The sequence below is a fragment of the Rutilus rutilus genome (genome assembly GCF_951802725.1).
Source record: "Rutilus rutilus genome assembly, chromosome: 19".
Classification (NCBI taxonomy): Eukaryota; Metazoa; Chordata; class Actinopteri; order Cypriniformes; family Leuciscidae; genus Rutilus; species Rutilus rutilus.
In genome coordinates, this window is record NC_140232.1 from 2,621,434 (window position 1) to 2,692,015 (window position 70,582).

A 70,582-nucleotide genomic window follows, 5' to 3' on the forward strand; every position below is an offset into this window, starting at 1 on the left:
AATATGTACAGTCATGCCAATAAAGCAATTTTGAATTGAATTGAATTGAATTGAGAGAGAGAGAGAGAGAGAGAGAGAGAGAGAGAGAGAGAGAGACCCGGTCGCGCGCGCGCACTCTCTCTCTCTCTTCAGAGCCAGGCGAAAGTGTAAACAAGACTTCACCGTCTCCAAACTAAGCGCTGTCTTGCTCTCTCTCCCTCGCACATATTAATCAAAATAAATCGACAAGGTGGTAAAAGGTAGGAAGTTTCATGTGGAGCATTCAGAGATTTTTTTGTCCTGAATTACCGCTGGGCTGGGTGTGAATTGTGCTAAATTAGTTGCCTTATCTTCTCTGAAAAGCATTCTGGACATTCAGCTGACATAAAACAAAACTTTAATTAAACGGAAAAAAACTATCCAGTGATGAAATGTTTTCTGTGTTGACACAAATCTTGGATGTGTCCATGTCCTAACTGCTGGGATAATCACACAACGCGCATGACACGTCCAATTCGCGAACTAATGACTCCTTTGAACCGAATCATTTTAATGAATGGTTAAAACAACTGGGGCCGTATGTATAAAGCCACTCAGAGTAAAATTTTAGTCTTAAGTCTCTCAAAATTCTAAGAATGACGTCACTTTACTTTTATTCCTAGACTTAAGAATAAGTGTGATTCATAAAGGTTCCTAAGTGTCAAGACTAGGTCTCAGCTCCTAAATTACTTAAGAGAGCTGAAGAGGTCTCCTAACCTAGTTAGGAGTAAGATGGCCGCAGAGACGAGGAGGCCACGCACTTTTCAATGAAAATATGATGTATTGGAGTTACAGTAAATGATGACGGAGTTGATCAAACAATAAAAGTTTGATCATCAAGGGATCCTGACTTTTAAGAAATTTTATAGCAATGAAATTAAAGGAAAAATAATAATTACATTGTTGCTGACTGGAAAAAAGCAGCAGTGCACTGGTGATGACTTGAGCTCATCAGTCCACTGTAAGCAGGGTTTCAATAGCACTATTGTGGCACTGACCACATCAAATACAGTAGTGGCTAAAAGTGATGTGCGGAGTTTTTTAATAATTTTTTAATGACCCTACAAGTTTGCTTAAACCATCAAAATATGAGGAAAATGGTGTTTTGTTCATCCCTCATATTTAAATTTTTTAAAAATATATAAATATAAAAATAAACTTAGTGAAGATATTTATCTGACAAAATTATTTCAAGTCAAGTCGCTTTTTACAATACAGATTGTTTCAAAGCAGCTTTAAAGTGATAACAGGAAAATAATGCAACAAAGTTAGTTTGGGCTGAAGAACAGCAGCTCTAGAAGAACATAGTGCCATTGTACAGCTTAAGTAAGTTCGATGATGATTCATTTCCATTGTAAAAGATCATTAGTCATTAGTTATCTATTTAGTTGATTATACAGTCGTTCTGGAGAAAACAGTGATGTCTTCGTTCAGCTCAGTTCAGTTCAGTTCAGAGACAATGGTGTCAATGCAGGCAGATCAATAATATTGTTGAAAAAAGGCCTAACTACAGCTACAGGTTAAAAAAAAAAAAAAAGCTTACAGGAGAAAAAAGAAATCATACATTGTCTGTAACATAGTCAGTTATTGATATTTCATTGTCCTCTCTTGTTCATTTGTTTGACAGCCTGGCTAAAAATTATGTCTGTACAATTTGGCATATTTCATTGTGTTATCACAAATAAACAATTGACTCTAAGCACAACTACACAATACACGTACAAAATCTTTAACACATTTTTAATATTTGAATAAAGGGTGAATCTGACAATTTTCCTTTGCCTGACTTTTGGCCACTACTGTATGGCAGTTCATTGACTGCAAATCTCGCAGCAAAATAAAGCCACTTTAATGAGTATTTCGGGGTTTCCCTGAGTTGTTGGATCCATTGATGGAACTCATGTTTGCAGAATTGTAAATGAGGAGACACACATCAATAGAAGAGGATTCCACAGCATAAATACTAATTTGCGAAAATTTTGCACAATGCAAAGCATTTTTTTTAAAATACATTTAAATATTAAAGTGTCTTAATTAAATGATTTTATTATAATAAAATTAAATGATTGGTGTCATGCTGCAGTGACCTTACCCTTGCAGGCTCACTATTGGCTGATTCAGTGGTTGAGGGCGGCCATTTTGGGTTGACATCACTGTAGTCCTTAGTTCACAACACTTAAGTGCCACTTCAGTCAGCACTTAAGAATCAGTCTTATACTTTACTGAAAGTTGCTTTTAGCTGCTTTATAAAAGTATCCGGTAACGCTTTAGATTACAGCCCGGAAAGTACTGCGTAATTAAAATGAAAGTACAGTGTAACTTTCGGTAATTACAGTGTACCTATAAAGTACTTACGTGTAAGTATAGGGGAACAATATGTAAAGTCTTGGGAATAAAGGTGTAACAACCAGGAAAATACTGCGTTATTAAAACGAAATTACAGTGTAACTTTCGGTAATTACAGTGTACCTATAAAGTGCGTACGTGTAAGTATAGGGGAATAATATGTAAAGTTTTGGGAATAAATGGGTAACAACCAGGAAAATAACAAATTATTTAGGCAAATTATTTAGACTGTAAGTATTCCATGTAGTAACAGGGTAAGTATGACATTGCGGGCTGTAAATTAAAGTGGTGCTTCTTACCTTCTTGTTTCGTGTAGTTACAGGGTAAGTATGACATTGCGGGCTGTAAATTAAAGTGGTGTTTCTTACCCTCTTGTTTCATGTAGTTACAGGGTAAGTTTGACATTGCGGGCTGTAAATTAAAGTGGTGCTTCTTACCCTCTTGTTTCGTGTAGTTACAGGGTAAGTATGACATTGCGGGCTGTAAATTAAAGTGGTGCTTCTTACCTTCTTGTTTCGTGTAGTTACAGGGTAAGTATGACATTGCGGGCTGTAAATTAAAGTGGTGTTTCTTACCCTCTTGTTTCATGTAGTTACAGGGTAAGTTTGACATTGCGGGCTGTAAATTAAAGTGGTGCTTCTTACCCTCTTGTTTCATGTAGTTACAGGGTAAGTATGACATTGCGGGCTGTAAATTAAAGTGGTGCTTCTTACCTTCTTGTTTCGTGTAGTTACAGGGTAAGTATGACATTGCGGGCTGTAAATTAAAGTGGTGTTTCTTACCCTCTTGTTTCATGTAGTTACAGGGTAAGTATGACATTGCGGGCTGTAAATTAAAGTGGTGCTTCTTACCTTCTTGTTTCGTGTAGTTACAGGGTAAGTATGACATTGCGGGCTGTAAATTAAAGTGGTGTTTCTTACCCTCTTGTTTCATGTAGTTACAGGGTAAGTTTGACATTGCGGGCTGTAAATTAAAGTGGTGCTTCTTACCCTCTTGTTTCATGTAGTTACAGGGTAAGTTTGACATTGCGGGCTGTAAATTAAAGTGGTGCTTCTTACCTTCTTGTTTCGTGTAGTTACAGGGTAAGTATGACATTGCGGGCTGTAAATTAAAGTGGTGTTTCTTACCCTCTTGTTTCATGTAGTTACAGGGTAAGTATGACATTGCGGGCTGTAAATTAAAGTGGTGCTTCTTACCCTCTTGTTTCATGTAGTTACAGGGTAAGTTTGACATTGCGGGCTGTAAATTAAAGTGGTGCTTCTTACCTTCTTGTTTCGTGTAGTTACAGGGTAAGTATGACATTGCGGGCTGTAAATTAAAGTGGTGTTTCTTACCCTCTTGTTTCATGTAGTTACAGGGTAAGTATGACATTGCGGGCTGTAAATTAAAGTGGTGTTTCTTACCCTCTTGTTTCATGTAGTTACAGGGTAAGTTTGACATTGCGGGCTGTAAATTAAAGTGGTGCTTCTTACCCTCTTGTTTCATGTAGTTACAGGGTAAGTTTGACATTGCGGGCTGTAAATTAAAGTGGTGTTTCTTACCCTCTTGTTTCATGTAGTTACAGGGTAAGTATGACATTGCGGGCTGTAAATTAAAGTGGTGTTTCTTACCCTCTTGTTTCATGTAGTTACAGGGTAAGTATGACATTGCGGGCTGTAAATTAAAGTGGTGCTTCTTACCCTCTTGTTTCATGTAGTTACAGGGTAAGTACAATAAAAAACACATGTACACACACAATCTGACATCACTTGGAAAACCTTTATTTGAAAAACAACTTATTTCAAAACAGATTTACAACATATTACACTTCTTATTTATTTAATTTATTTAATTTATTATCATTTTTTTAAATCAACTTTTCATTTCAAATTCTAAAGTCCTGACAGAAAGTAGCATGTTTTGTCCTTTTTTGTTTCTCTTGCATGGCTTCCTCCTCCTCTTGGTCCTCCTCTTCTTTTTCTATCGTTCCACTGATTATTAGCCTAATCTTAAGGAGTCTTTTTCTATTCTGTATTATGTATTAAAAGAAAATACAGTACACCCAGAAATGTTCTCATAATTTACTCATCTTTTCGCTACCGACCAACTTTCACCAGCGAGTGCATGAGAGTCGGCTTCATAGGGTCGGCTTGAATGGCTTCGCGTTTGGTGAAGCTTTCAGCGTTCATTGCATTCTCGCGGGAGTTTGATGTGAAACGTGCACGAGAACTGGTGTCTCTGTTCTTCTGCATGGTTTGTTTTTCATTATTATTATCTGTTATTGTTTGTATTTTGTTGTGAGCAATAATAAAAACATTAAAAAAAATAATAATTCAACATTGGTTTTTCGGTGCGCTTACGTCACGCTTTAAGCCTCTGTTATACTCCAGTTTGGACGCGTACACGACAGCTGCGCAGCTCGGACGCGGACAACTTGTATTTATACTTTCTCTCAACCCTCTCATGAACGCGCAGGTGACAGTTGGTCGGAAGCGATAGTCAACAGTTTAAAAATGTAAAATATTTGGTATTTTTCTTACAAACGCTTATCGTTTCACTTCAGAAGAAGAGGAACAAGAGGAGGAGGAAACCAAGCAAGAGAAACAAAGTGCTGTAAATCCGTTTTGAAATAAGTTGTTTTTCAAATAAAGTTTTCCGAGTGATATCAGATTGTGTGTGTACATGTGTTTTTATTGTACTTACCCTGTAACTACATGGAACAAGAGGGTAAGAAGCCCCACTTTAATTTACAGCCCGCAATGTCATACTTACCCTGTAACTACACGGAACAAGAGGGTAAGAAACACCACTTTAATTTACAGCCCGCAATGTCATACTTACCCTGTAACTACATGGAACAAGAGTATATTTTCCCAGCATTTAAAAAAAAAAAAAGTTGCAATAGTTTTACTTGCCTTGAAACTTAATCAGTGCACCTTTGCAATAATAACAAATTAGCCTACTTTATAAATGCACTGATATGTACCCCGTGATTTAAAAAAAGCCTTTATGTATTTTTGTACACTATTATTACAAAAAGGTGCAGTGTATGTACTCGCTAAATTGCTCCCAAAAGTAAGATTCTAAAATACTTAGTCTAAATAATTTGCCTAAATAATTTGTTATTTTCCTGGTTGTTACCCCTTTATTCCCAAAACTTTACATATTGTTCCCCTATACTTACACGTAAGTACTTTATAGGTACACTGTAATTACCGAAAGTTACACTGTACTTTCATTTTAATTACGCAGTACTTTCCGGGCTGTAATCTAAAGCGTTACCAAGTATCCTACTCTTAGAAAAGTCCTACTCTTTACTAAGTATTTTCTGACACTTAAGTCAAAGCTTAAGACTATTCTTAAGAGCATTTCTTAGAAGTTTTATACATACGGGCCCTGATCTTTCCAACACTGAACTCAGGAGACGTCTGAATCGGTGTATAACTAATCAGTAACACTTTACAATAAGGTTCTATTTATTACATAAATTACATAAAAAGTACAGTTTGCTTACTCAAGCTTTAAAATAAATAAAACCACTTGTTTTTTTGAAAAGCATATGACTACATTTTTCCACACAGTGCTATCAAGAAGAAGCGTTAAAGAATCGGATCGATAATCAGAATCGTCAGTGGCATTATTATTGATAAAATCTGTGTTATTATTATTAGTAGTTAAGGTGATTGAGTGCTATTTCAGTGTTTTACTTCTTTGTGAATGTATATTTTAATAAAGACCCTGTTATTCTCAGTCCTTCATATAGCCCGTGAGTTTTTTTTTTTTTTTTTTGATTGGGGGGGGGGGGGTTGCCCTTTTTTCATGTCAGAGCAACTGCCCCTCAAAATTCCTGTGCACGTCCCTGTTATGTTGTCTGCTATATTTGCTTTCTTATCTATTAAATCCAGGCAAATGGTTGATAAAAAATGTATTAAAATTAAGATACAATTTATACAAAACGAAATTCACTTAAAAAAAGGCTTTCTACAAAACAAACCATAATTAAGTGGTCAAATCATGTCTGACTCGCTCCATGTCTCTCGATATTGCGCATCCTATCTTACTCATAACTTTTCATAATCAACATAAATGAAAAAATTAGCTTATTTAATTGCTTCAACACATATAGTAGGCCTACAGACTCTCTATTTGTACAAATTGCTGCACATTCATTTTATTCTGAATTTTGCACACTAAGTTGAAAGGCATTTGTTTGTGCATGCATGTAAAACATATCTGCAACATTTATCAAGTTCACTGATAATTATGCGTGCATTTAATAATTACTATCTTAATGAATAATGTAACAAGGACGAAGCATGTAAACTGCCTTGTTTGTTTAGAATGGAATGGATAGCAAATAGATCTGAATGAGGAAACGTACAAAACCATAGTAGAAAATGGGTGGGCACGGACCTTTGAAAGAACGTCCTATTAAGTTTACCGGAACAATGTTTTTTCCACAACTTTAAAGGGATAGTTCACTTTGAAATAAATTTTTGATATGTTTTAGCTTACCTCAAGGGCATCCAAGATGTAGGTGTCTTTGTTTCCGCAGTAGTTTCAATTTTGATATTTTTAGGTCAAACCGTTCTTGTCTGTAAGTCATATAATGCATGTCGATGGTCACTGGCTCAAAACACAAGCACAGAGTCCAAATTAAAACAATTCCCCACGTCCAAATGAAACAATTCCCCATCATAAGTACACATTGATGGCCTAAGACACGAAACGAGCGGTTTGTGTGAGAAAACGAACAGTATTTATATCGTTGTTATCTCTTGAACACAGCACACGTCCAAATGATCTGACGGCGCGGGCGGGTATAGATATATACATAGATGTCGCCTTGGCTACGGTTTCGTTCCAATGAACTGCAGTAGCGAAGGCGACATCTAGTGTATACATCTATACCCGCCCGCGCCGTCAGATCATTTGGACGTGTGCTGTTTTCAAGAGATAACAACGATATAAATACTGTTCGTTTTCTCACACAAACCGCTCGTTTCGTGTCTTAGGCCATCAATGTGTACTTATGATGGGGAATTGTTTCATTTGGACGTGGGGAATTGTTTTCATTTGGACTCTGTGCTTGTGTTTTGAGCCAGTGACCATCGACATGCATTATATGACTGACAGACAAGAACGGTTTGACCTAAAAATATCAAAATTGAAACTACTGCGGAAACAAAGACACCGACATCTTGGATGCCCTTGAGGTAAGCTAAAACATATCAAAAATTAATTTCAAAGTGAACTATCCCTTTAAGAGAACCTTGCCAGAACGTTAGCTCTTTTCTATTATACACGTGTTAGTATCCCACCAACCCCAAGTCTTCTAGATGCAAGTCTACACAGACAGCAACATAGTGTCGGACCAGATACGGGCCACATGTGGATTCCACGTATACCAGATGTGAGCCGGATCTGGGCCGACACCATTTTGCTCTCTAGGTATGACATTTATTTTCTGTCAGATTAAATGGTTTAGTACTTAGAAGCACAAGAAGATTTGAGCTATTATTCAGTGTAGAATGAGTGACATGCTGAAGTTTTATACTTGGGCTGGTAACACTTTAGAATACTGTTCCTTCATTAATGAATAATTACACAGGAACAAATGAGTAACGCATTATTAACATTCTAGTAACTACTATTAACTAACAAGAAACTCTGATTAACAAATTAGTAAGTAATAGCGCTCAGATGAATGTAGTAGTTCATTATTAGCTAATCAATAACTACTATTTTTTTCATACCTCCCAGAGAACTATTATCTACAGGTTCATAATTAATATGAATAATGCATAATTTATAATAAAAGGTAATGGTAACCCACTAGTAATGACTAGAATACTGATCCAAATAATTAGTAGTTCCTTTAGAAAGATGTAGTAACACTTGAGTCATTACTATACAAAACCTTATAAAAGCCTTAAACCTTACAATGACTTCAGTCAATATTAGGTATTTATCATGTTTTTCACTTTAGAATACTGATCCAAATTATTAGTAGTTCCTTTAGAAGGATGTAGTAACACTTGATTACTTGATAGTAGTTATTAGTAGTCTTCAGTGAGGTATGAAAAATAGTAGTTACTGATTAGCTAATGGGCTATGTGCACAAGCGTCGTGATGAACTTCCGGTATTGTCAGAAGTTGGCATATCAGTTTCCGGTTTACGACTGTCTTCATCGGCATCCGCTATAAACAAACAAGATGAGTGCTGCTGTTGTACGAAATAAAGAGATATAATGTGCGTGACACATCTAAGTTTCTAAGAACTGTAGGTGGATCTAACACCCGTTTCACACATCTCCGTGTGCAGTGTGTGTGTGCGGTGCAGGAGCAGCACGCGCTATATGCTTCACATTATGATGCGTTTGCAGTGAATAACTGATTCACGGCAGTACCACAAACACTTACTATTTTTATTTAAAATCCAGAAGTTACGTTGCAACTTTTATTTAAAAAAAGTTTTGTCAGCATTGCGATTCTCTTTGTACACATATACACTCTTTATGGATGCATGCACGTTTAAGCACAATTTAAACAACGTTGGGCTATTATTCCATGCATTACCTATTAAGTTGCTCAAGCAAGTGGCCAAATATTTAACTGTATATTGACAAAAACAGCCGACTCTCATGCCTTTTCTTTTCCATTTAAATTTTATTAAAATAAATCTTGCATGTCACAAAGAACTTGTTTTTCCACCTCCACGAATGAGACGTGTGTTGTTCATATGTCGCCTTGTTGAAGTAAATTGTCGTATGTCATAATTTCGGCTTTTAATGTCATAGTTATGACTTAATGTCATGATTTCTGCTTAGTATGTCAATTTCAACTGCATTATTATGAATATGCAAGTCAAAGTTTTGACTTTTCATCTCATAATTGTGGATTAGTATATCATAATATCGTCTTTTTATGTCATATTTTTATTGATGTTTTTTTATGTGGTGAAAATGGGCTTTCATACTAGACGGTTAAGGGTCGTCACAAAAATTTTCAAAATCTATATATTTCAATTAGGGCTGTGCAGCAGTTAATCGCATCAGAATAAAAGTTTGTGTTTATATGTGTGTACTGTGTATAATTATTTTGTATATATAAATACACACATGCATGTATGCATGCGTTCGCTCGTAATAGAATGCAAAGGTTTTGTGAGCGAAATTGAAGCTCAAATGGCTGTTAGCGACTTTAAGCAGAGCAAAGTGGCACACAGCAGTGCTCCTTATACGTACCCATGCTAACAGGTTAGAGCTTTCACACTGCACGCGGTTGCAGTCCGTCGATCCGTTCCAGGTGCGGCAAATATACAGCATACAGAAGTGCAGAGATCGTTATTTCCGCACCGAGTCTATTTTTGCTGTGCCGCAAACGCTGAATTAAAGTGACAGCGCATGTTTCGTGCTCAAAATGAACAAAGATTGACCTGAAAATGTAGTAATTTCACCATGAATGGGTTTAATTAAATAAAATGTAGAAATCTCACCATAAATGCATTTAATTATATAGGCCTACTATTATTTTTCACAGTCATCTTACTTAGAGGACCGGGGTAAAGCAAGGTAAACTACAATTTACTTCAACAAGGCGACATATGAACAACACACGTCTCATTCGTGGAGGTGGAAAACAAGTTCTTTGTGACATGCAAGATTTATTTTATTAAAATTTAAATGGAAAAGAAAAGGCATGAGAGTCGGCTGTTTTTGTCAATATACAGTTAAATATTTGGCCACTTGCTTGAGCAACTTAATAAGTAATGCATGGAATAATAGCCCCACGTAACGTTGTTTAAATTGTGCTTAAACGTGCATGCATCCATTAAAGAGTGTATGTGTGCTCCTGCACCGCGCGCGCACACACACACACACGGCACACGGAGTGTGAAACGGGCGTTAGATTCACCTACAGTTCTTAGAAACTTAGATGTGTCACGCACATTATATCTCTTTATTTCGTACAACAGCAGCACTCATCTTGTTTGTTTATAGCGGATGCCGATGAAGACAGTCGTAAACCGGAAACTGATATGCCAACTTCTGACAATACCGGAAGTTCATCGCGACGCTTGTGCACATAGCCCATTAGCTAATCAGTAACTACTATTTTTCATACCTCACTGAAGACGCTTGTGCACATAGCCCATAGTGAACTACCACATTCGACTGAACGCTATGACTTACTAATTCGTTAATCAGAGTTTCTTGTTAGTTAATAGTAGTTACTACAATGTTAATAGTGTGTTACTCATTTGTTCCTGTGTAATTATTCATTAATGAAGGAACAGTATTCTAAAGTGTTACCCTTGGGCTTAACAGTGTTTTCACATTACTAACCCTAACCCCGGATTTCCACCAACTGCGGAATGGCTCCGTGTCGGCTCCGTGCTCCGCCGTCCTTTCATACTCACCAGGAGCCTCATTTATAAAACTGTGCGTAGGAACCTTACTAAAAGTGTACATGCGCCCGAAAGCCAAAAATGGCGTACGCAAAAAAATATTCAGACTTATAAAACCGTTCGTACGCCAGAACCTGCGCAGAATTCACTTTATAAATCCCAGTCAGCGGAAGATTGTGCGCACATGCGTCTCCACCCGAAATAACCATATATGGAGCTTACAACGCCTAGTTTTACTATGCAGATCCTCATCTACATATCATTTGCATATGATTATTCATCCACGTGATAACTTAAACGTTATCACGTGGATGAATAATCATATGCAAATGATATAAACGGTACAAGAAACATTACAGTAATACAAGTAGTTGTCTATCCTTGCCTTGTTTTAGAATAGCCTACATAAATCAAATAGTGTAAAATACATTTCAGAGAAAGTTTTTCTCAATCTTTGCCACTTGCCGAATTGTATTTTTAATTGATTTATATTTTTAATGGAAACAGATAGGCCTTGGGCATTATTTGCACGAAACTATTTTCTCAGACAATCTGGTATTATCATGATAAGCAATTATCTCTGTGGTTAAAACATTAAAACGCAGCACGCCACAGGAAAAGTGTTCAAAAACAATCGCATCCACAACAAATATTTCTAATGATTGAATTTAAAAATTTTTTGTAACTTCAGTAATGATTTCATGTTTAAGTGTTTAACTCCATTAATTTGAATGGCATATTTAATATAAATGTTTATATCAGAAGTATTTTATTTATTTAAACTGTTATTTGCGTCAGTTTCACTAAACGGCTCAACACGCTCGCTGCCGCGGACATTTAAGAAGGAATGGATATTTGCTTCAAGTGACGGGCTTGGTGATTGAAATTGTATTTGTATAATCTTTCTGTATATGTTTAATTTTCTTTCGATTTTCTGTATAAAAGTGACCAAAAATACATTTAACTCCAGCTCACCATCGGTGTCGCCAAAGTGCTCCATCTCCAAAACGTTCGTACGCATGGGTCAGAGTTTGCGTGCAGGTGCGCAAATTTTCCCGTCAAGTTTTTCTTTATAAATCCCACCTTTTGCGCAGGAACTGGCGTACGCATGTTTTCAGCTCCGTTTTGTGCGTACGCAAGCTTTATAAATGAGGCCCCAGGTCCGGATTTGTTGCGGAACGGCTGCGGCCATGACTGACAGCGAATTCACGAATGGTCGAGTGATATAACAGGATGCCCTGTGCTGAATTGCTGCGGAGCTCTCCGGCATCCGGCAAAAATAGAAGCTCTGCGTATCTGCTCCAGAGGGCTACGGATTGCCGGAGTCGGAACGCAGTCAGTGAAAATACACACATTGACTTTAATGGAAACCTATTGACTCCGCCGCTGTTCCGGAGTGGATCCGCAGCCGTTCCGCAGTTGGTGAAAATTAGAGGTAAGTGTTACGTCCCAGGGGTAAAGCTTTGTCTAGGGCAGGGGTGTCCAAACTCAGTCCTGGAGGGCCACTGTCCTGCAGAGTTTAGCTCTAGCCTGCCTCAACACACCTACCTAGAAGTTTCTAGAATGCCTTGATTATCCTTGATTACCTTGATTATCTGGTTCAGGTGTGTTTAATTGGGGTTGGAGCTAAACTCTGCAGGACAGTGGCCCTCCAGGAGCAGGATTGGACATCCCTGGTCTAGGGTAAGTGTCACCGCTAGGGCCGAGGACAACCACCACTCCGGAGGAGCTACACCAAGAACACCAAGAGACAGAAAACGACGTGATGTAAAAGCTTGATTCTTTTTATTAGGTATAAAAGAAAAACACTTGGAAGAAATGTCTCTGCCACAGAACTCTTCATACAGGCCACTCGTCCAACAGGGCCTCTGCGGGGAAAGGCTCCAATCGGCCACCAGCTATCCTCCTACTTGCTCGGAGTAATACAGAAGGGAGGGGAGGGATGCGGGACAGCGGCCTTCCTTTAAGCAGCAGTGAGGACTGAGCAGCTCTTCTCCAGAACCACGATAGAAGGAGGGGAGAGTGAGGAGAAAGGGCGGGGGGTCAGATGCGGTCCAGAGGCCAGGACCGATGGATGGTAGGCAGCAAACCGAACGGAGTGTTAGACAGGGCCCTGGAGGAACACAGGTAGGGGCCGAATAACTTTACATCTGAGGCGTTTGAAGACTCCATTTGTCCATTATTTATTTCTAAAGAAACACGACAATGTATAAAATGCTCCATTACCTTGTAGCTTATGTTATGGCCCCGTAGAAGCAGTTTTTGTAAAAGTAGGCTAACGATTGCGTCATAACCACGCGACTCTCTGTCGCACAGTAGAGAGATTACCGTATGGACAGGAGGAGAAGCTCGCGGGCAATCGGGGGGACGTGGAGGCAAAATGACAATATAATTAATCAGAATACCTAGCAAAAGTTGCTCTCCGTCTCTGCAAGTTTCGGAAGGGAATGATTCAGATTTCTCTTGACACAGCTACTAGAAGACAGACGGGTTGCTCACGTGGTCCGTGTAATGCTTTGCTCGGTTTGAGTCTGCGCGTCAGAAACGGAAGTGCTAAAAATCGCTAAAAATGGGCTTCACTTGTCTCAATTGAGTTCCAATGGGGTCACTGTGTCCATTTATTTTACTGTCTATGCTCTCTGCAGCTGCCGCTCATCAACAAGGGTGGCCATGACGGGCCACCGGAACCGGCCTGGTGTCCCCCCATTTGCTGAAAAAAGGGTACTTTGGTACTTATTTCGTAGTACCAAAGAAAGACGGCGGACTCCGCCCTATATTAGATCTCAGACGTTTGAACAAAGCGCTGATGATACGCTCGTTCAAGATGATCACAACCAGACAAATCCTTGCTCTAATTTGACCGGGGGACTGGTTTATATCAGTGGATCTGAAAGACGCTTATTTTCAGATCCAAATAGCAGCCCGTCACAGGCCATTCTTGAGATTCGCCTTCGAGGGCCGGGCTTATCAGTACACCGTCCTTCCCTTCGGCCTGTCCTTAGCACCTCGTACATTTACGAAGTGCATGGACGCGGTGCTCGCGCCCCTCAGACGGCGGGGCGTGAGAGTCCTAAATTATCTGGACGACTGGCTAATTTTAGCCCAGTCAAAAGAGAAACTGGTGTTACACAAGACATTACTGCTGGCCCATCTGGATCAGCTGGGTCTCAGGGTCAACTGGGCCAAAAGCATTCTATCTCCCAGCCAGGAAATATCCTTTCTGGGGATAGAGTTGGACTCCAGGTCTATGGTGGCGCGCCTGACGCGAGAACACGTGGCGGCAATCCAGCGCTTTGCAGCGACATTCACTGCAGGGAAGAATCTTCCCCTTAGAATGTTTCAGAGGATGATGGCGGAGGAGCCTCGACGGTGCTGCGGCTGGGCCTGCTACACATGCGCCCTTTTCAGCTGTGGCTGAAACGGCGCGTACCAGCAAAAGCATGGAAGACAGGTTCGCTTCGTCTCACGGCGAATCAGACATGCGTTGCAGCTCTGAAACCGTGGATGAGAACCGGCTGGTACCAGACCGGTGTGAACTTAGGCGCCGCTTCACAAATCAAAGTAGTCTTGACAGATGCCTCCAACATGGGTTGGGGCGCCCTGTACGAAGGGAGACCTTCCATGGGCCTGTGGTCAGATGCAGAAAAGCGTCTACACATAAACTGTCTAGAGATGAAAGCGGTCGAAAACGCCCTTCAGTTCTTTCTCCCTGTGTTAAAGAACCACCACGTTCTGGTCAGAACAGACAACACCTCAGTGGTGTCTTATATAAATCGCCAGGGCAGCCTCAAGTCCCGGAGCCTTCTTGCAATAGCAAGACGCCTCCTCATATGGGGCCAGTACAACCTGCGCTCGCTTAGAGCGGCTCATGTGCCGGGCGTCCTGAACGTGGGCCCAGATATGCTATCCAGGGCCAAGCTCTCCCCAGGAGAGTGGTCTCTGCATCCCATGATGGTGCAAAATATCTGGGACGTTTTCAGCAGAGCAGAGGTAAACCTGTTCGCGTTACAGACCAGCGCTCACTGCCCAATGTTCTTTTCAAAAGAAAGGGACGCGCTGGCCCAAAACTGGCCCAAGCGCCCTCTCTATGCGTACCCCCGGTCGCCTTGTTACCACAGGTAATCAAGCAAGTCAGGGAGACCAAATGCTCAATACTCCTGATAGCCCCGCTATGGGAGAATCAAGTGTGGTTCCCAGAACTGATGGAACTGGGGAACACAGCCCCATAGCCAATTCTGCTGAGGAAGGACCTGTTGTCCCAGGCCCAGGGTGTAGTTTGGCACCCGTACCCCGAGCTGTGGGCCCTACATGTGCCATCACCATTTCACCTCCCAGACGGAGTGCTGAACACGATCACACAGGCTAGAGCGCCGTCTACTAGACGGCTCTATGCGTCTAAATGGTCAGTGTTCGCCGAATGGTGTTCAGCACACGACCTTAACCCGCTAAGTGGCGAGGTTACGGTGGTGCTTTCTTTCCTGCAAGAGCTGTTGGACAGTGGGAGAGCCCCATCCACGCTCAAGGTGTATGTGGCGGCTATAGCGGCTTTCGCGAAGCCCGCGAATGGCCAGTCACTGGGAAAGAACGACCTCATAATCCGTTTCCTCAGGGGTGCTAGGAGACTGAACCCTCCTCAACCACCCTCGGTTCCAGCGTGGGACCTTTCCACGGTCCTTGAGGCCATGAAAGGTAGACCATTCGAACCATTACATGCAGTGGAACTAAAGTACCTGTCCTTCAAAACCACTTTTCTGCTGGCACTAGCCTCAGTAAAGGAGTGCCGCAGGGATCTGTGTTGGCCCCTCTATTATTCTCAATATATATGATGCCACTTGGAAATATTATAAGGAAACATGGAATTAGTTTCCATTGTTATGCTGATGACACTCAAATCTATATTTCATCACGGCCGGATGAAAATGCTAAATTATCCAAATTGACAGAGTGTGTTAAAGATATAAAAGATTGGATGACGCGCAATTTTCTTTTATTAAATCCAGACAAGACAGACGTAATACTTATCAGTTCAAAAAAACGCCCACAAAACCTCTTACAATACAACTTTAACATCGTAGGATGTCCTGTTACTTTATCCTCTACAGTAAAAGACCTGGGTGTTATACTCGACTGTAACCTGTCTTTTGAAAATCATATTTCATATGTTACAAAAACAGCCTTTTCCACCTTAGAAACATTGCTAAGCTACGTAATATCCTATCAGTTTCTGATGCAGAAAAGCTAGTTCATGCATTCATGACCTCGAGACTAGATTACTGTAATGCTTTATTAGCTGGTTGTCCTGCATCCTCAATAAACAAGCTACAGTTAGTCCAAAATGCAGCCGCTAGAGTTCTTACTAGATCAAGAAAATATGATCATATAACACCGATTTTATCATCACTGCATTGGTTACCTATAAAGTTCCGTATTATTTACAAGGTATTGCTACTGACTTATAAAGCCCTAAACGGCTTAGCTCCAGTCTATTTAACGGATCTTCTATCGCCCTATAATCCATCGCGCTCTTTAAGATCACTAAATTCGAGGCTTTTGGTCATACCTAGGATATCCAGATCAACCAAAGGAGGAAGATCATTTTCACATTTAGCTCCAAAACTCTGGAATAGCCTTCCTGATACTGTTCGTTGCTCAGACTCGCTCTCCCAGTTTAAAACTAGATTAAAGTCGCATCTTTTCGGCCAGGCATTCATATAATATTTTTAATCTTACAGTTCAAACTACAATCCGGCCTCTAGTTCATAAATACCAGAGGAGAACTGGCCCCCGACTGAGCCTGGGTTCTCCCAAGGTTTTTTTTTTTTCTCCATTAGGTCACCTGATGGAGTTTTAGGACACCATTAGGTCACTTGATGGAGTTTTTCGGTTCCTTGCCACTGTTGCCTTTGGCTTGCTCAGTTGGGGATATTTTGGGTATATTTTATTTTATTTTATCAATTAATAAATTCCACTTGAAACAAACCTTGTTGTATTATTTTAATTTAATACTGTGAAGCTGCTTTGATACAATCTGTATTGTGAAAAGCGCTATACAAATATACTTGACTTGACTTAAAGCGGGTGAGCGCTACATGCTTGGAATTTGGGCCTAAAGACTCTAAAGTTATCCTCAAACCAAGGCATGGTTACGTCCCGAAGGTGCTTGCGACTCCATTCAGAGCGCAAGTTATTTCCCTTTCGGCACTCCCTGCGTCCGACAGTGAGGCTGGGGTTAACCTCCTTTGCCCAGTGAGAGCTTTAAGGATTTATGTGCAGCACTCTACTGCCTATAGGCAAACAGAGCAGCTTTTTGTTTCGTTTGGTGGCCGCGTTAAGGGGCTGGCCATCTCGTAACAGACCCTGTCCAGATGGATAGTGGATGCTATCGCGTCAGCCTATGCTTCCAAGGGCCTGGATTGTCCCTTGGGGGTTAGGGCTCACTCGACTAGAGGCATGGCCTCGTCGTGGGCATGGACAAGTGGGGTTTCACTTCATGATATTTGCATGGCAGCAGGCTGGGCCTCGCTGTCTACATTTATAAGGTTTTATAACCTAGAAGTGCCTGCCTTACAGGCCAGACTGTTCTCAGTCTGATTATACCATATTAACAATGTCCTGTGGGCTTATGCAATTTAAAGGTTGAGGTACTACCTTAACTGTATATATGTGCACGCACCTATCTCACTTTACCGAGTCGTCCCTCCCCGTATACCGCTCTGTGTGTATTCCACTGACATGAGCCCTGGGCACACTGCCCTTGGGACATTAGTGTTGGAAATATTTTTTACATAGGGTTCCCGTAGCGTAAGCTAAACTTACGCAACACGAGAGTACTCTCGTGAGAGAACGACACTCGGTTACTAACGTAACCTCGGTTCTCTCTAGAGGGGGAACGAGTGTTGCGTACGCTGCCATGCTTGTGCTGCATTATGGTTTCGCTTACAGTCGACTGAAATCATTGTGCAACCCGCACGTCGGGTATTTATAGGCTCAAGGCCACACCCACTTTGGCGGGTCATGACGTAGCGCGGGAAGGCTTCCCATTTGCGCTGGAGTCATGCCAAGATGCACTGATAGCTTGCAGCAGTTGCTGCAGAGCAGCCAATAGGCACGCGAGCTGTCTCGCCTATGTCTGCCTGCGGCAGCAAATGCGTTTTACATTCTGGAAAATTAAGGATAATTTTCTTGCTTCAGTATTCTCGAGAAAATGAGTTTTCCCGTAGCGTAAGCTAAACTTACGCAACACTCGTTCCCTCTCTAGAGAGAACCGAGGTTACGTTAGTAACCGAGTGTCATTTTCATTAGTTGTCAGTTATAATCATCAAAATGAAAAGAAATAAACACTTGAAATATATCAGTCTGTGTGGAATGAATGTATGTCACCGGGTGACATAGGAGGAACTTTGGGAGCGGAACGAGTTGCCCTGGGGGGAGACTTCCGGTGCGACACTAGGCCGGTTCCGGCGGCCTGTCATGGCCGACCGCGTTGACAAGCGGCAGCCGCAGCGGCTAATCAAGCAGCCATTGGAGCGTGTTTCCAACGGGGGATTTAAAAGTGGCGGCTCGAAGATGCAGGACAAGGCAGAGCGGTCGCGATCAAAGTGTGAGTCACGAGAGTAAGAGAGGCAAAAGCGGTGGGGCAGCAACAGAAGCAGAGACGGGAAGGATAAAGTGCGGCTGAGGTGCGGGGCATGATTGAGATCGAGGACGGACAAGAGATTGGCCAGTTGGACTGGGAGAACGGAACGAGCGCAAGCATTGTTGGATATACAGGTTGTTATCATGAGAGAAATGAGTGGGATCTTCGGTTATTAACCCTCTGAGGTCAGCAAACGTGCCGGCGCGTTTTGCTGGATTTTTTTCACATAGCAGCAACATAAACTTAAAAAAATCCGTCATTTATGGTCATATAAATAAAATAAATACATGATTATAAACTATATGGTGCAATCCGCGCAAGCAATGGAAAGCTGCCTTGGTTCGCGTGCCAGTAGTCAAGGGGATTGTCACTTCTGGCAATGGGTAGTTCAGCTAGATACGTCTCTATTTGTTGTGCGGCTGCGCTTGATCCAACACAGCAAACGAATCGAGGTGCTTTCCTGTAAAATTTCGTCAAACATCTCAGAAAGTGAGGGAGTGTACGCCTCCTCACTTGTACGTAACCGTTTCTCAGGCACCGTTTGCGGTGCGTTTCCCGTCGAGTCTCTTCCTTCACCAGATGTTTCAATCTCTTGTGTCATTTCACGCACTGGCTGCTTTTTCACGGATGGGAGGGGCGGGTGACATTAATTTTCGGTTTACGTTTTCGGCTGTTTTCTTTATTTCGGCCCGAAACCGATAATGCCATTTTCGGCGGCCTAAATTTTGGTGCACCCCTACTTTAAACACATTTGACAAGCTAGTTGATAAAAATCAACAACCGGTCAAGACTGATTGGCTAACGCTATTTTCCCACATGTCCGTGCTCTTATATTCTTTCATGTTAACAGAAGTGAACGCACTATTTTAACTTTAATCAACAAGTAGAACTGATCATGACATTCTCACCTTATAAAAAAAAAAAAAAAAGAGAAAAGAGAAGAAAAATCACTGATCCAATGCTGAGCTAGTGAATGTCTGAACTAGTTGATGCACAAAATCAGTACCCTGGTAAAGAGGTTGACTAGTAAAAAGTATTTTATGCATTTTGAAAATACTCATCTTAAATGTATTTAAATACAAATTACATTTGATTTTTTCCAAAGGCTTTAAAATACAAAATAGTATTTATTTCAAATATATATTTTAAATGCAGGTATCTGAAATATTGCCCATCCCTGAATGTACCCCACTTAAATACTAGTATACCTTCTGTTATTAAAGAGTACTAAAAGTAACTCTTCCAAAAAAGCTTATGAAAGTAGTAACAATACGGGAGCATTTAGAGCCCTGCTTTTAAATAATCCAAAAGTGATTGAAAAGTCCAAGTTTAGAACAGCCATTAAACAGTTCCTTACCTCACAGCTGAAATGGAGATTACTAGAAGTCACACAGGACAAATGAAAACTCATACAGTGCAAAATGTTCCAATCTGGCCTGTAATGCTGCCTGAATCATGATCATACACTGTTCACTGGACAGTGGAGAACCGGCCCTCAACTGAGCCTGCTTTCTCCCAAAGTTCTCTCCATTCTGTCACCTGGGGTCTCATTTATAAAACTGTGCTTAGGAACCTTACTAAAAGTGTACGTGCGCCAGAAAGCCAAAAATGGCGTACGCAAAAAAATATTCAGACTTATAAAACCGTTCGTACGCCAGAACCTGCACAGAATTCACTTTATAAATCCCAGTCAGCGGAAGATTGTGCGCACATGCGTCTCAACCCCGAAATAACCATATATGGAGCTTAACGCCTAGTTTTACTATGCAGATCCTCATCTACATATCATTTGCATATGATTATTCATCCACGTGATAACATTTATTAACGGTACAAGACACATTACATTAATACAAATCAAGTAGTTGCCTATTCTTGCCTTGTTTTTGAATACATAAATCAAATAGTGTAAAATACATTTCAGAGAAAGTTTTTCCTCAATCTTTTCCACTGGCCGAATTGTATTTTTAATTGATTTATATTTTTTAATGGAAACATAGGCCTTGGCCATTATTTGCACGAAACCATTTTCTCAGACAGTCTGGTATTATAAGCAATTATCTCTGTGGTTAAAACAGCACGCCACAGGAAGTGTTCAAAAACGTCACATCCACAACAAATATTTCTATTGATTGAATTTGAATATAAAAATTTTTTTGTAACTTCTCAGTAATGATTTCATGTTTAACTCCATAATCTGAATGGCATATTTAATCTAAATGTTTATATCAGGAGTAAAAGTTTAAATCATTTTATTTAAACTGTTATTTGTGTCAATTTCACTAAACGGCCCAGCGCGCTCGCTGGCGCGGACATTTAAGAAGGGATGGATATTTGCTTCAAGTGACAGGCTTGGTGAGTGAAATTATCTTTGAATTATCTTTCTGTATGCGTTTAATTTTCTTTAGATTTTCTGTCTAAAAGTGACCAAAAAGACACTTAACTCCAGCTCACCATCGGTGTCGCCAAACTGCTCCATCTCCAAAACATTCGTACGCATGGATTAGAGTCTGCGTGCAGGTGTGCAAATTTGTTTTTCAAATTCAAGTTTGTTTTTAGAAATAACATGTGTCGGAAGTGGCGTACGCACATTTTCAGCCCCGTTTTGTGTGTAAACCACGTTTATAAATGAGACCCCTGGGGCCCGGTTTTTCAAAAGTAATCCACTAGGATTTTGGATAACGGATTGGATCAAATCTTGAAAATGGGTTTTTCAAAAGAAAAAATGGATTACATAATCGGATTAGATCACGTAATCCAATCTTGGTTTTGATCCGGATCAAACCTTTAGTTTGGGTTTTTCAGAACTTTTTTGTAGGATTTGGATCACTTTGATCCAAAAAATCTGGATTAAACTGATCCCATCAGAAGGGTGGATTCAGCGTGGATTTCATGCCCAAAATGTATCAAATAATACTATATTTGGATCATGCAGTATCTTACAATATATCCAAATAAGGTTTTAATTTTATTTGTTCATCCGTCAGGCTTCAGTGATTAGGTAGGCTTTAACGTATTCAGCCTTTCAGTATAGGCCTACAGCAAAGTAGAAAGAGTTTGGCCTCATAAAATAATCCCCCAAACAGCTGTCAAAATTGACCAAAAACAATACATTTTATTCTGTCACTAATTGATATATATATTCATCACAATCAAAAATATTTTTGTTTTTAGAATATTTAGTAGTGATGCATGCAATGATTACAGAATAACCAAAAAAATGCAAAGAATGGCAATCACTGATTTTTTTAATCCAAAACAAATCCAAAGTCTCTCCACATCAGATGAGGAAGTCTGAAATTATTGTGGAGTATTTGACATTAAGTCTTTTTTTTTATTCAATACATCTATATTTGAAACTTGTTATAAATATCCTCAATGTACAGTGTTTGTGTTATAGGTCTCAGATGAGCGGACTGCTGGAAGAGGATGGGGTGGGGTTTTTCTTGTTTTTAGTTTTTAAATGCGTGTTTATTTCAAATAAAAATAAACTTATTGTCCCCACACTGGCTATTCTACTTGTTGCTCTTTACATATCTATAGTTCTACATTGTGATTTCCTATCCTGTTTGAGCACTGGTTATCCAGATTTGGTGATCCTGAAAAGTTACTATCCAGATCAGATTGATCCAATCCGATGCTGCTTTGAAAAACTGGCTCAAAAACTGGATTACGTGATCACGGATCACAAAAAAAAAAGGATTACTAAATCCAGATCAATTTTATCCGGATTAAACCTTTTGAAAAACCAGGCCCTGGAGTTTTGGTTCCTTACACTGGTCACCTTTAGTTTCGGCCATTTAATATTCAACATTATCATCTGCCTGCACTGACACCATTATGAGAACTGAATGACAGTAGAGCAGCTAATATTAATATATAAAAATGAACCACTGAACTTAAGCTGGACTGCCATTTCTCTAAACAATTTGTTGCATTATTTCTATTATCACTGTAACACTGCTTCCAGACTTCCAGCTTAAAAAAAAAAAAAAATTAAAAATCCAGACACAGGCAACACTTATTGTATAAAAAGTTTTATTTGATTCGTGTTTTGTAGCCAGTACTACAATCATGGACAGGGGGACGTGTATGTGGTCTCAAACTGATCACCTGAAAAAAAAGAAGAAAAAAATTTAGCCTGAGCATACAGGCAATTCTAAAGGAAATTCAGCCAAACATTGAAAGCCTACTTGTCTGATAGTAGTCATAAACATTGATGACTGCTGGCTTGAGATTTTTGACTGCAAGAACCTGTTTTAGCCGTAGCGTGTAAGTTATGGGGTTGCTTTTGAGAACCTGCAAGACAGAAGAGATTAACAGCACAGATGGACATACATGAAGGTGGCAGCTAGAAGTGTACCCAGTGTAGTCTCACCTCTTTCAGATACACTAGGACATGATCATCTTGAGCATCAACCCGCTCCACTAGCGGAGCAAATGATCGGGGTGGAGAACCAAGCTGAGGAAAAGACCATCATTTACAGATAATTACATCTGAAGGAGCTTCAAGCATCTTTGGATCTGACAAGTCATCTTAAACCCATACAAACCGGTGACGTATCTGCCGTGAAGCCTGACAGCAGCTTAATGTCCACGATAACCATGTTAGTACTTGCTCGTTCACCATTGTATCTGAATGAAGGGGAATAAAGAGGTTTAGACAATGGGAACAAGCAGCTTTTAGGGCATTGAAGCTATAAACATGAGCGGCTTTTAAGTTAAAGATGTTCTTACTTCACTGTGAAGTCCAACATAAGATTAGCCAGTCTGCAGTCTCCAGTCACCTTTGCTTCGACACTCAGTGTACTGGGGACTTTAACAGGTGTTGGGATGTTGTAGAAACATGCAGTCTATGACAAGTAAAACAGAATTAGTATGTGCACAAAAGAAACAGAAGTGGAGAGGGTGAAGATACAGACCTGCACAGACACACAAGCGGATCCTGACACTTTAATACCATATTTGCCTGGAACTTTCTTCAGCGGCTTCTCCTGATACAGCAGCCTGTTGTCCCGATTCACCTTGAAGCTGTAAGAGTCTCCTTCTACTGAGGACTGTACGGTAACAGTGCTGGAGCCATCCAAACTGAACACTTGAGCAGCGTACACAGACAGGGCATGAAGAGCCGCCACAGTGTCCTAAAACAAGTAAAAGATTAATAACTCCCAACCATAAGCACAATCAACCATATATGAGTGGTCAGAGGCACCTGAGTGGAGGAAAAGCCTCCAAAGGGATTCTGCTGGGTCACCAGCCAGTTGACAATGCGGTTAGCATAGCTCAGAGAAGCCGTTGTGAGGGGCTTGACTGTGAGAACCGCTAGCAGCACATAAGAGCTGATCTCCACCGCCACGGTATCACCAGATGTAGTCTGAGACCAATGGAGTTTAATGCCTAAGGATAAGATGGAGGGGATAAAGTTGATCCCATAGAACCTGATGAAAATCTCAAGAGGCTGTTTAAATTTTCACCTTCAGAAATGCCACTATTCTTCAAGGTGGTTAGAAGCTGTGATCGAGTGGTGGTCTCTCCAGCCAGACTGAAGGTGTAGGCCAGAAGAGCCGTGGTGTAAGTGTTTCCCAGGTTCCCAACAACAGGCCTCAAGCAAGACAAAGCGCTGGTAATGACGGGATCCTGAAAATCAAAGCAAGTGTCAGACTAAAGCCAGAAAGGGAAGGTCATCTGTAAGGAGCTCATACAACTACTGAAGTTTACCGTGGAGGGGACGCCTAGCTCAAGCAGTGATGCAGTGATGTAGGCGGTCATGGTAATGTTATCATCAACTCCACCCTAAAACACCAGTAAATTGATTAAGAATCGTTTCATCCTTTGAATACATTATGGAGCATTTGAAGAAACGTGACCACCTTTAGGGCATAGTGGTACAGAGTTCCCTGCTGCATGAAACAGCCGTCCGAAACCTGCTGGCTGATCAACCAATCCTTTGCACTCTGAAGGACATTTGGATCTATGAAGATGAAGTCCCTCGCTAGGCCAAAAGATCTCAGGACAAAGGCAGTCAACCTGGCCGTGGAAGTATATTAAAAAAGTAAAAACTGCTTCATCTTCTGGTGAAGAGACTAGAGTCCAGATCCAGCATGAAACTCACCATGTATTTGATTCATCATAACCAAATGTGCTGTATGATCCGTCACTGTGCCTGTAGTTTAGTTGTCCTTGGTATCCTGTTTAGGTCAAAATCCACAAGAAATTACAGTCTGCCACAATCCAACAGGAAAAGAACTAAACGTCCTTTGAAACTAGTCTCCCAAGTTACATATAAAAAAAAAAAAATATAAAAAAAAAACACACCTCTTTGAAGGTAGTGTGTGGCGGTCTCTCGGATGGCTGCAGTGAGTTGCTTCGTGACTTGCAGGTACTGCAGTAAGTAAATATCTGGAGCAAGAACACCCATATTCTGTTCTCCACAACCGTATGGCATCTCTAACAACCCATCTAGTTTATTCAGTGCACGACCCATTATGTCTCCTATGAGAGGAATAGAAACAAGGGGTCAAGCCATGTTATTCTGCTGAAATTTCACACTGCTGTTTCTCCAAAAACGAAGTGCTTTACCTAGGACTGAAACGGAGCATCTGGCTGATCCCTGGATCACGTTTGTAGGAAACGTCAGAGTCACATCTTCAGAAATGACATTTCCTGCGGTCCAAACAGAACAAAATCAGCACAGAGCGCTAAGCTAATGTTTGTCTACTAATATTTGGCTGTACGCTTCCGGGGGGTGGGGGGGGGGGGGGATGGGGTATTTGAGAATCATTGAGTGCAAACAAACCCTTTGGACACAGTAACCAACTCTGGGTGTTTGTCCTTTCAACTCCTTCAGGCTATAAAAAGAAATAAAGATACATCAGTAAAGCAACATGAGCTCCATGATCAAACTCCAGAAGGCTGGTTACACTCACCAGGACAAGTAGACTTTGAGTGACTACATCAATGCGTCCTCTCTTTGGCACGGTCACAACTTCAGTGCCACATCTACTCTGGGACGGTTCAGCTGAAGCACTGATAGTCACATTAACAGCTCCTGCAGTGACAGACAAGTGGTGATGAATCCTTTTAGTTGTGTTCGTGATTGTCACTTCTCCATTACGCATAAACCCACTAGCTATTCATCCTAATAGCAGTTCTTTATTTGACATTTGCGGTTTCTTGAATTGGAGTTGCTGTGCACTGTTTGCTGACTAAATCTGTCAAACCTTAGTGATAAACTTGACTTGTTTGCAATCGTTGAATAGGTGCAACCTCGGTCAGTCTTTTTAGTTAATAGAAAAACCATTAAGAGTTCCAGATTGTTAGTTCATATTAGGAAATCCACCATTTTAGATTGAGAGTGGATGCTTGTTTGATTAATTCATAATGTGGAGTTAATTTATATGACTCAATTTAATAAATATAAAAGCTGGAAACTAGATTAAATAAACCATGTTTATGAATTGTTCTCATGATTTGTGCTTAAAGTACTATGATTCAGAATTTATACTATTGTGCATCCCTATGGTGAGTAACACCTTAAACACTTCGAGTGAGAGAGTCCAAAACTGACCAAGGAGAGAAGCTGTGAAACCCCATTTAAAGGTTATTCTCCCACTGGCACAGAGACAGGATGAATACGGATCATTCAATGGTTTCAGAGTGAAGGCAGAGGATTGAGCTGGAGTTACTCGAACCTGCCAATGAAAGGGAGAACATGGAGCAAAGACACAGCACCTACTCTATACAGATCCATTATATAAAAGAAACCATGACAGACCATGATGCACTCGGACAGATAGCTGAAGACGGTGGCCTTCAGCTCAAAAGACTCCCCCCGGATGATGGAGTACGGCAGCGAGAGCTCCAGGAAGAAGGGCTGGAATACCGTCAGCAGAGCCGGAGAAGCAAGACCAAAACCTTTGGAAGACAGGCAGAAGGCCTCAGTCTCCCATGTGGTGATTGTGTCAGGAACCTTGAGGGGAACTTGTGTGGATTCAGTGTCTCTGAAAAAAGGACAGCAGAAAATAGAAGCGAGGGGGACAGCAGTAAAAATTGTGGGCAAGTAGTTTTAGCAACGAGGTCTTACTAACCCCACTTGAGCAAGCTGCCAGATCCAGGTTTCTGGAAAGTAAACCCTGATGGTCACATCATTGGTGGAGCTGCTCTCACTTCCCAATGCCGCTGATACAGGAGAGGATTCCAATGCAGATGAAAAGAGCCGCGATTCAAATGCTGAAATAAGACAAGACTAGAAGTGCCTGCTTTTTGAATGCATTCAAGTTCTGAAGTTACAATACATCTAAACAGCCCCTCATTGCATTTAAAGTGTGAGATTTTTAGCAGCATCTAGTGGTGTTTGCGAATTGCAACCAACAGAAGTTACTGTGGCCGACAGATGTTGTCGTCATCTGAGACAGCAGAGAGTAGCCAGATAAGCAATGAGGTTTATTTACAAAGACAAGTTAATAATTTGTGTTTAATTCAGTAAAATGATATGTTTGTTACTTATTCATCATTGTGTTAATGACGTGTAGTTTTATTTGCTTTAGCTTGCTTCTTTGCACAAAGAACAGTGACAAAATGTGTTTGTCCATTTAGGGCCACTGTAGAAACATTTCAATGTAAGGGGACCAGCAGTGGATGTAGATAGAAATGGCGCATTCTTAGGTAATAAAACCATAATGGTTCATGTAAGGTTAGGGTCACTGAAAACAGTCATGTATATGATATTGCATTTCTGTCAACAGATCCTCCTAAATATTACACAATGCACCTTTTAAAAACAAAAAAAACAAGTTGAGATCAAATGGAATAACCTTAGGTTCACCAAGTCATGCAGAAATGGTTTTCATGGAAAGAACTATATAACTGCATAGACTTACGTCTGGAGTCCCTACGATAATAAACCAGGTCTTTGTACTTCAGGCAATCAGGTTCTCGTACATTCAGATTTGTTGCGAGCTTCAACCCCACACTCTGACAGAAACAAGAGAACAAAGATGAAACTGAAACCAAGGACCCTGTAGTATTCAGTGACTACCTGTGATGAAGGATTTTCTACCTTGAAACTTGTATAGGCATGGTCTGTACGAACAGCTCGACGGGGTCGAATTGTAAGACACTCCTGTTCATCCTCAACGCTGTCTGGGTAATCTGATTGCGACCGCACCGGGAGCATGTCAAACACCTGGGTCAACAAAACAAGTCAACTATATATAAAGTTATTTATATAACACTTGTTATATAATGGTTTCAAAAGCAGCTTTAGTGATAAAGAAACCGTTTGTTTAAAAAAAAAAAAAAAAAAAAAAGAATAGAATAGTGTGAGTCCAGCTTAGGTTCAATGGTTTATTTCTTGTATTAAAAAAAAACAAAAACATATATATAGCCGCTCTAGAGAAAAGTTCTCATAATCTGTCAATGCAAGCAGATAGTTGAATATTAAGTGATACAATACAGGTGTTGGCATGTCACGCACTTCTAGAAAATTTAACTAAATGCACTACCATTTGGTCTATTCACCAAAAAAAAAGAAAAAAAAGTGTTATGGCTTTAAATATAACAGCCACGTCATAATAGTATGGATTTGTCCAATTGATCCATAAGGACACTGAAATCCTAAAGTTGAACCTGGATGTCAAATCAAGCCCAACAGGAAAACTGAACTGCACATGGTACCATTTCAGGACTCAGGCGTTGTGTCCCTGGCTTCAAGATCTGGACGCTCTGATCTACAGCACTGAGGCCACACAGGGATCCCGCTTGAGCAGAGACGGTAAGAATGTTTTCCTCACCAGGAACCGCCTTGTCAGGAGAGAACTTTAGAGACACCTGGAACAAGGACCAACACACTGTAAGACACGTCATTGTTCCCCACTTAAAGCCAAAAGATGCTAGTGCACACCATACCTTGTTTTGGAAACACATTTCGGTTTTAAACGACACTGTACCAACAACTACACTGTCACTGGGCAGAACGCAGTAGACCAGAATGTTCACTACTGGAGCCATATCAACACTGACAGACAGCTGGAACGACACTGAGCCGCTCGTGACCGTATTAGGAGCACTCACTGTGACTGTCTGAAGTCCATGGAGGACGATCACTCCTCTGGACAAGACCTGACAAGAGACACCAGTGCATAAAATGTGCCAGACAGATCAGTGCAATCAAAACCACCACAAAACTAATATTTTCAGTCACCATATAGATGATGTCAGTGTTGTAGTTTCCAGTTTCTCCAACAAAAGAATACTTGATGGTCACTGGAAACGCAGCACCACATTTGAGCGGCTGCTCAAGCTCCACTATAGTCAGTTCACTGAACTTTTGGCTGTCAGGAGTAGAAGCTTGGAGAAGCTGAACGACCCTCCTATCGGTGTTGAAGTGTGGGGATTTATAACCATAATAACTTGCTGGAGTTGCACTTGCCTAGAGAACAACAAATGCAATTGTAGTCTTGCAAGAGAAGTTGTCATTTAAAATAAGAGAAATCGTACCATCAGATTTAGATCAGCCTTGGGAAGGTTAGCAGTGTTGAGGGAGAACGTGGCCAGTCCTTTCTGGTTTGTGGTTAGATTCAGCAGCAGCTCATTAGGCCAACTGTTACCATTCAGGAGATACACAGCTTTGTCCGCAATTGGAGTCCCATTGAAAAAAGACGCCAAGACCTGTTGGGAAAGACAAAGTTAGGGAAGGGTAACCAATGTGAAGGCTTCTGGAACATGAATTTTAACTTGCCTTTCCAGCAATCATTGATCCAAGTCTAAAAGACTCTGAAAGATCCACAAATTTGATATTCCCGACTTCAAATGTAATGTCCACATTTGCGGATTTTGATACAACTACGTCTGGGAAGAAAAAACAAACATGAAGACAGCAAATAAACATGCGTCACTGGTTTAAATCAGCCAATAACTCACCTGTTCCCTCCTCAGTGATATTCAAGTTAACAAGAAACAAATCTCTCAGGTTATCCTCAAATTTGGTTTTGAAAAACACAGATGTACTGAAGGTAAGGGAGGCACAGCCTGTGGCATTCATCTGGTTTCAGAACAAAGATAATCAGTAAAGTCAAACACAAGCAAAAGAAAATCCTTGCTCTATGGCAAGAGTCCCACCTTAACCGTTTTACTCAGGCACAGACGAGTCAGGCCAGGAACCTCACTGAATGGATATGGCTCACGGCATACTTCCACCAGCGCTTGACCAGGTACAGGTTGCCCATATGTATATCTGAGAAAAATGTTACAAGGAATTAGATCAAGACCCATCCACCCACAATACAGGAAAATAAGAGTAACTCACTTGGCACAAGCCTCAACTTTTAGTCCCACATCTCCAACGCTGTACGTCTGTGGTGTCTTTACGGCCACGTCAAACTTGGGTAAAACTAAACCAGAAACAAACTGCTTAGTGAAGACATCAGCTCTGCTGTACTTTTGCACTCAATGACTTACCGTATTTTTTCACCTCAAACACCTGGGAGATCTTTCGGTCACCAATAAAAGCCATTAGTGTGTACATCCCCATCTGAGCCTCTGGGTTTAACTCGTGAGAAAGCTGCAATATCCACCCCGTGGAGGAAATGTTTGTCCACTGACCAATCCGGTTATTTTGATTGTCCTATTGATAAATAAATAAAAATAAAATAAACTGCATGTCTTCTGTGCTAGTCTTTAGGTTCGAAAACCTAGAGCAAATACTCACCTCCACCACCACAAGACTGTACTGTAAGACACAAATAAAAGACACTTCAATTACATAAATGCTGTTTTAAACAACCTGCATTTAACTTGTATGCCACTAAAATGAATGGATGTGACAACAGATACAGACATACCATTTGATCAAGGGGCACAAATTTGGCATTCATGGTCAAAACTCTGAAATTCACTGCACAAGGAAAAACCGATAAGAACTTACATCCATTACATAACGCACTTGAACATGTAGAAAATCTATTACACTACAAGTTCTGATCACTTCTAATATTCAACCAAGGGTCATTCACAGCTCACCTGTTTGTCCTGGATTGTAGATGGGCTTGTCTGTTTGGATGAGGGTCAAAGGTAGGTAAGATCTGAACATGACTTTCCTCTCTTCTGTCATTTTGAAGACCTTCCCTTGAACTTCCACCTTAAGCGTCTGCACAGATTCTGCATCTCCTAGAGGAGCCTGTTGAGTGAGTAAATAAATAAATAAATAAATAAATACAATATACTGCATGTGCTGCACAGTGACAGACCTTGAAACTAAAGCAACGGTGAAACTCTGTCAGAGAGCTCTGCTGCACAAGTTGAGTCATCCTCTCTTTATCAAGCAGAGAGACTGTCATCTTGAGACTCTCATTGGGCTTTAAAAGACTCGCACACAATTTGGCGTCAGAACCGGACTCAATCACAGCAGGGAACATCACCAAGAAGGCTCTGTGGAAACATTAGTCAGATGTTTAGTAGGAAATCATAAGTCAGATCAGAACATAGAATCATGCAAGAGTATAAATCACAGAAGTAGTTGTCATAATGTCATACTAGAAACTACAAACAGTCATTTTGTTGAGAAATGCATAAACTTTGAGGAATCAAGTTAAAACAGACAGGACACTTTCGTTCACTTCAAAGAACATTTACTCACGGTCCTGATCTCTGTCCCTCAACAGCAAAGAGGAAAAGGGCTAAAACAAGCCCTTTCCAAACACAAATCTCCCTCACAGCCATGAAGAGAGATCATCCAACACTAAATGTGAAACAAGCGTCTCTTTCCAAAACCCCACAGAACTTCTGCTAAGCTCTACCACTGTTTAATGCTCAACAGCTTCTTTCAATCATCTGCACTGATTGCAGCGATATTTAAACGCTCTTAATTGTCATGAGGAATTCATTAAGCTCGTTAATTTCAATGATTAACCTAGCCTGGAATTCATTTTGTCTGTTTATTACTCCATCCAGTAGCCTTTAAAACATAACACAGTATCTGAAATACTGCTGATACATCCTGTAAAAAGTGTACTGACAGATTGTTGGGAACATAATGAAACCAATTTTATGAGTTTTGGGTGGATAGGTGATGCAAAGGCGAGGAATATAGGATTAAATCAATTACAGTATAGCAACACAGTCTCAATATCCTCCATCCCTCCTTGGTTATTCCCCTTGCCAACTGTTGACCTCAGTATACAACAGGAAATAAAGGATCAATCCAAACAACTTCCAGTGTGGTATATAGTGCGGAATTATTTTGAGAGGCATTTCCAAGATTCAGTGTTTTTGTTTACGGATGGATCAAAAGACCCGAAGACAGGATATGCAGGTGCAGCCGTGTATATTCCAATGAATGATTCTCACATTAAGAAAAGAGTTTCTGACCATTTATCAGTTTATGCTACAGAACTATTGGCAATTTTAATGGCCCTGCAGTGGACAGAAGAAAAGCAAATGAATAACATAGTTATTGCATCTGATAGCTACTCGGCACTGGAAAGCATAACATCTGGCAGATCATCTTTTAGGATGGATATAATTAATGAAATATTCCATAAATTGTATAACATAAAGCTTATGGGTATATCAATTCAATTTATTTGGGTTCCTGCTCATGTTGGTGTAGTGGGTAATGAGAAGGTAGATATTTTGGCTAAACAATCTTTAAAGTTAAAGCAGATAGATTTACAAGTTCCATTAAGTAGAGCAGAAGCTAAAGTGTTCATTAGGAAATATGTACAATCAATATGGCAGGTACACTGGGATGGTATTGAAACAGGAAGACACTTATATAATATTCAACAACAAGTTTGTGCTGGGAGGAGAGAGAGCAGGAACAGAAGTGAAGAGAATATTATTACCCGTCTGAGAATAGGTCACACAGGATTGAATAGTACATTGTTTAAAATTGGCAAGCACCCAACAGGGGAATGTAATCACTGTAGTCAGCAAGAGACAGTTGAACATGTAATACTTTACTGCAGGAAATACAACAATGAAAGACGTAATTTCATTCAGTCACTAATTAAAGCTGAGCATAAAGATTTTTCTATAATAGGTATACTAAAGGAAAAAGCTATATATGATAGTATTATTAAGTTTATTAAAGAAACGAAATTAAGTAAAAGAATTTAGGCTGTTTTTTTTTTTTTTTTTTTTGTTGTTGTTGTTGTTTCCTCATGAATTTTCATTCATATGTCGCATTATGTCAATCCTATAAGCATGTATCCTGTCCACACTCCAGTCCAGTCGGTGGCGGTAATGCACCTACAAGTTGGTTTGCCAACCGCCAATAAACACCAAAGAAGAAAAAGAAGAAGAAATACTGCTGATTACTGTGGGCAACAAGAGACAATAAAACACTTCATGGTACACTTTAAGAAATATGAGGGGAAAAGGTGGGAAATGATCCAAAATCTTAGAATAAAAAGAATTCATTTTGATTTAATTGAAATTCTTAGAAAAAACTCAAGAGATAACACTTAAGGAGATAAGTGCTATGGAATCGTTTTTCATTATCTTAGAATAATCAATATGATTGAGAGGATTTGAGTCTTAATTTTTGTTTTGTTGATTTTGTTTTGTTTTGTTAATTTGATTTGTTTTATTTTGTTTGGAATAAAATAAGTAGTAGTCATTCAGATCCACACTCCATACCAGTTGGTGGCGGTAATGCATCATTTCGTTGTGTGCCAACTGCAGAAAGACTCCAGAAAGAAGAAGAAGAAGAAGAAGAAGAAGAAGAAGAAATACTGCTGATACCGCGGTCTAACACACACAAAGCATATGCTATTCACTACACACTGCCAACTCATGGGAAAACACTTTAATATACATATGAAAGGCTACAGTCACAAATTGATAATGCAAAATCTATTATATTTCAAAATGTTTAAACTTTCTGACTGTTATTAGAGTGGTTGGAAAATCAGAGGGCCCCTGATTTCTCAACATACCACTAATAACAGAAACATCATAAAAACGCATAGATCTGAAGTGTGAGCACTTCAATCCATTACAAAATGTACAATTTAACCCTGTCATCGACTGAGAAATGAAAACCAGCGCATTTATTCGTTTTTTAGTTGAATCTCACTTAGTTGAAATTTGATTTTGGCTCGATTTTTCATTTTTCATTAGTGGTTTACAAATCGGTTTATGGGTTCGAAACGCCCCTTTCATCTGATTGGTCAAAACGCTTCGCCTTCAGTAAGCTACAAGCTTTTCTTTCTGTCAGGCAGAATAAGAGTCAGTATGAGTGCGGCACTGACAAATGCACTTTAATAAAATAATGTCTGAACCACTCACTGTTAACTACGCACAATATTTGAAGCAGAAATATGTTGCTGGTCACGTAATTCGTGCTGCTGCGATTTGCAAGCAACCCCAATAATGTGAGCCACAGTATATGTAAGGGTTAATGCCTGGCGAGGTGTTCATTGTCAGGTATTAATGGACGACGGCGAGGCGTGAACCGTCCGACGCACAGCCGAAGTCCATTAATACCTGACAATGGACACCTCGAAGGGCATTAACCCGCTTATACCATGGTCACTTGCCAAATAACACATTTTTAAAACATTCGTTTATATTTTAATTTTAGTATTTTAATATATTTTAATATATTTTAATAACTTGGTTTCTGAGATATTTATAGTCCGCTCAGCTCGTAAAACCCTTCAGTTTTGTTTTGATACAATAAATTGTAAACGGATACTTTGACTGCCTGTTGCTATGGTTGCTCACAGCTGATGTAGCCAGCACATTTATTTATTAATTACAAATGGTAAACAGTCAGTTTCACCAGAACTCCTTTACTAGATGTCCTCTATCACTTTTTAATGAACACCCTGCAGCCAATCAGAATCGAGTATTCACCCAGACCATGGTATAAGACAGATTATTTTAGCATGATGCAAATAGTTCAAATATCTCTTTGGATAAAAGGGAAGTGGAAATAAAAATCAATAATAGGCTGAACTGTACCATGATAATATGTCCGTAACATCATATATAGTATATAATATAGCAGACCACCGTTTTAAATAACAGTTTAAAAAAGGTGGTCTGCTATTTTTCACAAAGGAAGCTCAGTCAGTCAGTTTGATAGATAGATAGATAGATAGATAGATAGATAGATAGATAGATAGATAGATCTCATCCACCCCCGGTGCCTTGCCACCGAGGAGTTTCTTGACTACCTCGGTGACTTCAGCTTGGGTGATGGACGAGTCCACCTCTGAGCCCTCAGCCTCTGCTTCCTCAATGGAAGACGTGACGGCGGGATTGAGGAGATCCTCGAAGTATTACTTCCACCATCCGACGACATCCCCAGTTGAGGTCAACAGCTGCCCACCTCCACTGTAGACAGCGTTGGTAGGGCACTGCTTCCCTCTCCTGAGGCACCGGACGGTTTGCCATAATCTCTTCGAGGCCAGCTGATAGTCCTTCTCCATGGCCTCACCGAACTCCTCCCAGGCCCGAGTTTTTGCCTCCACAACCACCCGGCTGCAGTTCGCTTGGCCTGCCGGTACCCTTCAGCTGCCTCAGGAGTCCCATAAGCCAACCAGGCCCGATAGGACTCCTTCTTCAGCTTGACGGCATCCTTTACTTCCGGTGTCCACCACCGGGTTCGGGGATTGCCACCTCGACAGGCACCGGAGACCTTACGGCCACAGCTCAGAGCGGCCGCTTCGACAATGGAGGTGGAGAACATGGTCCACTCGGACTCAATATCTCCAGCCTCCCTCGGGATCCGGTTGAAGCTCCGCCGGAGGTGGGAGTTGAAGATCTCTCTGACAGGAGACTCAGCCAAACGTTCCCAGCAGACCCTTACAGTACGCTTGGATCTGCCGTGTCTGTCCAGCTTCCTCCCCTGCCATCGGATCCAACTCACCACCAGGTGATGATGTCCAAGACATACGGCCACAGGTCAGATGAAACGACCACAAAGTTGATCATCGACCTACAGCCTAGGGTGTCCTGGTGCCACGTGTACTGATGGACACCCTTATGCTTGAACATGGTGTTTGTTATGGACAAACTGTAACTAGCACAGAAGTCCAATAACTGAACACCGCTCGGGTTCAGATCAGGGGGGCCATTCCTCCCAATCACACCCCTCCAGGTGACACTGTCGTTGCCCACGTGGGCATTGAAGTCCCCCAGTAGAACAACGGAGTCCCCAGTCGGAGCACTTTCCAGCACCCCTCCCAGAGACTCCAAGAAGGCCGGGTACTCTGCACTGACGTTTGGCCCGTAGGCACACACAACAGTGAGAGACCTATCCCCGACCTGTAGGCGCAGGGAAACGACCCTCTCGTTCACCGGGGTAAACTCCAACACATGGCGGCTGAGTTGGGGGGCTATAAGCAAACCCACACCGGCCCGCTGCCTCTCACCATGGGCAACTCCAGAGTGGTGAAGAGTCCATCCTCTCTCAAGGAGTGTGGTTCCAGAGCCCAAGCCGTGCGTAGAGGTGATCCCAACTATCTCTAGTTGGAACCTCTCAACCTCATGCACAATCTCAGGCTCCTTCCCCGCCAGCGAGGTGATGTTCCACGTCCCTAGAGCTAGTGTCCGTGTCCAGGGATCAGGTTGTCGAGGCCCCCGCCTTCGACTGCCGCCCAATCCTCTCAGCACCGGCCCCTTACGGTCCCTCCTGTAGGTGGTGAGCCCGGCCGGACCCCGTGGGGGGAGTTCCGGCCACCAGGCGCTCCGATACGAGCCCCATCCCCGGGTCTGGCTCCAGGGTGGGGCCCCGGCTGTGCCATACCGGGCGACGTCACGGTCCTCGGTTTAATTTCCTCATAAAGGGTTTTTTGAAGCACTCTTAGTCTGAAACCGCTGAGGACCTTTTTGCCTTGGGAGACCCTACCAGGGGCATATAGCCCCGGAAAACATAGCTCCTAGGGTCATTCGGGTACTCAAACCCCTCCACCACGTTAAGGTGGCAGTTCAAGGAGGGGAGTGTGAATAACAATGTGTTAAAATAAACAAGAGAGTGGATACACAGATATGGCCTATTTATTAATGAAATTCATGCATTTATTTGTCATTTAAACTGATGCAAACAGGGAAAGAGAATAGAAAACACTTATTATCTTATTATTGGGAAAGTAAGTCTGACCAGTTAGAAAAGATATGTATATATATATATAAAAAAAAAAAAAAAAAAATTCTCAAAAGGCGGCGAGACAGGATGAGTTTTTGGACTTGATCAGAGAAGACATGCCACTAGAGAGGGAGGCAGAGGCGAGGAAAGCACAGGAGAGTAGGGAGAGGATGGACAGGCTGTTTTCTCTTCTTGAGAGAATGATTGATTGATATATATATATATATATATATAATGTTTTTTTTTTTTTTTTTTTTTTTACATATTCTTGTTTAACTTTTTTCACTTTTATTTTTTAAAAGAAAAATTATGTACATTATTTTTATGCAACTTTAAATGTGTAAATAAAAGAGAATGAATTGTTCTAGACATTGTCATAATTTCTGCATGAAACAAATTCTTCTATACCTTTTTTTTTTTTTTTCAAATAAAATTGGTAAATTAAAATAATTTGTTCTATAGGCTACATTAAAGTACTTTTTCCAACTATTTACAACATACTTAAAAAAAATCAAAATCAACATGAACATTTAAATTTACAATACATAAAATAAGAAAAAAAAATGATGTAGACTCTTATTCAGCTGAGCAGGGAGACCCTGGTGGAGCTGCTGAACTGGGATGGGCTGCCCCTGGTAAGGCCTTCTGCTGGTGGGACATCATCTGGGATGGTCTCCAGAGTGTTTAAGTGCATTTTTCCACTATCCACTAAGTTGTCTACCAATAGGTTTGCAGGGCTGATTCAATCAATGGCTTTCTGAAAAAAGTACTTTTAGTAACTACTGCATTGGGAAAAACTACTAAAACCATAGTTAAGCAAAATGATCTTGCATACTCTAATGCAGTGGTTCTCAATCCTGGTCCTGGGGACCCACAGCTCTGCACATTTTATATGTCTCCTTTATCAGACACACCCAGTTCAGTTCATTAGAGCTCTTTCCTAACGAGCTGATGATCTGAATCAGGTGTGTTAAATGAGGGAGACACACAAACTGTGCAGAGCTGTGGGTCCCCAGGACCAGGATTGAGAACTACTGCTCTAATGTACTTAAAGTATCAAGAGTAAAACTATAGGTATGTATTCTGCAGGGAAAAAAAACTCCTTGTCAGGGTTTTTATGATGGTTTTGCATTTATATTAGGCTACTACTGCATTACTGCGTAGGCATTTTGTTGCATTTGTTGCAATGTTGCATTTTACTTCTGTATATTTTCAAGGCTGTTACATTATATACTTTTGTGTAGTTAATGTAAAATCATATTGTGATGTGAGGGAAAAAAGTACTTCAGTAGGTTACTTCACATTTGTACGTGAATACTTAACGAAGTATGCAGTTCCGAAAATTAAAGTAACAAAATGTAGGCCTATTGTCACAATATTGACAAATTGTTGCTAACTACAGCTGCGTCCCATATCTAAGGGCGCATCTGAAGCGCTCGGAGCGGTCTAGCCTACGGAGGATTGTTCTTGTCGCCTGGCAACTGTGACAGCTGCCGATGACGAGCGGGAGAAATACTTTTTTTATTCAATTGGGTCACACTTTTTGGGTAATTGACATAAACAGTATGGAAGTACAACTGAACAACATTTAGCAATTTACCTTGTTTTTTGACTATACACTCAAAGCTCAAATCATCTCAAACTGGTTTCTTGAACATGACAGTGAGTTCACTAAACTCAAACGGCCTCCACAGTCTCCAGATCTCAGTCCAATAGAGCAGATTTGGGATGTAGTGGAACGGGAGATTCGGATCATGGATGTGCAGCTGATAAATCTGCAGTAACTGCGTGATGATATGATGACAAAATGGACAAGTATCTCTGAGGAATGTTTCCAGCACTTGTTGAATTTCTGCCACGAAGAATTAAGGCAGTTCTGAAGGCAAAAGTGGGCCCAGACAGCAACATAGTGTCGGCCCAGATCCAGGCCAAATCTGGTAACATGGATTCCATGCGTATCGGATGTATTTTGCTGTCTGGGGGTCAACGCCACTGTTGCAGCCACATCCAGCGCCCTATGCAAAACTCTCAGACCCCCAACTGGCTGGGGAGCCTCTGAAACAGTTTCAGTGGTGCCACTGTTCTGCGTCTGAACTAGCTCACGCAGTTCAACACTGACTGGACACGGGCCTCAGTGAGGCGCGCTGTCATGTTGATCGAGTCCAACTCCATACTGAGAAAAGAGATCCTCTGCCCGGGGGTGAGTTTGCTCTTTTCCCGGTTACCCTGAAGCCCTAAGTGGCTGAGGTGACTGAGCACCATGTCCCTGTGTTTGCACAACTGTCCCTCGAACGCAAAGCATAGAAACGGTCTGTGTCGAGGGTGAATCGAGACATGAAATCGAGGCTGGGGAGTGCTAGCCAGTGTTAATTTCGTTAACGAAAACTATGACGAAAAACGTTCGTTGACGACCTTTTTTCCCCTGACTAAGACAAGACGATGAGAGACGACACCCACGTCATTAAAACGATAACTGTGACTATATCAACACATGCAATATCGTTGACGAAAAAAGACGAGACTGAAATGCGTTTAAGCATTTTTTAACCAAAACCACTTGTTTGTGTCAAATAAAGGAGACGACAGCACATTGACTGTTTTTTTACGAGCGTTCATGCTTACGGTTGCCAGATTTGAATAATTAAACCCCCAGTCAGAGCTTTTCTGTTAAAAGAACCTGGGAGAGAGGGGCATCCAGGAATCTATATTTATCGGTTGACGTCCCTCATGTCAACCAGGTTGAGCCAAAGGTGGCGCTCCTTTGTCCCGGAGGAGCTCTGGGTCAGAACCGCCCTCGTGCATATCCATGAGTGCCTGGGCCTGGTGGACCTGCAAGAGCGTCATGGCACGCCTGTCCACAGTCCTTGTAAGCCTTCGCCGTGAGACCGGATGAAAACTCACTGGCCTTGGACGGGAGGCGTGGGTTCCCCCACATGTGTTCCTCTGTTTGTGAAGAAAAGAAAAGAAAAAACAATTCTCTTTCCACTACTCTCACAGTGCTGAGGCACCCAGGGAATGGCTGCAGTGTACAGCAGTGCTGTAAACACTCAGAAAAAACTTTAGAAGAAAGGAAAATGAGAATACACAACATAAAAGTGTGCACAGATGTGCATGCACAAATCCCTATAGAAATAAATAAATAAATAAATAAATAAATAAATAAATAAATACAATTCTGCATATCATTCATATCAAATGAAAATGTAGGGCAATGGTTGACCATTTATTTAGGAATATATCTGCTTTCAGTTGTAATAATGCTGTTGTATGCTCCATGTTATTACCTTCTTGGATTCTTTCCCTCCATCGTGCAACCGTTGGAGGGTGTGGCATCAGCCAGGAGGCCGTAATTTCCTTATTCGCTATTAAAAGAAGGTCTCTCAGCAAACATGTTTGGCTGTTCTCTTCAAGATCAGCTGGCAGTACCCCTAGCACAAAGTATGATGGTTCAAGGGGTAAAACTACGGAGCCCCCCTAGTCCCACTTTGGCAAAAAAAAAAATTATTATAACTATCTTGTGGCCTCAAGATAGTATATCTCGTGGCCTCAAGATAGTAACTCGTGGCCTCAAGATACTAACTCGTGGCCACAAGAAAGTGAGTTTTTTCAAGGCGAACGTTTCCATGTTAATGTTTCCATGGCGACGCGTCACGCGATTGACCGCAGCCACAATAATAGCCTACTGTATGACAGATGTGTCGCTTTTATTTCGCTTTTCCTTTTTTATTCAAAATATTCACAAACTTGCTTACCATGTCATCAAGTAGTCTATCTGATATTCCGATTCTCACATACGTGTAAGTGAGTGTGTTTAGTCGTTTAAAAACCTTTATAAATAATCTTGATCTATAATAACATGATGGGCGCTGCAATGTTGTCCGTCGGATTTACAGCACGTGAATTCATCAGTTTCTCCCGAAATAAATGCAAGAAAGTGGCCGATGAACTGAGAAGAATAGAGTAAACTTTATAGTTACTTCCATGTTTGTCTAATATGAATAACACATGTCGGCAAATTATATTTGAATAGATTGTTATTGCTGCTTCCACAGACATGTGTTTTACAAACTCCAAATGTATTGTTTTACTCGTGCTTATGTATTTAAATATCTGAAACCAAAAATAAACATTATGAATTTGAAAAACTGCTTAGTTGTGATGACAGCGCTGAACGCGTCCGACTCTGGCTCGTTTAAAAACCTTTATAAATAATCTTGATCTATAATAACATGAGATGGGCGCTGCAATGTCCTGTCAGTCGGATTTACAGCACGTAAATTCATCAGTTTCTCCCGAAATAAATGCAAGAAAGTGGCCGGTGAACTGAGAAGAATAGAGTAAACTTTATAGTTCCTTGTCTTGCACTATGTTTGTCTAATATGAATAACACATATGTCGGCAAAATATATTTGAATAGATTGTTATTGCTGCTTCACAGACATCAGTGTGTTTTACAAACTCCAAATGTATTGTTTTACTCGTGCTTATGTGTATTTAAATATCTGAAACCAAAAATAAACATTATGAAGTTGAAAAAACTGCTTAGTTGTGATGACAGCGCTGAACGCGTCCGACTCTGGCTCAGCGCCAGCCAATGCGCGAAAGCACAGTTTGAATCTGGCAGCACTGAACATTCTAAATGTGGCGCCGTACTCTCAGGGGCTAGTTGATGACATGGTAAGCAAGTTTGTGAATATTTTGAATAAAAAGGAAAAGCGAAATAAAAGCGACACATCTGTCATACAGTATTATTGTGGCTGCGGTGTATCGCGTGACGCGTCGCCATGGAAACATTAAAAGGAACGTTCGCCTTGAAAAAAATTACTTTCTCGTGGCCACGAGTTAGTATCTTGAGGCCACGAGATACTATCTTGAGGCCACGAGATATACTATCTCGAGGCCACGAGTTAGTATCTTGAGGCCACAAGATAGTTATATTTTTTTTTTGCCAAAGTGGGACTAGGTGGGCTCCGTGTAAATCTATACAGAGACATTTTTTTTTTTTTTTTTTTGTACATTTTTTTCCAATATTCTAATATCTTAGGGCAGTCCCAAAATATATGTGTGTGGTCCCCCACCAAGCCACAGCCCCTCCAACAGTCTGAGATGTTGCTCCATTTTGATGTTATGAATGGATTTCTAAAATATCTCATTCTAATTTTCCATCCAAATTCCTTCCAGTTTGGACTACTGGTTGCCCTGTGTCCTTGGCTGCATGAAGTCTCTCACTGCTTATCTGTAATTATTGTTTTAATTTCTAGTTCCCATTTTTCTGAAATATCTAAATTTTCTTTAAATTCTTCCTGCAATATCTTGTAAATATGTGATATGAACTTTTTTACTGTTCCTGTTATTGATACAAATTAGACATTACTTGCAAAGCACTTTTTTTATAAGTACCTAAAGAAGTCTTGGTTTGGTAAATCATATTTCTCTTTGAGCATGATCAAATGATTTCAGGACTGCTCTGTCAAACAGCTGGTCAAATACAACTAGACCCCTTTCTTTCCACTTCAGGAATCCTTTGTCCAGCCTAGCTGGGGAGAACTCACAGTTGTTTGCTATCATATTGCCTTGCCTATCATATAGCTCTGGAAATAGTCTTGGGTATTTGTATTTTGTAATTTTTTCCTCACAATTGACCATATTTTTAGGGTGTTTTTACCCCATACATTAGCAATCCTGCTTTTAAATAATCCAAAAGTGACTGAAAAGTCCAAGTTTAGAACAGCCATTAAACCATTCCTTACCTCACAGCTGAAATGCAGATTACTGAAGTCACACGACAAATAAAAACTCAGTGCAAAAATGTTCCAATCGGGCCTGTAATGCTGCCTGAATCATGATCATACACTGTTCACTGGACATTGAGAACGGGCCCTCAACAAAGCCTGGTTTCTCCCAAAGTTCTCTCCATTCTGTCACCTGATGAGTTTGTTCCTTATGCTGGTCACCTTTAGTTTGCTTAGTTGCGGCCATTTAATATTCAACATTGTCATCTGCCTGCATTGACACCATTATATGAAAATGGAACGACAGTTTCCTCTAGAGCAGCTAATATTAACAAAACCAAAAATGAACCACTGGACTATGATGCTTTCTCTATAAACAATTTGTTCAATTATTTCTATCACTGTAACACTGCTTCCAGACTTCCATCTTAAAAAAAAAAAATATTCCACAGAAACATGCAACACACTGATTGTATAAAAAGTTTTATTTGATTCATGTTTCTGCACAATCATGGACAGGGGGATGTGTATGTGGTCTCAAACTGATCACCTGCAAAAAAAAAAAAAAAAAAAAAAAAAAAAACCCTTAGCCTGAGCATACAGGAAATTCAGCCAAACGTTGATGAAAGCCTACTTGTCTGATAGTAGTCATAAACATTGATGACTGCTGGCTTGAGATTTTTGACTGCTAGAACCTGTTTTAGCCGTAGCGTGTAAGTTATGGGGTTGCTTTTGAGAACCTGCAAGACAGAAGAGATTAACAGCACAGATGAACATACATGAAGGTGGCAGCTAGAAGTGTACCCAGTGTAGTCTCACCTCTTTCAGATACACTAGGACATGATCATCTTGAGCATCAACCCGCTCCACTAGCGGAGCAAATGATCGGGGTGGAGAACCAAGCTGAGGAAAAGACCATCATTTACAGATAATTATGCTTGAAGCTCCTTCAAATATCTTTGGATCTGACAAGTCATCTTAAACCCATACAAACCGGTGACGTATCTGCCGTGAAGCCCGACAGCAGCTTAATGTCCACAATAACCATGTTAGTACTTGCTCGTTCACCATTGTATCTGAATGAAGGGGAATAGAGGTTTAGACAATGGGAACAAGCAGCTTTTAGGGCATTGACGCTATTAACATGAGCGGCTTTTAAGTTAAAGATGTTCTTACTTCACTGTGAAGTCCAACATAAGATTAGCCAGTCTGCAGTCTCCAGTCACCTTTGCTTCGACACTCAGTGTACTGGGGACTTTAACAGGTGTTGGGATGTTGTAGAAACATGCAGTCTATGACAAGTAAAACAGAATTAGTATGTGCACAAAAGAAACAGAAGTGGAGAGGGTGAAGATACAGACCTGCACAGACACACAAGCGGATCCTGACACTTTAATACCATATTTGCCTGGAACTTTCTTCAGCGGCTTCTCCTGATACAGCAGCCTGTTGTCCCGATTCACCTTGAAGCTGTAAGAGTCTCCTTCTACTGAGGACTGTACGGTAACAGTGCTGGAGCCATCCAAACTGAACACTTGAGCAGCATACACAGACAGGGCATGAAGAGCCGCCACAGTGTCCTAAAACAAGTAAATGATTAATAACTCCCAACCATAAACAATCAACCATATATGAGTGGTCAGAGGCACCTGGGTGGAGGAAAAGCCTCCAAAGGGATTCTGCTGGGTCACCAGCCAGTTGACAATGCGGTTAGCATAGCTCAGAGAAGCCGTTGTGAGGGGCTTGACTGTGAGAACCGCTAGCAGCACATAAGAGCTGATCTCCACCGCCACAGTATCACCAGATGTAGTCTGAGACCAATGGAGTTTAATGCCTAAGGATAAGATGGAGGGGATAAAGTTGATCCCATAGAACCTGATGAAAATCTCAAGAGGCTGTTTAAATTTTCACCTTCAGAAATGCCACTAGTCTTCAAGGTGGTTAGAAGCTGTGATCGAGTGGTGGTATCTCCAGCCAGACTGAAGGTGTAGGCCAGAAGAGCCGTGGTGTAAGTGTTTCCCAGGTTCCCAACAACAGGCCTCAAGCAAGACAAAGCGTTGGTAATGACGGGATCCTGAAAAATCAAAGCAAGTGTCAGACTAAAGCCAGAAAGGGAAGGTCATCTGTAAGGAGCTCATACAACTACTGAAGTTTACCGTGGAGGGGACGCCTAGCTCAAGCAGTGATGCAGTGATGTAGGCGGTCATGGTAATGTTATCATCAACTCCACCCTAAAACACCAGTAAATGGATTAAGAATCGTTTCATCCCTTGAACACATCATTGAGGAGCATTTGAAGAAACGTGACCACCTTTAGGGCATAGTGGTACAGAGTTCCCTGCTGCATGAAACAGCCGTCCGAAACCTGCTGGCTGATCAACCAATCCTTTGCACTCTGAAGGACATTTGGATCAATGAAGATGAAGTCCCTCGCTAGGCCAAAAGATCTCAGGACAAAGGCAGTCAACCTGGCCGTGGAAGTATATTAAAAATAAAATAAAAAAAAAACACCAGCTTCATCTTCTGGTGAAGAGACTAGAGTCCAGAACCAGCATGAAACTCACCATGTATTTGACTCATCATAACCAAATGTGCTGTATGATCCGTCACTGTGCCTGTAGTTTAGTTGTCCTTGATATCCTGTTCAGGTCAAAACCCACAAGAAATTACAGTCTGCCACAATCCAACAGGAAAACTAGTCTCCCAAGTTAAAAAAAAAAAAAGAAGAAAGAAATCACCCACACCTCTTTGAAGGTAGTGTGTGGCGGTCTCTCGGATGGCTGCAGTGAGTTGCTTCGTGACTTGCAGGTACTGCAGTAAGTAAATATCTGGAGCAAGAACACCCATATTCTGTTCTCCACAACCGTATGGCATCTCTAACAACCCATCTAGTTTATTCAGTGCACGACCCATTATGTCTCCTATGAGAGGAATAGAAACAAGGGGTCAAGCCATGTTATTCTGCTGAATGTCACACTGCTGGTTTCTCCAAAAACGAAGTGCTTTACCTAGGACTGAAACAGAGCATCTGGCTGATCCCTGGATCACGTTTGTAGGAAACGTCAGAGTCACATCTTCAGAAATGACATTTCCTGCGGTCCAAACAGAACAAATCAGCACAGAGCGCTAGGCTAATGGGGGGGGGGGGGGGGGGGGGGGTATTTGAGAATCATTGAGTGCAAACAAACCCTTTGGACACAGTAACCAACTCTGGGTGTTTGTCCTTTCAACTCCTTCAGGCTATAAAAGCAATAAAAATACATCAGTAAAGCAACATGAGCTCCATGATCAAACTCCAGAAGGCTGGTTACACTCACCAGGACAAGTAGACTTTGAGTGACTACATCAATGCGTCCTCTCTTTGGCACGGTCACAACTTCAGTGCCACATCTACTCTGGGACGGTTCAGCTGAAGCACTGATAGTCACATTAACAGCTCCTGCAGTGACAGACAAGTGGTGATGAATCCTTTTAGTTGTGTTCGTGATTGTCACTTCTCCATTACGCATAAACCCACTAGCTATTCATCCTAATAGCAGTTCTCTTTATTTGACATTTGCGGTTTCTTAAATTGGAATTGCCGTGCACGGTTTGCTCTGACTAAATCTGTCAAACCTTAGTTTGAAACTTGACTTGTTTGCAATCGTTGAATAGGTGCAACCTCGGTCAGTCTTTTTAGTTAATAGAAAAACAATTAAGAGTTCCAGATTGTTAGTTCATATTAGGAAATCCACCATTTTAGCGAGAGTGGATGCTTGTTTGATTAGTTCATAATGTGGAGTTAATTTATATGACTCAATTTAATAAATATAAAAGCAGGAAACTAGATTAAATAAACCATGTTTCTGAATTGTTCTCATGATTTGTGCTTAAAGTACTATGATTCAGAATTTATACTATTGTGCATCCCAATGGTGAGTAACACCTTAAACACTTCGAGTGAGAGAGTCCAAAACTGACCAAGGAGAGAAGCTGCGAAACCCCATTTAAAGGTTATTCTCCCACTGGCACAGAGACAGGATGAATACGGATCATTCAATGGTTTCAGAGTGAAGGCAGAGGATTGAGCTGGAGTTACTCGAACCTGCCAATGAAAGGGAGAACATGGAGCAAAGACACAGCACCTACTCTATACAGATCCATTATATAAAAGAAACCATGACAGACCATGATGCACTCGGACAGATAGCTGAAGACGGTGGCCTTCAGCTCAAAAGACTCCCCCCGGACGATGGAGTACGGCAGCGAGAGCTCCAGGAAGAAGGGCTGGAATACCGTCAGCAGAGCCGGAGAAGCAAGACCAAAACCTTTGGAAGACAGGCAGAAGGCCTCAGTCTCCCATGTGGTGATTGTGTCAGGAACCTTGAGGGGAACTTGTGTGGATCCAGTGTCTCTGAAAAAAGGACAGCAGAAAATAGAAGCGAGGGGGACAGCAGTAAAAATTGTGGGCAAGTAGTTTTAGCAACGAGGTCTTACTAACCCCACTTGAGCAAGCTGCCAGATCCAGGTTTCTGGAAAGTAAACCCTGATGGTCACATCATTGGTGGAGCTGCTCTCACTTCCCAATGCCGCTGATACAGGAGAGGATTCCAATGCAGATGAAAAGAGCCGCGATTCAAATGCTGAAATAAGACAAGACTAGAAGTGCCTGCTTTTTGAATGCATTCAAGTTCTGAAGTTACAATACATCTAAACAGCCCCTCATTGCATTTAAAGTGTGAGATTTTTAGCAGCATCTAGTGGTGTTTGCGAATTGCAACCAACAGAAGTTACTGTGGCCGACAGATGTTGTCGTCATCTGAGACAGCAGAGAGTAGCCAGATAAGCAATGAGGTTTATTTACAAAGACAAGTTAATCATTTGTTTACTTAATTCAGTAAAATGATATGTTTGTTACTTATTCATCATTGTGTTAATGACGTGTAGTTTTATTTGCTTCTTTACACGAAGAACAGTGACAAAATGTGTTTGTCCATTTAGGGCCACTGTAGAAACATTTCAATGTAAGGGGACCAGCAGTGGATGTAGATAGAAATGGCGCATTCTTAGGTAATAAAACCATAATGGTTCATGTAAGGTTAGGGTCACTGAAAACAGTCATGTATATGATATTGCATTTCTGTCAACAGATCCTCCTAAATATTACACAATGCACCTTTTAAAAACAAAAAAAACAAGTTGAGATCAAATGGAATAACCTTAGGTTCACCAAGTCATGCAGAAATGGTTTTCATGGAAAGAACTATATAACTGCATAGACTTACGTCTGGAGTCCCTACGATAATAAACCAGGTCTTTGTACTTCAGGCAATCAGGTTCTCGTACATTCAGATTTGTTGCGAGCTTCAACCCCACACTCTGACAGAGAAACAAGAGAACAAAGATGAAACTGAAACCAAGGACCCTGTAGTATTCAGTGACTACCTGTGATGAAGGATTTTCTACCTTGAAACTTGTATAGGCATGGTCTGTACGAACAGCTCGACGGGGTCGAATTGTAAGACACTCCTGTTCATCCTCAACGCTGTCTGGGTAATCTGATTGCGACCGCACCGGGAGCATGTCAAACACCTGGGTCAACAAAACAAGTCAACTTTATATATAAAGTTATTTATATAACGCTTGTTATATAATGGTTTCAAAAGCAGCTTTAGTGATAAAGAAACCGTAAGTGTTATGGCTTTAAATATAACAGCCACGTCATAATAGTATGGAGTCGTCCAATTGGTCCATAAGGACACTGAAATCCTAAAGTTGAACCTGGATGTCAAATCAAGCCCAACAGGAAAACTGAACTGCACATGGTACCATTTCAGGACTCAGGCGTTGTGTCCCTGGCTTCAAGATCTGGACGCTCTGATCTACAGCACTGAGGCCACACAGGGATCCCGCTTGAGCAGAGACGGTCAGAACGTTTTCCTCACCAGGAACCGCCTTGTCAGGAGAGAACTTTAGAGACACCTGGAACAAGGACCAACACACTGTAAGACACGTCATTGTTCCCCACTTAAAGCCAAAAGATGCTAGTGCACACCATACCTTGTTTTGGAAACACATTTCGGTTTTAAACGACACTGTACCAACAACTACACTGTCACTGGGCAGAACGCAGTAGACCAGAATGTTCACTACTGGAGCCATATCAACACTGACAGACAGCTGGAACGACACTGAGCCGCTCGTGACCGTATTAGGAGCACTCACTGTGACCGTCTGAAGTCCATGGAGGACGATCACTCCTCTGGACAAGACCTGACAAGAGACACCAGTGCATAAAATGTGCCAGACAGATCAGTGCAATCAAAACCACCACAAAACTAATATTTTCAGTCACCATATAGATGATGTCAGTGTTGTAGTTTCCAGTTTCTCCAACAAAAGAATACTTGATGGTCACTGGAAACGCAGCACCACATTTGAGCGGCTGCTCAAGCTCCACTATAGTCAGTTCACTGAACTTTTGGCTGTCAGGAGTAGAAGCTTGGAGAAGCTGAACAACCCTCCTATCGGTGTTGAAGTGTGGGGATTTATAACCATAATAACCTTCTGGAGTTGCACTTGCCTAGAGAACAACAAACGCAATTGTAGTCTTGCAAGAGAAGTTGTCATTTAAAATAAGAGAAATCGTACCATCAGATTTAGATCAGCCTTGGGAAGGTTAGCAGTGTTGAGGGAGAACGTGGCCAGTCCTTTCTGGTTTGTGGTTAGATTCAGCAGCAGCTCATTAGGCCAACTGTTACCATTCAGGAGATACACAGCTTTGTCCGCAATTGGAGTCCCATTGAAAAAAGACGCCAAGACCTGTTACTTACTTTACTTACTTATGCCCTCCACCCCTCCCTGGGTATGGGCCGCCAAAAGTAGACCTCCAGAGATTTCTGTCCTGGGCCATTTTTTCTAGTTGACTCCAGTTGAAGCCCATCCTTGTGATGTCTGCGTCGAGTTCGCGTCGCCATGTGTTTCTTGGGCGGCCTCGCTTCCGCTTGCCTTGAGGATTCCACCTGAGAGCCTGCCTGGTGATGTTTGTTGGCGGTTTGCGAAGGGTGTGCCCTATCCAACCCCATCTTCTCCTCCAGATTTCTACCTCCACTGGGAGTTGGCATGTCCTTTCCCATAGATTGGTGTTACTGATAGTTTCAGGCCAACGAATGTGGAGAATCCTTCTGAGACAGGTGTTGATGAAGGTTTGGATTTTACTGTTGGTGGCTTTGGTTGTCCTCCAGGTTTCAGCGCCATACAGCAGTACTGATTTCACGTTGGAGTTGAACAGTCGGATCTTGGTGGTCAAGGTCAGCTCTCTGGAAGCCCAGATGTTCTTGAGCTGGATGAAAGTGCCTCTTGTTTTACCAATCCTTGCCTTGACATCTGCTTCAGTTCCTCCATGCTGGTCGATGATGCTGCCCAGGTAGGTGAATGACTGCACTTCCTCCAGAGGACTTCCGCTCAGTGTGATTGGGTTGATGTTGCTGGAGTTGGTTTTAAAGATCTTGGTCTTCTCTTTGTGGATAATGAGTCCAACTTGTGCTGATGCAGCTGCCAACACATTGGTCTTCTCTTGCATCTGTTGCTGGCTGTGAGAAAGAAGTGCGAGGTCGTCGGCGAAGTCTAAGTCATCGAGTTGATTCCATAAGGTCCACTGAATCCCATTTCTGCGTTCGCTGGTAGAAGTCTTCATGATCCAGTCGATGGCGATGAGGAAAAGGAACGGGGATAACAAGCATCCTTGTCGGACTCCAGTGTTCACCCGGAAGCTGTTGGTGAGCTGTCCTGCGTGGATCACTTGACAGGTCATGCCTTCATATGAGCTCTTTATCAAGTTTACCAACTTGGATGGGATGCCGTAGTATCGGAGGAGCTTCCATAGGACCTCTCGATCCACACTATCAAAAGCCTTCTCGTAGTCGACGAAGTTGATATACAGTGGTGATTTCCACTCCAAGGACTGCTCTACTATGATGCGCAGGGTTACGATCTGGTCTGAACATGATCGGTTCTGCCGGAAACCAGCTTGCTCATCTCGTAGTTGTGGATCGACAGAGTCTTTCATTCGCTCTAAAAGGATCCGATTGAAGACCTTGCCTGGCACTGACAGGAGTGTGATTCCTCTGTAGTTGTTACAATTGCTGAGGTCGCCTTTCTTTGGAAGCTTGATTAGATAACCCTCCTTCCAGTCAGTCTTCCTTTCTGGTTTGTGGTTAGATTCAGCAGCAGCTCATTAGGCCAACTGTTACCATTCAGGAGATACACAGCTTTGTCCGCAATTGGAGTCCCATTGAAAAAAGACGCCAAGACCTGTTGGGAAAGACAAAGTTAGGGAAGGGTAACCAATGTGAAGGCTTCTGGAACATGAATTTTAACTTGCCTTTCCAGCAATCATTGATCCAAGTCTAAAAGACTCTGAAAGATCTACAAATTTGATATTCCCGACTTCAAATGTAATGTCCACATTTGCGGATTTTGATACAACTACGTCTGGGAAGAAAAAACAAACATGAAGACAGCAAATAAACATGCGTCACTGGTTTAAATCAGCCAATAACTCACCTGTTCCCTCCTCAGTGATATTCAAGTTAACAAGAAACAAATCTCTCAGGTTATCCTCAAATTTGGTTTTGAAAAACACAGATGTACTGAAGGTAAGGGAGGCACAGCCTGTGGCATTCATCTGGTTTCAGAACAAAGATAATCAGTAAAGTCAAACACAAGCAAAAGAAAATCCTTGCTCTATGGCAAGAGTCCCACCTTAACCGTTTTACTCAGGCACAGACGAGTCAGGCCAGGAACCTCACTGAATGGATATGGCTCACGGCATACTTCCACCAGCGCTTGACCAGGTACAGGTTGCCCATATGTATATCTGAGAAAAATGTTACAAGGAATTAGATCAAGACCCATCCACCCACAATACAGGAAAATAAGAGTAACTCACTTGGCACAAGCCTCAACTTTTAGTCCAACATCTCCAACGCTGTACGTCTGTGGTGTCTTTACGGCCACGTCAAACTTGGGTAAAACTAAACCAGAAACAAACTGCTTAGTGAAGACATCAGCTCTGCTGTACTTTTGCACTCAATGACTTACCGTATTTTTTCACCTCAAACACCTGGGAGATCTTTCGGTCACCAATAAAAGCCATTAGTGTGTACATCCCCATCTGAGCCTCTGGGTTTAACTCGTGAGAAAGCTGCAATATCCACCCCGTTGAGGAAATGTTTGTCCACTGACCAATCCGGTTATTTTGATTGTCCTATTGATAAATAAATAAAAATAAAATAAACTGCATGTCTTCTGTGCTAGTCTTTAGGTTCGAAAACCTAGAGCAAATACTCACCTCCACCACCACAAGACTGTACTGTAAGACACAAATAAAAGACACTTCAATTACATAAATGCTGTTTTAAACAACCTGCATTTAACTTGTATGCCACTAAAATGAATGGATGTGACAACAGATACAGACATACCATTTGATCAAGGGGCACAAATTTGGCATTCATGGTCAAAACTCTGAAATTCACTGCACAAGGAAAAACCGATAAGAACTTACATCCATTACATAACGCACTTGAACATGTAGAAAATCTATTACACTACAAGTTCTGATCACTTCTAATATTCAACCAAGGGTCATTCACAGCTCACCTGTTTGTCCTGGATTGTAGATGGGCTTGTCTGTTTGGATGAGGGTCAAAGGTAGGTAAGATCTGAACATGACTTTCCTCTCTTCTGTCATTTTGAAGACCTTCCCTTGAACTTCCACCTTAAGCGTCTGCACAGATTCTGCATCTCCTAGAGGAGCCTGTTGAGTGAGTAAATAAATAAATAAATAAATAAATACAATATACTGCATGTGCTGCACAATGACAGACCTTGAAACTAAAGCAACGGTGAAACTCTGTCAGAGAGCTCTGCTGCACAAGTTGAGTCATCCTCTCTTTATCAAGCAGAGAGACTGTCATCTTGAGACTCTCATTGGGCTTTAAAAGACTCGCACACAATTTGGCGTCAGAACCGGACTCAATCACAGCAGGGAACATCACCAAGAAGGCTCTGTGGAAACATTAGTCAGATGTTTAGTAGGAAATCATAAGTCAGATCAGAACATAGAATCATGCAAGAGTATAAATCACAGAAGTAGTTGTCATAATGTCATACTAGAAACTACAAACAGTCATTTTGTTGAGAAATGCATAAACTTTGAGGAATCAAGTTAAAACAGACAGGACACTTTCGTTCACTTCAAAGAACATTTACTCACGGTCCTGATCTCTGTCCCTCAACAGCAAAGAGGAAAAGGGCTAAAACAAGCCCTTTCCAAACACAAATCTCCCTCACAGCCATGAAGAGAGATCATCCAACACTAAATGTGAAACAAGCGTCTCTTTCCAAAACCCCACAGAACTTCTGCTAAGCTCTACCACTGTTTAATGCTCAACAGCTTCTTTCAATCATCTGCACTGATTGCAGCGATATTTAAACGCTCTTAATTGTCATGAGGAATTCATTAAGCTCGTTAATTTCAATGATTAACCTAGCCTGGAATTCATTTTGTCTGTTTATTACTCCATCCAGTAGCCTTTAAAACATAACACAGTATCTGAAATACTGCTGATACATCCTGTAAAAAGTGTACTGACAGATTGTTGGGAACATAATGAAACCAATTTTATGAGTTTTGGGTGGATAGGTGATGCAAAGGCGAGGAATATAGGATTAAATCAATTACAGTATAGCAACACAGTCTCAATATCCTCCATCCCTCCTTGGTTATTCCCCTTGCCAACTGTTGACCTCAGTATACAACAGGAAATAAAGGATCAATCCAAACAACTTCCAGTGTGGTATATAGTGCGGAATTATTTTGAGAGGCATTTCCAAGATTCAGTGTTTTTGTTTACGGATGGATCAAAAGACCCGAAGACAGGATATGCAGGTGCAGCCGTGTATATTCCAATGAATGATTCTCACATTAAGAAAAGAGTTTCTGACCATTTATCAGTTTATGCTACAGAACTATTGGCAATTTTAATGGCCCTGCAGTGGACAGAAGAAAAGCAAATGAATAACATAGTTATTGCATCTGATAGCTACTCGGCACTGGAAAGCATAAAATCTGGCAGATCATCTTTTAGGATGGATATAATTAATGAAATATTCCATAAATTGTATAACATAAAGCTTATGGGTATATCAATTCAATTTATTTGGGTTCCTGCTCATGTTGGTGTAGTGGGTAATGAGAAGGTAGATATTTTGGCTAAACAATCTTTAAAGTTAAAGCAGATAGATTTACAAGTTCCATTAAGTAGAGCAGAAGCTAAAGTGTTCATTAGGAAATATGTACAATCAATATGGCAGGTACACTGGGATGGTATTGAAACAGGAAGACACTTATATAATATTCAACAACAAGTTTGTGCTGGGAGGAGAGAGAGCAGGAACAGAAGTGAAGAGAATATTATTACCCGTCTGAGAATAGGTCACACAGGATTGAATAGTACATTGTTTAAAATTGGCAAGCACCCAACAGGGGAATGTAATCACTGTAGTCAGCAAGAGACAGTTGAACATGTAATACTTTACTGCAGGAAATACAACAATGAAAGACGTAATTTCATTCAGTCACTAATTAAAGCTGAGCATAAAGATTTTTCTATAATAGGTATACTAAAGGAAAAAGCTATATATGATAGTATTATTAAGTTTATTAAAGAAACGAAATTAAGTAAAAGAATTTAGGCTGTTTTTTTTTTTTTTGTTGTTGTTGTTGTTGTTGTTTCCTCATGAATTTTCATTCATATGTCGCATTATGTCAATCCTATAAGCATGTATCCTGTCCACACTCCAGTCCAGTCGGTGGCGGTAATGCACCTACAAGTTGGTTTGCCAACCGCCAATAAACACCAAAGAAGAAAAAGAAGAAGAAATACTGCTGATTACTGTGGGCAACAAGAGACAATAAAACACTTCATGGTACACTTTAAGAAATATGAGGGGAAAAGGTGGGAAATGATCCAAAATCTTAGAATAAAAAGAATTCATTTTGATTTAATTGAAATTCTTAGAAAAAACTCAAGAGATAACACTTAAGGAGATAAGTGCTATGGAATCGTTTTTCATTATCTTAGAATAATCAATATGATTGAGAGGATTTGAGTCTTAATTTTTGTTTTGTTGATTTTGTTTTGTTTTGTTAATTTGATTTGTTTTATTTTGTTTGGAATAAAATAAGTAGTAGTCATTCAGATCCACACTCCATACCAGTTGGTGGCGGTAATGCATCATTTCGTTGTGTGCCAACTGCAGAAAGACTCCAGAAAGAAGAAGAAGAAGAAGAAGAAGAAGAAGAAATACTGCTGATACCGCGGTCTAACACACACAAAGCATATGCTATTCACTACACACTGCCAACTCATGGGAAAACACTTTAATATACATATGAAAGGCTACAGTCACAAATTGATAATGCAAAATCTATTATATTTCAAAATGTTTAAACTTTCTGACTGTTATTAGAGTGGTTGGAAAATCAGAGGGCCCCTGATTTCTCAACATACCACTAATAACAGAAACATCATAAAAACGCATAGATCTGAAGTGTGAGCACTTCAATCCATTACAAAATGTACAATTTAACCCTGTCATCGACTGAGAAATGAAAACCAGCGCATTTATTCGTTTTTTAGTTGAATCTCACTTAGTTGAAATTTGATTTTGGCTCGATTTTTCATTTTTCATTAGTGGTTTACAAATCGGTTTATGGGTTCGAAACGCCCCTTTCATCTGATTGGTCAAAACGCTTCGCCTTCAGTAAGCTACAAGCTTTTCTTTCTGTCAGGCAGAATAAGAGTCAGTATGAGTGCGGCACTGACAAATGCACTTTAATAAAATAATGTCTGAACCACTCACTGTTAACTACGCACAATATTTGAAGCAGAAATATGTTGCTGGTCACGTAATTCGTGCTGCTGCGATTTGCAAGCAACCCCAATAATGTGAGCCACAGTATATGTAAGGGTTAATGCCTGGCGAGGTGTTCATTGTCAGGTATTAATGGACGACGGCGAGGCGTGAACCGTCCGACGCACAGCCGAAGTCCATTAATACCTGACAATGGACACCTCGAAGGGCATTAACCCGCTTATACCATGGTCACTTGCCAAATAACACATTTTTAAAACATTCGTTTATATTTTAATTTTAGTATTTTAATATATTTTAATATATTTTAATAACTTGGTTTCTGAGATATTTATAGTCCGCTCAGCTCGTAAAACCCTTCAGTTTTGTTTTGATACAATAAATTGTAAACGGATACTTTGACTGCCTGTTGCTATGGTTGCTCACAGCTGATGTAGCCAGCACATTTATTTATTAATTACAAATGGTAAACAGTCAGTTTCACCAGAACTCCTTTACTAGATGTCCTCTATCACTTTTTAATGAACACCCTGCAGCCAATCAGAATCGAGTATTCACCCAGACCATGGTATAAGACAGATTATTTTAGCATGATGCAAATAGTTCAAATATCTCTTTGGATAAAAGGGAAGTGGAAATAAAAATCAATAATAGGCTGAACTGTACCATGATAATATGTCCGTAACATCATATATAGTATATAATATAGCAGACCACCGTTTTAAATAACAGTTTAAAAAAGGTGGTCTGCTATTTTTCACAAAGGAAGCTCAGTCAGTCAGTTTGATAGATAGATAGATAGATAGATAGATAGATAGATAGATAGATAGATAGATAGATAGATAGATAGATAGATAGATAGATCTCATCCACCCCCGGTGCCTTGCCACCGAGGAGTTTCTTGACTACCTCGGTGACTTCAGCTTGGGTGATGGACGAGTCCACCTCTGAGCCCTCAGCCTGCTTCCTCAATGGAAGACGTGACGGCGGGATTGAGGAGATCCTCGAAGTATTACTTCCACCATCCGACGACATCCCCAGTTGAGGTCAACAGCTGCCCACCTCCACTGTAGACAGCGTTGGTAGGGCACTGCTTCCCTCTCCTGAGGCACCGGACGGTTTGCCATAATCTCTTCGAGGCCAGCTGATAGTCCTTCTCCATGGCCTCACCGAACTCCTCCCAGGCCCGAGTTTTTGCCTCCACAACCACCCGGCTGCAGTTCGCTTGGCCTGCCGGTACCCTTCAGCTGCCTCAGGAGTCCCATAAGCCAACCAGGCCCGATAGGACTCCTTCTTCAGCTTGACGGCATCCTTTACTTCCGGTGTCCACCACCGGGTTCGGGGATTGCCGCCTCGACAGGCACCGGAGACCTTACGGCCACAGCTCAGAGCGGCCGCTTCGACAATGGAGGTGGAGAACATGGTCCACTCGGACTCAATATCTCCAGCCTCCCTCGGGATCCGGTTGAAGCTCCGCCGGAGGTGGGAGTTGAAGATCTCTCTGACAGGAGACTCAGCCAAACGTTCCCAGCAGACCCTTACAGTACGCTTGGATCTGCCGTGTCTGTCCAGCTTCCTCCCCTGCCATCGGATCCAACTCACCACCAGGTGATGATGTCCAAGACATACGGCCACAGGTCAGATGAAACGACCACAAAGTTGATCATCGACCTACAGCCTAGGGTGTCCTGGTGCCACGTGTACTGATGGACACCCTTATGCTTGAACATGGTGTTTGTTATGGACAAACTGTAACTAGCACAGAAGTCCAATAACTGAACACCGCTCGGGTTCAGATCAGGGGGGCCATTCCTCCCAATCACACCCCTCCAGGTGACACTGTCGTTGCCCACGTGGGCATTGAAGTCCCCCAGTAGAACAACGGAGTCCCCAGTCGGAGCACTTTCCAGCACCCCTCCCAGAGACTCCAAGAAGGCCGGGTACTCTGCACTGACGTTTGGCCCGTAGGCACACAACAGTGAGAGACCTATCCCCGACCTGTAGGCGCAGGGAAACGACCCTCTCGTTCACCGGGGTAAACTCCAACACATGGCGGCTGAGTTGGGGGGCTATAAGCAAACCCACACCGGCCCGCTGCCTCTCACCATGGGCAACTCCAGAGTGGTGAAGAGTCCATCCTCTCTCAAGGAGTGTGGTTCCAGAGCCCAAGCCGTGCGTAGAGGTGATCCCAACTATCTCTAGTTGGAACCTCTCAACCTCATGCACAATCTCAGGCTCCTTCCCCGCCAGCGAGGTGATGTTCCACGTCCCTAGAGCTAGTGTCCGTGTCCAGGGATCAGGTTGTCGAGGCCCCCGCCTTCGACTGCCGCCCAATCCTCTCAGCACCGGCCCCTTACGGTCCCTCCTGTAGGTGGTGAGCCCGGCCGGACCCCGTGGGGGGAGTTCCGGCCACCAGGCGCTCCGATACGAGCCCCATCCCCGGGTCTGGCTCCAGGGTGGGGCCCCGGCTGTGCCATACCGGGCGACGTCACGGTCCTCGGTTTAATTTCCTCATAAAGGGTTTTTTGAAGCACTCTTAGTCTGAAACCGCTGAGGACCTTTTTGCCTTGGGAGACCCTACCAGGGGCATATAGCCCCGGAAAACATAGCTCCTAGGGTCATTCGGGTACTCAAACCCCTCCACCACGTTAAGGTGGCAGTTCAAGGAGGGGAGTGTGAATAACAATGTGTTAAAATAAACAAGAGAGTGGATACACAGATATGGCCTATTTATTAATGAAATTCATGCATTTATTTGTCATTTAAACTGATGCAAACAGGGAAAGAGAATAGAAAACACTTATTATCTTATTATTGGGAAAGTAAGTCTGACCAGTTAGAAAAGATATGTATATATATATATATATAAAAAAAATAAAAAAAAAATTCTCAAAAGGCGGCGAGACAGGATGAGTTTTTGGACTTGATCAGAGAAGACATGCCACTAGAGAGGGAGGCAGAGGCGAGGAAAGCACAGGAGAGTAGGGAGAGGATGGACAGGCTGTTTTCTCTTCTTGAGAGAATGATTGATTGATATATATATATATATATATATATATATATAATGTTTTTTTTTTTTGTTTTTTTTTTACATATTCTTGTTTAACTTTTTTCACTTTTATTTTTTAAAAGAAAAATTATGTACATTATTTTTATGCAACTTTAAATGTGTAAATAAAAGAGAATGAATTGTTCTAGACATTGTCATAATTTCTGCATGAAACAAATTCTTCTATACCTTTTTTTTTTTTCAAATAAAATTGGTAAATTAAAATAATTTGTTCTATAGGCTACATTAAAGTACTTTTTCCAACTATTTACAACATACGTAAAAAAAATCAAAATCAACATGAACATTTAAATTTACAATACATAAAATAAGAAAAAAAATGATGTAGACTCTTATTCAGCTGAGCAGGGAGACCCTGGTGGAGCTGCTGAACTGGGATGGGCTGCCCCTGGTAAGGCCTTCTGCTGGTGGGACATCATCTGGGATGGTCTCCAGAGTGTTTAAGTGCATTTTTCCACTATCCACTAAGTTGTCTACCAATAGGTTTGCAGGGCTGATTCAATCAATGGCTTTCTGAAAAAAGTACTTTTAGTAACTACTGCATTGGGAAAAACTACTAAAACCATAGTTAAGCAAAATGATCTTGCATACTCTAATGCAGTGGTTCTCAATCCTGGTCCTGGGGACCCACAGCTCTGCACATTTTATATGTCTCCTTTATCAGACACACCCAGTTCAGTTCATTAGAGCTCTTTCCTAACGAGCTGATGATCTGAATCAGGTGTGTTAAATGAGGGAGACACACAAACTGTGCAGAGCTGTGGGTCCCCAGGACCAGGATTGAGAACTACTGCTCTAATGTACTTAAAGTATCAAGAGTAAAACTATAGGTATGTATTCTGCAGGGGAAAAAAACTCCTTGTCAGGGTTTTTATGATGGTTTTGCATTTATATTAGGCTACTACTGCATTACTGCGTAGGCATTTTGTTGCATTTGTTGCAATGTTGCATTTTACTTCTGTATATTTTCAAGGCTGTTACATTATATACTTTTGTGTAGTTAATGTAAAATCATATTGTGATGTGAGGGAAAAAAGTACTTCAGTAGGTTACTTCACATTTGTACGTGAATACTTAACGAAGTATGCAGTTCCGAAAATTAAAGTAACAAAATGTAGGCCTATTGTCACAATATTGACAAATTGTTGCTAACTACAGCTGCGTCCCATATCTAAGGGCGCATCTGAAGCGCTCGGAGCGGTCTAGCCTACGGAGGATTGTTCTTGTCGCCTGGCAACTGTGACAGCTGCCGATGACGAGCGGGAGAAATACTTTTTTTATTCAATTGGGTCACACTTTTTGGGTAATTGACATAAACAGTATGGAAGTACAACTGAACAACATTTAGCAATTTACCTTGTTTTTTGACTATACACTCAAAGCTCAAATCATCTCAAACTGGTTTCTTGAACATGACAGTGAGTTCACTAAACTCAAACGGCCTCCACAGTCTCCAGATCTCAGTCCAATAGAGCAGATTTGGGATGTAGTGGAACGGGAGATTCGGATCATGGATGTGCAGCTGATAAATCTGCAGTAACTGCGTGATGATATGATGACAAAATGGACAAGTATCTCTGAGGAATGTTTCCAGCACTTGTTGAATTTCTGCCACGAAGAATTAAGGCAGTTCTGAAGGCAAAAGTGGGCCCAGACAGCAACATAGTGTCGGCCCAGATCCAGGCCAAATCTGGTAACATGGATTCCATGCGTATCGGATGTATTTTGCTGTCTGGGGGTCAACGCCACTGTTGCAGCCACATCCAGCGCCCTATGCAAAACTCTCAGACCCCCAACTGGCTGGGGAGCCTCTGAAACAGTTTCAGTGGTGCCACTGTTCTGCGTCTGAACTAGCTCACGCAGTTCAACACTGACTGGACACGGGCCTCAGTGAGGCGCGCTGTCATGTTGATCGAGTCCAACTCCATACTGAGAAAAGAGATCCTCTGCCCGGGGGTGAGTTTGCTCTTTTCCCGGTTACCCTGAAGCCCTAAGTGGCTGAGGTGACTGAGCACCATGTCCCTGTGTTTGCACAACTGTCCCTCGAACGCAAAGCATAGAAACGGTCTGTGTCGAGGGTGAATCGAGACATGAAATCGAGGCTGGGGAGTGCTAGCCAGTGTTAATTTCGTTAACGAAAACTATGACGAAAAACGTTCGTTGACGACCTTTTTTCCCCTGACTAAGACAAGACGATGAGAGACGACACCCACGTCATTAAAACGATAACTGTGACTATATCAACACATGCAATATCGTTGACGAAAAAAGACGAGACTGAAATGCGTTTAAGCATTTTTTAACCAAAACCACTTGTTTGTGTCAAATAAAGGAGACGACAGCACATTGACTGTTTTTTTACGAGCGTTCATGCTTACGGTTGCCAGATTTGAATAATTAAACCCCCAGTCAGAGCTTTTCTGTTAAAAGAACCTGGGAGAGAGGGGCATCCAGGAATCTATATTTATCGGTTGACGTCCCTCATGTCAACCAGGTTGAGCCAAAGGTGGCGCTCCTTTGTCCCGGAGGAGCTCTGGGTCAGAACCGCCCTCGTGCATATCCATGAGTGCCTGGGCCTGGTGGACCTGCAAGAGCGTCATGGCACGCCTGTCCACAGTCCTTGTAAGCCTTCGCCGTGAGACCGGATGAAAACTCACTGGCCTTGGACGGGAGGCGTGGGTTCCCCCACATGTGTTCCTCTGTTTGTGAAGAAAAGAAAAGAAAAAACAATTCTCTTTCCACTACTCTCACAGTGCTGAGGCACCCAGGGAATGGCTGCAGTGTACAGCAGTGCTGTAAACACTCAGAAAAAACTTTAGAAGAAAGGAAAATGAGAATACACAACATAAAAGTGTGCACAGATGTGCATGCACAAATCCCTATAGAAATAAATAAATAAATAAATAAATAAATAAATACAATTCTGCATATCATTCATATCAAATGAAAATGTAGGGCAATGGTTGACCATTTATTTAGGAATATATCTGCTTTCAGTTGTAATAATGCTGTTGTATGCTCCATGTTATTACCTTCTTGGATTCTTTCCCTCCATCGTGCAACCGTTGGAGGGTGTGGCATCAGCCAGGAGGCCGTAATTTCCTTATTCGCTATTAAAAGAAGGTCTCTCAGCAAACATGTTTGGCTGTTCTCTTCAAGATCAGCTGGCAGTACCCCTAGCACAAAGTATGATGGTTCAAGGGGTAAAACTACGGAGCCCCCCTAGTCCCACTTTGGCAAAAAAAAATTATTATAACTATCTCGTGGCCTCAAGATAGTATATCTCGTGGCCTCAAGATAGTAACTCGTGGCCTCAAGATACTAACTCGTGGCCACAAGAAAGTGAGTTTTTTCAAGGCGAACGTTTCCATGTTAATGTTTCCATGGCGACGCGTCACGCGATTGACCGCAGCCACAATAATAGCCTACTGTATGACAGATGTGTCGCTTTTATTTCGCTTTTCCTTTTTTATTCAAAATATTCACAAACTTGCTTACCATGTCATCAAGTAGTCTATCTGATATTCCGATTCTCACATACGTGTAAGTGAGTGTGTTTAGTCGTTTAAAAACCTTTATAAATAATCTTGATCTATAATAACATGAGATGGGCGCTGCAATGTTGTCCGTCGGATTTACAGCACGTGAATTCATCAGTTTCTCCCGAAATAAATGCAAGAAAGTGGCCGGTGAACTGAGAAGAATAGAGTAAACTTTATAGTTACTTCCATGTTTGTCTAATATGAATAACACATGTCGGCAAATTATATTTGAATAGATTGTTATTGCTGCTTCACAGACATCAGTGTGTTTTACAAACTCCAAATGTATTGTTTTACTCGTGCTTATGTGTATTTAAATATCTGAAACCAAAAATAAACATTATGAAGTTGAAAAAACTGCTTAGTTGTGATGACAGCGCTGAACGCGTCCGACTCTGGCTCAGCGCCAGCCAATGCGCGAAAGCACAGTTTGAATCTGGCAGCACTGAACATTCTAAATGTGGCGCCGTACTCTCAGGGGCTAGTTGCTGACATGGTAAGCAAGTTTGTGAATATTTTGAATAAAAAGGAAAAGCGAAATAAAAGCGACACATCTGTCATACAGTATTATTGTGGCTGCGGTGTATCGCGTGACGCGTCGCCATGGAAACATTAAAAGGAACGTTCGCCTTGAAAAAAAACTTACTTTCTCGTGGCCACGAGTTAGTATCTTTATATGCCTTATGCTGGTCACCTTTAGTTTGCTTAGTTGCGGCCATTTAATATTCAACATTGTCATCTGCCTGCATTGACACCATTATATGAAAATGGAATGACAGTTTCCTCTAGAGCAGCTAATATTAACAAAACCAAAAATGCACCACTGGACTATGATGCTTTCTCTATAAACAATTTGTTCAATTATTTCTATCACTGTAACACTGCTTCCAGACTTCCATCTTAAAAAAAAAAAAGAAATTCCACAGAAACATGCAACACACTGATTGTATAAAAAGTTTTATTTGATTCATGTTTCTGCACAATCATGGACAGGGGGATGTGTATGTGGTCTCAAACTGATCACCTGCAAAAAAACCAAAACAAAAAAACGCTTAAGACCCGTTCACACCAAGGACGATAACTATAAAGATAACGATAAAGATATAATTCTAAAAATCGTTCTCCATATTAAAGAATAACAGAGTTCACACCACAACTATAACGATAAAGATATGAGGAACGATATCGTTGGGATCACTTTCAGAACGATTTTTTTTCCAGCTGTCGAACGATAAAACACTGACAGCCAATCAGAATCCACTCTAATTTAAAGGTCTCGTGCATTTAAAATGGATCTGGATCATCCGGGTGCGCGTGCTTAGTATAAAAAGACCGTTATCGGTCGTTGGTGTGGACGCATATATAGTTATCTTTATCGTTATCTTTATAGTTATCGTGCTTGGTGTGAACGGGCCTTTAGCCTGAGCATACAGGAAATTCAGCCAAACGTTGATGAAAGCCTACTTGTCTGATAGTAGTCATAAACATTGATGACTGCTGGCTTGAGATTTTTGACTGCAAGAACCTGTTTTAGCCGTAGCGTGTAAGTTATGGGGTTGCTTTTGAGAACCTGCAAGACAGAAGAGATTAACAGCACAGATGGACATACATGAAGGTGGCAGCTAGAAGTGTACCCAGTGTAGTCTCACCTCTTTCAGATACACTAGGACATGATCATCTTGAGCATCAACCCGCTCCACTAGCGGAGCAAATGATCGGGGTGGAGAACCAAGCTGAGGAAAAGACCATCATTTACAGATAATTACGCTTGAAGCTCCTTCAAATATCTTTGGATCTGACAAGTCATCTTAAACCCATACAAACCGGTGACGTATCTGCCGTGAAGCCCGACAGCAGCTTAATGTCCACGATAACCATGTTAGTACTTGCTCGTTCACCATTGTATCTGAATGAAGGGGAATAAAGAGGTTTAGACAATGGGAACAAGCAGCTTTTAGGGCATTGAAGCTATAAACATGAGCGGCTTTTAAGTTAAAGATGTTCTTACTTCACTGTGAAGTCCAACATAAGATTAGCCAGTCTGCAGTCTGCAGTCACCTTTGCTTCGACACTCAGTGTACTGGGGACTTTAACAGGTGTTGGGATGTTGTAGAAACATGCAATCTATGACAAGTAAAACAGAATTAGTATGTGCACAAAAGAAACAGAAGTGGAGAGGGTGAAGATACAGACCTGCACAGACACACAAGCGGATCCTGACGCTTTAATACCATATTTGCCTGGAACTTTCTTCAGCGGCTTCTCCTGATACAGCAGCCTGTTGTCCCGATTCACCTTGAAGCTGTAAGAGTCTCCTTCTACTGAGGACTGTACGGTAACAGTGCTGGAGCCATCCAAACTGAACACTTGAGCAGCATACACAGACAGGGCATGAAGAGCCGCCACAGTGTCCTAAAACAAGTAAATGATTAATAACTCCCAACCATAAACAATCAACCATATATGAGTGGTCAGAGGCACCTGGGTGGAGGAAAAGCCTCCAAAGGGATTCTGCTGGGTCACCAGCCAGTTGACAATGCGGTTAGCATAGCTCAGAGAAGCCGTTGTGAGGGGCTTGACTGTGAGAACCGCTAGCAGCACATAAGAGCTGATCTCCACCGCCACAGTATCACCAGATGTAGTCTGAGACCAATGGAGTTTAATGCCTAAGGATAAAATGGAGGGGATAAAGTTGATGCCATAGAACCTGATGAAAATCTCAAGAGGCTGTTTAAATTTTCACCTTCAGAAATGGCACTATTCTTCAAGGTGGTTAGAAGCTGTGATCGAGTGGTGGTCTCTCCAGCCAGACTGAAGGTGTAGGCCAGAAGAGCCGTGGTGTAAGTGTTTCCCAGGTTCCCAACAACAGGCCTCAAGCAAGACAAAGCGTTGGTAATGACGGGATCCTGAAAATCAAAGCAAGTGTCAGACTAAAGCCAGAAAGGGAAGGTCATCTGTAAGGAGCTCATACAACTACTGAAGTTTACCGTGGAGGGGACGCCTAGCTCAAGCAGTGATGCAGTGATGTAGGCGGTCATGGTAATGTTATCATCAACTCCACCCTAAAACACCAGTAAATGGATTAAGAATCATTTCATCCCTTGAACACATCATTATGGAGCATTTGAAGGAGCATTTGAAGAAACGTGACCACCTTTAGGGCATAGTGGTACAGAGTTCCCTGCTGCATGAAACAGCCGTCCGAAACCTGCTGGCTGATCAACCAATCCTTTGCACTCTGAAGGACATTTGGATCAATGAAGATGAAGTCCCTCGCTAGGCCAAAAGATCTCAGGACAAAGCCAGTCAACCTGGCCGTGGAAGTATATTAAAAAAAAAAAAAAAAAAAAAAACCAGCTTCATCTTCTGGTGAAGAGACTAGAGTCCAGAACCAGCATGAAACTCACCATGTATTTGACTCATCATAACCAAATGTGCTGTATGATCCGTCACTGTGCCTGTAGTTTAGTTGTCCTTGGTATCCTGTTCAGGTCAAAACCCACAAGAAATTACAGTCTGCCACAATCCAACAGGAAAACTAGTCTCCCAAGTTAAAAAAAAAAAAAAAGAAGAAAGAAATCACCCACACCTCTTTGAAGGTAGTGTGTGGCGGTCTCTCGGATGGCTGCAGTGAGTTGCTTCGTGACTTGCAGGTACTGCAGTAAGTAAATATCTGGAGCAAGAACACCCATATTCTGTTCTCCACAACCGTATGGCATCTCTAACAACCCATCTAGTTTATTCAGTGCACGACCCATTATGTCTCCTATGAGAGGAATAGAAACAAGGGGTCAAGCCATGTTATTCTGCTGAATGTCACACTGCTGGTTTCTCCAAAAATGAAGTGCTTTACCTAGGACTGAAACAGAGCATCTGGCTGATCCCTGGATCACGTTTGTAGGAAACGTCAGAGTCACATCTTCAGAAATGACATTTCCTGCGGTCCAAACAGAACAAATCAGCACAGAGCGCTAGGCTAATGGGGGGGGGGGGGAGATTTGAGAATCATTGAGTGCAAACAAACCCTTTGGACACAGTAACCAACTCTGGGTGTTTGTCCTTTCAACTCCTTCAGGCTATAAAAGCAATAAAAATACATCAGTAAAGCAACATGAGCTCCATGATCAAACTCCAGAAGGCTGGTTACACTCACCAGGACAAGTAGACTTTGAGTGACTACATCAATGCGTCCTCTCTTTGGCACGGTCACAACTTCAGTGCCACATCTACTCTGGGACGGTTCAGCTGAAGCACTGATAGTCACATTAACAGCTCCTGCAGTGACAGACAAGTGGTGATGAATCCTTTTAGTTGTGTTCGTGATTGTCACTTCTCCATTACGCATAAACCCACTAGATATTCGTCCTAATAGCAGTTCTCTTTATTTGACATTTGCGGTTTCTTAAATTGGAATTGCCGTGCACAGTTTGCTCTGACTAAATCTGTCAAACCTTAGTTTGAAACTTGACTTGTTTGCAATCGTTGAATAGGTGCAACCTCGGTCAGTCTTTTTAGTTAATAGAAAAACCATTAAGAGTTCCAGATTGTTAGTTCATATTAGGAAATCCACCATTTTAGCGAGAGTGGATGCTTGTTTGATTAGTTCATAATGTGGAGTTAATTTATATGACTCAATTTAATAAATATAAAAGCAGGAAACTAGATTAAATAAACCATGTTTATGAATTGTTCTCATGATTTGTGCTTAAAGTACTATGATTCAGAATATATACTATTGTGCATCCCAATGGTGAGTAACACCTTAAACACTTCGAGTGAGAGTCCAAAACTGACCAAGGAGAGAAGCTGCGAAACCCCATTTAAAGGTTATTCTCCCACTGGCACAGAGACAGGATGAATACGGATCATTCAATGGTTTCAGAGTGAAGGCAGAGGATTGAGCTGGAGTTACTCGAACCTGCCAATGAAAGGGAGAACATGGAGCAAAGACACAGCACCTACTCTATACAGATCCATTATATAAAAGAAACCATGACAGACCATGATGCACTCGGACAGATAGCTGAAGACAGTGGCCTTCAGCTCAAAAGACTCCCCCCGGACGATGGAGTACGGCAGCGAGAGCTCCAGGAAGAAGGGCTGGAATACCGTCAGCAGAGCCGGAGAAGCAAGACCAAAACCTTTGGAAGACAGGCAGAACGCCTCAGTCTCCCATGTGGTGATTGTGTCAGGAACCTTGAGGGGAACTTGTGTGGATCCAGTGTCTCTGAAAAAAGGACAGCAGAAAATGGAAGCGAGGGGGACAGCAGTAAAAATTGTGGGCAAGTAGTTTTAGCAACGAGGTCTTACTAACCCCACTTGAGCAAGCTGCCAGATCCAGGTTTCTGGAAAGTAAACCCTGATGGTCACATCATTGGTGGAGCTGCTCTCACTTCCCAATGCCGCTGATACAGGAGAGAAACGCGACGCAGAGGATTCCAATGCAGATGAAAAGAGCCGCGATTCAAATGCTGAAATAAGACAAGACTAGAAGTGCCTGCTTTTTGAATGCATTCGAGTTCTGAAGTTACAATACATCTAAACAGCCCCTCATTGCATTTAAAGCTGCAGTGTGAGATTTTTAGCAGCATCTAGTGGTGTTTGCGAATTGCAACCAACAGAAGTTACTGTGGCCGACAGATGTTGTCGTCATCTGAGACAGCAGAGAGTAGCCAGATAAGCAATGAGGTTTATTTACAAAGACAAGTTAATAATTTGTGTTTACTTAATTCAGTAAATGATATGTTCATCATTGTGTTAATGATGTGTAGTTTTATTTGCTTTAGCTTGCTTCTTTGCACAAAGAACAGTGACAAAATGTGTTTGTCCATTTAGGACCACTGTAGAAACATTTCAATGTAAGGGGACCAGCAGTGTATGCAGATAGAAATGGCGCATTCTTAGGTAATAACATAATGGTTCGTGTAAGGTTAGGGTCACTGAAAACAGTCATGTATATGATATTGCATTTGTCAACAGATCCTCCTTAATATTACACAATGCACCTTTTAAAAACAAAAAACAAGTTGAGATCAAATGGAATAACCTTAGGTTCACCAAGTCATGCAGAAATGGTTTTCATGGCAAGAACTATATAACTGCATAGACTTACGTCTGGAGTCCCTACGATAATAAACCAGGTCTTTGTACTTCAGGCAATCAGGTTCTCGTACATTCAGATTTGTTGCGAGCTTCAACCCCACACTCTGACAGAGAAACAAGAGAACAAAGATGAAACTGAAACCAAGGACCCTGTAGTATTCAGTGACTACCTGTGAAGGATTTTCTACCTTGAAACTTGTATAGGCATGGTCTGTACGAACAGCTCGACGGGGTCGAATTGTAAGACACTCCTGTTCATCCTCAACGCTGTCTGGGTAATCTGATTGCGACCGCACCGGGAGCATGTCAAACACCTGGGTCAACAAAACAAGTCAACTTTATATAACAAGCGTTATACAATGGTTTCAAAAGCAGCTTTAGTGAAAAGAAATAGTTTGTGTTATGGCTTTAAATATAACAGCCACGTCATAATAGTATGGATTTGTCCAATTGATCCATAAGGACACTGAAATCCTAAAGTTGAACCTGGATGTCAAATCAAGCCCAACAGGAAAACTGAACTGCACATGGTACCATTTCAGGACTCAGGCGTTGTGTCCCTGGCTTCAAGATCTGGACGCTCTGATCTACAGCACTGAGGCCACACAGGGATCCCGCTTGAGCAGAGACGGTCAGAACGTTTTCCTCACCAGGAACCGCCTTGTCAGGAGAGAACTTTAGAGACACCTGGAACAAGGACCAACACACTGTAAGACACGTCATTGTTCCCCACTTAAAGCCAAAAGATGCTAGTGCACACCATACCTTGTTTTGGAAACACATTTCGGTTTTAAACGACACTGTACCAACAACTACACTGTCACTGGGCAGAACGCAGTAGACCAGAATGTTCACTACTGGAGCCATATCAACACTGACAGACAGCTGGAACGACACTGAGCCGCTCGTGACCGCATTAGGAGCACTCACTGTGACCGTCTGAAGTCCATGGAGGACGATCACTCCTCTGGACAAGACCTGACAAGAGACACCAGTGCATAAAATGTGCCAGACAGATCAGTGCAATCAAAACCACCACAAAACTAATATTTTCAGTCACCATATAGATGATGTCAGTGTTGTATTTTCCAGTTTCTCCAACAAAAGAATACTTGATGGTCACTGGAAACGCAGCACCACATTTGAGCGGCTGCTCAAGCTCCACTATAGTCAGTTCACTGAACTTTTGGCTGTCAGGAGTAGAAGCTTGGAGAAGCTGAACGACCCTCCTATCGGTGTTGAAGTGTGGGGATTTATAACCATAATAACTTGCTGGAGTTGCACTTGCCTAGAGAACAACAAATGCAATTGTAGTCTTGCAAGAGAAGTTGTCATTTAAAATAAGAGAAATCGTACCATCAGATTTAGATCAGCCTTGGGAAGGTTAGCAGTGTTGAGGGAGAACGTGGCCAGTCCTTTCTGGTTTGTGGTTAGATTCAGCAGCAGCTCATTAGGCCAACTGTTACCATTCAGGAGATACACAGCTTTGTCCGCAATTGGAGTCCCATTGAAAAAAGACGCCAAGACCTGTTGGGAAATAATTAATTCGTTACATTTATATAGCGCTTTTTCTGAGACCTCAAAGCGCTTTACATATGGAAGGGGGGAATCTCCTCAACCACCACCAATGTGCAGCATCCACTTGGATGATGCGACGGCAGCCATATTGCGCCAGAACGCCCACCACACACCAGCTTACTGGTGGAGAGGAGACAGTGATGAAGCCAATCAGTATATGGGGATGATTAGGAGGCCATGATGGACAGAGGCCAAGGGGCAGATTTGGCCAGGATGCCGGGGTTACACCCCTACTCTTTTTCGAAGGACATCCTGGGATTTTTAATGACCACAGAGAGTCAGGACCTCGGTTTTACGTCTCATCCGAAGGACGGTAAGACAAAGTTAGGGAAGGGTAACCAACGTGAAGGCTTCTGTAACATGAACTTTAACTTGCCTTTCCAACAATCATTGATCCAAGTCTAAAAGACTCTGGGAGATCCACAAATTTGATATTCCCGACTTCAAATGTAATGTACACATTTGCAGATTTTGATACAACTATGTCTGGGAAGAGAAAACAAACATGAAGACAGCAAATAAACATGCGTCACTGGTTTAAAAATTAGCCAATAACTCACCTGTTCCCTCCTCAGTGATATTCAAGTTAACAAGAAACGAATCTTCCAGGTTATCCTCAAATTTGGTTTTGAAAAACACAGATGTACTGAAGGTAAGGGAGGCACAGCCTGTGGCATTCATCTGGTTTAAGAACAAAGATAGTCAGTAAAGTCAAATACAAGCAAAAGAAAATCCTTGCTCTATGGCAAGAGTCCCACCTTAACCGTTTTACTCCGGCACAGACGAGTCAGGCCAGGAACCTCACTGAATGGATATGGCTCACGGCATACTTCCACCAGCGCTTGACCAGGTACAGGTTGCCCATATGTATATCTGAGAAAAATGTTACAAGGAATTAGATCAAGACCCATCCACCCACAATACAGGAAAATAAGAGTAACTCACTTGGCACAAGCCTCAACTTTTAGTCCAACATCTCCAACGCTGTACGTCTGTGGTGTCTTTACGGCCACGTCAAACTTGGGTAAAACTAAACCAGAAACAAACTGCTTAGTGAAGACATCAGCTCTGCTGTACTTTTGCACTCAATGACTTACCGTATTTTTTCACCTCAAACACCTGGGAGATCTTTCGGTCACCAATGAAAGCCATTA

The 70,582-nt window shown here is 41.6% G+C and overlaps 3 protein-coding genes across 3 annotated transcripts in view; all 3 read right to left on the reverse strand.

Annotated features, from left to right (window-relative positions):
• Positions 1-22,412: 22,412 nt before the first annotated feature.
• On the reverse strand, positions 22,413-31,221 carry LOC311278168 (alpha-2-macroglobulin-like). Its single transcript, XM_084388794.1, has 34 exons — positions 31,024-31,221; positions 30,635-30,815; positions 30,408-30,564; positions 30,230-30,282; positions 30,097-30,117; positions 29,847-30,012; positions 29,695-29,779; positions 29,508-29,622; positions 29,310-29,430; positions 29,128-29,237; positions 28,887-29,057; positions 28,591-28,818; positions 28,296-28,508; positions 28,065-28,217; positions 27,448-27,573; positions 27,269-27,362; positions 26,477-26,618; positions 26,164-26,389; positions 25,957-26,080; positions 25,316-25,437; positions 25,186-25,237; positions 24,969-25,052; positions 24,705-24,881; positions 24,502-24,577; positions 24,260-24,416; positions 24,108-24,182; positions 23,864-24,026; positions 23,602-23,786; positions 23,312-23,530; positions 23,127-23,242; positions 22,943-23,024; positions 22,768-22,851; positions 22,583-22,688; positions 22,413-22,502 (listed from the first exon to the last, which is right to left on the reverse strand). The coding sequence occupies exons 1-34, from the start codon at positions 31,104-31,106 to the stop codon at positions 22,462-22,464; spliced, it is 4,308 nt and encodes a 1,435-aa protein (XP_084244920.1). The 5' UTR covers positions 31,107-31,221; the 3' UTR covers positions 22,413-22,461.
• An 11,461-nt stretch (positions 31,222-42,682) lies between these two features.
• LOC311278708 (alpha-2-macroglobulin-like) lies at positions 42,683-52,665 on the reverse strand. Its single transcript, XM_084389717.1, has 36 exons — positions 52,474-52,665; positions 52,085-52,265; positions 51,858-52,014; positions 51,680-51,732; positions 51,547-51,567; positions 51,297-51,462; positions 51,145-51,229; positions 50,958-51,072; positions 50,760-50,880; positions 50,578-50,687; positions 50,376-50,507; positions 49,300-50,265; positions 48,846-49,016; positions 48,550-48,777; positions 48,255-48,467; positions 48,024-48,176; positions 47,661-47,786; positions 47,480-47,573; positions 46,696-46,837; positions 46,383-46,608; positions 46,176-46,299; positions 45,533-45,654; positions 45,404-45,455; positions 45,224-45,307; positions 44,960-45,136; positions 44,780-44,855; positions 44,527-44,683; positions 44,372-44,446; positions 44,127-44,289; positions 43,865-44,049; positions 43,577-43,795; positions 43,392-43,507; positions 43,210-43,291; positions 43,035-43,118; positions 42,850-42,955; positions 42,683-42,765 (listed from the first exon to the last, which is right to left on the reverse strand). Exons 1-36 carry the CDS (start codon positions 52,554-52,556, stop codon positions 42,725-42,727), a joined length of 5,406 nt encoding a protein of 1,801 aa, XP_084245843.1. The 5' UTR covers positions 52,557-52,665; the 3' UTR covers positions 42,683-42,724.
• Positions 52,666-62,689: 10,024 nt separating this feature from the next.
• The window catches only part of LOC311278592 (alpha-2-macroglobulin-like), a 9,226-nt gene continuing 1,333 nt past the window's right edge, over positions 62,690-70,582 (reverse strand). Inside the window, exons 6-34 of the mRNA XM_084389545.1 lie at positions 70,526-70,582; positions 70,374-70,458; positions 70,187-70,301; positions 69,989-70,109; positions 69,805-69,914; positions 69,207-69,377; positions 68,911-69,138; positions 68,616-68,828; positions 68,385-68,537; positions 68,039-68,164; positions 67,861-67,954; positions 67,063-67,219; positions 66,750-66,975; positions 66,543-66,666; positions 65,902-66,023; positions 65,773-65,824; positions 65,602-65,685; positions 65,338-65,514; positions 65,156-65,231; positions 64,903-65,059; positions 64,736-64,810; positions 64,492-64,654; positions 64,230-64,414; positions 63,942-64,160; positions 63,757-63,872; positions 63,573-63,654; positions 63,398-63,481; positions 63,213-63,318; positions 62,690-62,772 (exon numbers count right to left, since the gene is read on the reverse strand). The exon at positions 70,526-70,582 is cut by the window's right edge and continues 109 nt beyond it. Of these exons, the coding sequence (XP_084245671.1) occupies positions 62,732-62,772; positions 63,213-63,318; positions 63,398-63,481; positions 63,573-63,654; positions 63,757-63,872; positions 63,942-64,160; positions 64,230-64,414; positions 64,492-64,654; positions 64,736-64,810; positions 64,903-65,059; positions 65,156-65,231; positions 65,338-65,514; positions 65,602-65,685; positions 65,773-65,824; positions 65,902-66,023; positions 66,543-66,666; positions 66,750-66,975; positions 67,063-67,219; positions 67,861-67,954; positions 68,039-68,164; positions 68,385-68,537; positions 68,616-68,828; positions 68,911-69,138; positions 69,207-69,377; positions 69,805-69,914; positions 69,989-70,109; positions 70,187-70,301; positions 70,374-70,458; positions 70,526-70,582 (3,719 nt within the window). The 3' untranslated portion in view covers positions 62,690-62,731. The remainder of the gene's footprint in view (positions 62,773-63,212; positions 63,319-63,397; positions 63,482-63,572; positions 63,655-63,756; positions 63,873-63,941; positions 64,161-64,229; positions 64,415-64,491; positions 64,655-64,735; positions 64,811-64,902; positions 65,060-65,155; positions 65,232-65,337; positions 65,515-65,601; positions 65,686-65,772; positions 65,825-65,901; positions 66,024-66,542; positions 66,667-66,749; positions 66,976-67,062; positions 67,220-67,860; positions 67,955-68,038; positions 68,165-68,384; positions 68,538-68,615; positions 68,829-68,910; positions 69,139-69,206; positions 69,378-69,804; positions 69,915-69,988; positions 70,110-70,186; positions 70,302-70,373; positions 70,459-70,525) is intronic.

Coding starts and splice junctions, on each gene's coding strand:
- LOC311278168 (XM_084388794.1), bottom strand. CDS start 31,106: ATGGCTGTGAGGGAGATTTGTGTTTGGAAAGGGCTTGTTTTAGCCCTT. Junction 30,013..30,096: donor ACAGTCTTGTGGTGGTGGAG/GTGAGTATTTGC, acceptor ATTTATCAATAG/GACAATCAAAATAACCGGAT. Junction 23,531..23,601: donor GAGGCTTTTCCTCCACTCAG/GTGCCTCTGACC, acceptor TACTTGTTTTAG/GACACTGTGGCGGCTCTTCA.
- LOC311278708 (XM_084389717.1), bottom strand. CDS start 52,556: ATGGCTGTGAGGGAGATTTGTGTTTGGAAAGGGCTTGTTTTAGCCCTT. Junction 50,508..50,577: donor GATCAATGATTGCTGGAAAG/GCAAGTTAAAAT, acceptor CTTTCCCAACAG/GTCTTGGCGTCTTTTTTCAA. Junction 43,119..43,209: donor TCACGGCAGATACGTCACCG/GTTTGTATGGGT, acceptor TCTTTTCCTCAG/CTTGGTTCTCCACCCCGATC.